The sequence below is a fragment of the Heteronotia binoei genome, chromosome 2 (genome assembly GCF_032191835.1).
Source record: "Heteronotia binoei isolate CCM8104 ecotype False Entrance Well chromosome 2, APGP_CSIRO_Hbin_v1, whole genome shotgun sequence".
NCBI classification, from domain to species: domain Eukaryota; kingdom Metazoa; phylum Chordata; class Lepidosauria; order Squamata; family Gekkonidae; genus Heteronotia; species Heteronotia binoei.
Window position 1 is genome coordinate 187,049,815 of NC_083224.1, and position 70,099 is coordinate 187,119,913.

General features: G+C 45.8%; 2 protein-coding genes across 2 annotated transcripts in view; both read right to left on the reverse strand.

The window, feature by feature from the left end:
- Nucleotides 1-3,776, reverse strand: part of MYDGF (myeloid derived growth factor) — a 13,263-nt gene extending 9,487 nt beyond the window's left edge. The window contains exons 1-3 of the mRNA XM_060232675.1: nucleotides 3,495-3,776; nucleotides 2,334-2,384; nucleotides 1,572-1,633 (exon numbers count right to left, since the gene is read on the reverse strand). Coding sequence (XP_060088658.1) covers nucleotides 1,572-1,633; nucleotides 2,334-2,384; nucleotides 3,495-3,662 — 281 coding nt within the window. The 5' untranslated portion in view covers nucleotides 3,663-3,776. The remainder of the gene's footprint in view (nucleotides 1-1,571; nucleotides 1,634-2,333; nucleotides 2,385-3,494) is intronic.
- Nucleotides 3,777-14,357: 10,581 nt separating this feature from the next.
- Nucleotides 14,358-27,097, reverse strand: LOC132567716 (procathepsin L-like). Its single transcript, XM_060233402.1, has 6 exons — nucleotides 27,008-27,097; nucleotides 24,325-24,480; nucleotides 21,150-21,374; nucleotides 19,685-19,853; nucleotides 16,325-16,439; nucleotides 14,358-14,514 (listed from the first exon to the last, which is right to left on the reverse strand). Exons 1-6 carry the CDS (start codon nucleotides 27,032-27,034, stop codon nucleotides 14,415-14,417), a joined length of 792 nt encoding a protein of 263 aa, XP_060089385.1. The 5' UTR covers nucleotides 27,035-27,097; the 3' UTR covers nucleotides 14,358-14,414.
- Between the last annotated feature and the right edge of the window lie 43,002 nt (nucleotides 27,098-70,099).

The following is a 70,099-nucleotide window of genomic DNA, read 5'->3' on the forward strand; positions in this document are numbered from 1 at the left end:
TATTATTATTATTATTATTATTTAAAATTGCTTTCTTCCCACCTTTCCCCCCCTCCTCCCTCCTCATCCATTTTCCTTCCTTCCGGCTTTCAAATGTCTGACATTCACGTTTTGTGCCTCAAACATCTGAAGTTTATTCTATGTGGCTCTTACATTAAGCAAGTTTGCCCACCCCTGATACATTATCATAACTGCTGTGAAATTGCTGGGTGCCCTTCAGCAAGCACCCTCCAGCTCAGCACCCCCCCCCCCCCGCCCAGTGTTTATTTATTTTACTTATTTATTAAAACATTTACACCCTACCTTTCCTTGTGGCTCAAGGCAGCTTACAATACTAAACAGTTTAAAACGAAAAATAAAACAGCAAAAATAAAGCCTCAACTCTCTCTCCCCCCTCCCCAGATGGCTGCCATTCAAACCCCCCCCCCCAAAAAAAAGCCCTGGCCAATGGGCAGACCTTATGACATCTCCTGAAAACCTCCAAGGAGGGGGCCCCTGTGACCTCTTTACACACCTTATTCCACAGAACTGGAGCTACCAGGAGAAGGTCCAGGCTCTGGTCAGCGCCAGACAGGGACCCCTAAGTGGTGGGACAGCCAGCAGATGGCTGCCAGATGACTGTGACTGGCACAGAGAAAAATATAGAAGGAAATAGTCCTTCAGTATTGGGATGGTAATCCTGGCCTACCCTGAGCAGGGCTTTTTTTGAAGCAGGAACTCCACATATTAGGCCACACCCCCCAATGTAGCCAATCCTCCAAGAGCTTACAGGGCTATTCTTACAGGGACTACGGGAAGCTCTCGGAGGACTGGCTCCATCAGGGGTGTGTGGCCTAATATGCAAAGGAGCTCCTGCTACAAAAAAAGCCCTGCCTTTGAGATTGTTGTAAAGGTTACCAGAGACCACATTGAGCAATTCTACATATGTGGTAATATCTTAGCCAGGGGTGGCCAAACATGTTTAGCGTAAGAGCCACATGGAATAAATCTCAGACGTTTGAAAGCCACAAGGAAGGAAGGAAACCAAATAGATGAGAGAAGGGAGGGTGAGGTGGAAAGATAACAACTTTAAAAGAATTCTCCAAGCTGCCGGTTGGCTTGGAGAAATAATTTAAAGAGACAAATGCCTTCTCCAAGCCAGCTGAGTGGGCAGTGGGGGCTTCGGGAGCCACGCAACGTGTGTGAAAGAGCCACATGTGGCTCCTGAACCACAGTTTGGCCACATGATCTATAACCCTGACCTGGACAGCCTAGGCTAGCTTGATCTCGTCAGATCTTGGAAGCTAAGGGAGATTGGCCTTGGCTAGTAGTTGGAAGGGCAACCTCCAAGGAATGCCAGAGGTGTGACGCAGAGGCAGGCAATGGCAAACCACCTCTGAAATGTTTCTTGCCTTGAAAAAACAAGTCTAGCTCACCACCTGGTGGAACATAATGCTAAAAGAGCTAGGACATTTGCTTGCCAGACCATCTTAGGATCTCCTGGCTATACTACACACAACACCACATGACAATAATAATTACCATTTTTTAGGAAAGCAGTTTTAAAGTTTAGGAAAGCAGTTTGTACCAACCTCCAGACTGAACACGAGAACAGTAAGTTGTCTTCACTGACTCCGACACTCATCTGCCATTGCTAGGATGAAAATGGGATGCGGGGTCAGTCTCAGAACCCACCTGCACAACCCTCTTCATATCCCTCCCTGATGCCTTAGAAAGCTGCTAGCAGAATTGCCAGATCCAGGAAAACTCCTGGAGCTTTTGAGGTGAAGCCTGGGGAAGACAGTGGGGTACAAGGCCAGAGAATCCACCTTCCAAACCATCCCTTTTCTCCAGGGGAACTGCTCTCTGTAGCCTGGTGATGAGCTATAATTCCAGGGGATCCCAAGGCCCACCTGGAAGCTAGCATCCCTAACTTCCAGGCACATTCAAGGTCATAATATCAACAAGGCATGTTGATCATGCTGTGTATCTGTGAGAGAGAAAACTCAGATTTTTGTTATCAGTTTTTAGGTGCAAGCTGCGCGGCACATCCCACAGTGAAGTTTCAGCCTTTATTCACTTCCAGCACTTTGGCTGGGAGAGGGGAAGGAAAGCCGAGAACCTTGGGCCATCCCAGAATGAGCTTCTGCTTCACTCCCAGCAACGCTGCTCTGTGTCGACAGGCTATCATCGATATTTCCCCTTGGAGCAGCTGACATGATGGGTCCATCTCACAGACTGAGCACTTGGCCGTGACGGAGAAATGGACCAAAAATCAGAACACAGAACTCGGATGTCAGGAACAGGGTTTAAATAAAAGCAACCCAGCGACCTCCCAGGATGAAGGAACTTACCTCATTTGTCCCGCCTTGAGCTGCATAGGTAAAAGTGCATTCATAATCTCCCTGAAAAACACACAAAGAGGAAAAAATACAAACCTAGGAGTTAGGATCTGGGAGACCTCCTGGGTGACTTCAGGATCTGGGAGGCCTACTGGGTGACTTTGGGCCAGTCACATACTCTCCACCTAACCTTCCTCACACAAGTATCTGAAGAAGCGAGCGGTGATTGACGAAGGCTCCTACCCTGCCACAAATTTTATCAGTCTTTAACGTGCTACTGGTCTCTTACTCTTTCTTACTCTTTTCTACTGCTACAGACAAACACAGCTTACCCATGTTGATCTACTTTCACAGGGTTATTGATCAGGGCTTTTTTTCCTTAGAAGGAACTCCTTTGCATATTAGGCCACACACCCCTGATGTAGCCAATCCTCCAACAGCTTACAGGGCCTACTGTAAGGTCCAGGAGGATTGGCTACATCGGGGTGTGTGGCCTAATATGCAAGGGAGTTTTAAAAAAAAAGCCCTGGATTAATCCCCCCCCCCCCAAAAAAAAGCTACCTTCCTCTTGATGTGCCTTTGGGATAACAGAAGCAAACAAACCCTGAAAACTCACAAACTGGTACGAAAATCTTACCCCCTTCCTCCGCAAGGGAGGAGCCTCAGCCAATGGAGAAAATAGAGGTTTTGCTCTGTAGCTCCTGTGTGATTGAGCAAGCCTTGCAAAGCAAGCTGTTATGCAGAAGAAAGCAAGTGATAGGGAGAAGGAAGCAGGTAACAGCCAGTTGCTTGGGGATCTGATTCAGTCCCCAGGATGCATGTTTGACACACTTGATTTAAAGCCTCGCGATTTGCACCTATTAAAAATTAGTTTGCAAAACAGCATTGCTGCCCGAAGTGGTCAGTGTCATCAGGGAGCCATCACTCCATTGCCCAACATAATGCAAGTTGGCCTCGCTTGATCACTTTGTACGGACCTCCAGCCAAGCAAAAGTTGTTAGAAACCTGCAGAACACTGAGCCGCCAGCATCCAATCCAAAAGCGAGAACGCTTCTTTCACCTCGCTAGCTAATCAAAAAACATGACAGAAGTTTCATTTCCCCCTAGTTGCCAGGACAGACTCGGCCAATCAGCCGCCTCCACCTGGCTGGCGCGTCCCCCCAACCCCCTTACCAGGCTCTTGGAGAAAGAGTGGACTATTCCTCCAGGCCTCACGTCGAATTCGGCTGTGCTGGCGCCTTCTTCCGTCCCGGCTGCGGCATAAAAGACACGGGAGAGGAGAAAAAATGCCAGTAAACTATCCCGGAGCTGCCGCTCACCGACAGATCTGGGCGCCGCCATCTTGGAAAAGCCTTACCGTCGCTGCGACGGCTAGCCGGAAGGGTCATTTTAAGAGCTCTTTTCCGGGTGCCTTTTGCCCTTTTCCGCGCGAGGCCGCGGAGGCCGCCTTTGAAATGGGCAAAGCTGTGCTCGAAGCAATAAATATTGAATAATACTTCGTTGGGCTTAAAGGTGCCTCTGGACTCCATTTTTGTTCTCGAAATAAAGTAGGGAGCGCTGCGAGACTTGTGTAAGGGCAGTCGCGCAGGCGCTGCCCGTCGTGGTTTCCCAATTCCAAGTCAGATATATTTGAAATGTGCAAACCTAACTGAACATGTGGAGTTTCACCATTTTGGGGTGGCTCATCGCCAGTGTTCCCTCTAAGATGAGTTAGTGTGAGCTAGCTCACAGATGTTTAGCCTCCAGCTCACCCTTTTTTTTTTCTCCGCTCAGGAAAAATGGCCTCGAAGCAAGCAAATGTATGCAGAAGCTCACAACTTGAATGCCAGCAGCTCACAAAATAGAATTTTTGCTAACGAGACTCCACAGTTTAGAGGGAACATTGCTCATCTCCCCTATTGGACGTTAGTATTAGAAAAGAGCACTCCTGGTTAGAAGTGCCTTAATTTCCTAGAGTTGCCAGCCTCCAGGTGGGGCCTGGAGGTTTCCTCTTAGGACTGACCTCCAGCTGGCAGGCCTGTAGCCACAGGGGGGCCTGTGGGGGCACTGCCCCCCCCAACTTCCAGGGGGGGGCCCTCCTGAGTGCAGTCTGGTTTTTTCACTTTTTATAATGGCTGACCTGGCAAAGCATTATCAGTGGCAGCCAGAGATAGTTGAGCAGGGCTCAGTAAGGCAGAGGAAGCCATGTGGAATGAGCTGGGAAGGGGGGGATGGATGGAGCTCCTGGCTGCAAAGTGCCAGGATGGGAGAGAGGGAGGTGGAAAGAAACCACCCCCCACCCCCGCTAGCACACATGGTACAGTCCTTTCTTCACTCCAAAGTTTTAGGAATGGCTGCCTCAATTTGGCCATATTCAGAGCCTCCAGCTTCTGCCCCTACCCCAAAAAGCTTCTGAGAAGCAGCAGGCCCTGCAGTGGATGGAAATGGGTGCCCCCTAACTTTTTAAAAAGCCCCCTGACATGTAAAATCCTGGCTACGGCCCTGCCAGCTGGTAGAGATCACCTCCCCTGGAGAAAATGACTGCCTTGAAGGGTGGACTTGGACATTGTACTATCCTGAAGCCCCTCCCCTCCACAAACCCCACCCTCACAGGGATCCACCTCACAAAGTCTCCAGGTATTTTCTGACAAAGACTTGGCAACTCTAGTGCTAGCGAATTGTTCGTTTGTCTGTCAATCCAATGCTAATATTTTGTATAGTACATGATTTGATTTATTGAACTCCTTGCTGCAAGACGACAGTCACCACCTGAGATGGGAAAGGGTAAAGAGATATCAATGGGCCATTTCGTATGCAAAGAGGTGCCAGAGCTCATTAGCACAACTCGTTTGCATATGCCACACATCCCTGACATCACTGGAAGGTGTACTAAATTAGATCAGCTCAGCATCTACCATAAAATGCTTTTTGAATTATAATTGTCACCATAAAACCTTCTGCCCCTACCCCAAAAAGCTTCTGAGAAGCAGCAGGCCCTGCAGTGGATGGAAATGGGTGCCCCCTAACTTTTTAAAAAGCCCCCTGACATGTAAAATCCTGGCTACGGCCCTGCCAGCTGGTAGAGATCACCTCCCCTGGAGAAAATGACTGCCTTGAAGGGTGGACTTGGACATTGTACTATCCTGAAGCCCCTCCCCTCCACAAACCCCACCCTCACAGGGATCCACCTCACAAAATCTCCAGGTATTTTCTGACAAAGACTTGGCAACTCTAGTGCTAGCGAATTGTTCGTTTGTCTGTCAATCCAATGCTAATATTTTGTATAGTACATGATTTGATTTATTGAACTCCTTGCTGCAAGACGACAGTCACCACCTGAGATGGGAAAGGGTAAAGAGATATCAATGGGCCATTTCGTATGCAAAGAGGTGCCAGAGCTCATTAGCACAACTCGTTTGCATATGCCACACATCCCTGACATCACTGGAAGGTGTACTAAATTAGATCAGCTCAGCATCTACCATAAAATGCTTTTTGAATTATAATTGTCACCATAAAACCTTACACACATCATACTGTCACCATACGCTCATTTCTTGACCATTTTCTACTGTGCAGAGAGCACGTCACCAGGCCTGCTCGCCTCCATTATTTACAACCCAGAGGGCACGTAGCAAGGCCATCTGGTCCTGGAATGTTTATGGTATAGGCTAGCAGTGGGTACCTCAAGATATCCTCCCCCTGGTTTCACACAGACAACTCTTATCTGTTCACAGAGTAGTGTGAGAATGTTTCTGATGTTCTTCAATGGCCTAGGATGCTTTAGTAGTAAATAGATAGTTGCTTAGTAACCTTTGAACCCGTGACTCAAGCATGCATCTGTATTGTAACCTTTGATGATATCCTATATAGTAACTTTGTAACCCTTGGTACTCCATTACTTCCAAGGTTTTTTTCCTTGGTAGAGCTCCTGAGTTTCCTGAAATAAAAGATCTTTTGATTCAAAACAAAAGGACTCTGTTATTGGGAAATATCGGTGCGTGACACTTACTTCTAAAATAACTTTCTCCTTTGTGGCCACAGTGGCATGAGGAAGATTTCCATCTGTCTGCTTGATATGTTTTATTTCCCCAAATTTTTTGTGGGGGGAAATATTAGAAAGTTTGTAAAATCTTAGAGTTCAGTAAAATTCTCCCTTGCCCAGGGGTTTGAACAACGGTGCTCTCAAACAAGTATTTGGTGCAGGGTGGAGGGTTAGAAAGAGCATAATAAGACTTAGAGGTTTCTCCTGTGAGTTCCTACCCAAAATGAGGCCTGGATATCAATCACCACCATGGCTTGATTGAACTTCCATGTACAAAAGCAGTCTGTCTTTGAACAAGAGAGCGGATGTCGGGTTGCAACAGTGTGTTGGAAAATTCCTAAAGATTTGGATGTAGATCCTGGAGAATGTTGGGTTTGAGGGTGGTGAGGTATAGTACCCTAGACCCCATATAGTATCCTAGACTACTGGGGAAAGCAATGGCAAACCACCCCGTAAAAAGTCTGCTGTGAAAACGTCGTGATGCGACATCACCCCAGAGTTGGAAATGACTGGTGCTTTCACAGGGAACTACCTTTACCTTTTTCTTTACCCTAGGCTCCACCCTCCAAATCAGCTGTTTCCTCCAAGAGGACTGATCTCCAACATCTGGAGATCCATTGTCATTCCAAGAGATCTCCAGGTGATGCCTGGAGGTTGGCAACTCTAGTGGAATGTAACCCACTGGAGAACATTGTTGTGTATATGCCCTACTTGGCCACTTCCTTTAGGGCATCTGACTAGTCATGAGGCAATGGGGACGTTTGAGGTCTGATGTAGCAGGGCTTTGCTTGTGTTCTTATGAAGAAGCTGGATCCTTTCTGTGCCCCCACGCAAAAGCACTCCTTAGTGCTTTTACCAAAAAAAAAGAAAAAGAAAGAAAGAAAGACATTGTGAAGAAGCATATACACAACTGCAAGCCATGGTAGCTGAATGCAACCTCTCGTCAAGCAAGCGGATCTCAAAGTAACCAGTCCTTGATTTGAAACAAAGTATAGGTTTATTGATAATCCATGTGCTTCTATTGAGCCAAGAATTGGAACTGATACAGAGTAATAGCAGAGTGTATACTTAAGATGGCACATCAAAGGTTCTATCAACAAAGCTACAATTACTAAACAGTCCTGTATTCAGGTGTGAAACTTCACACAGTACTTTCTTTATCTCCCTGTGGTTATACTTCCTGGGTCCAGGCTTGGCCTGGGAAAATGTCCCTGGAGGCTTTATCTTCAAAGAGCGAATTCTTGCATTTGTTAGTAGAAGCGAGAGAGGCGCAGGGAGGAGGCGCCAGCTAACTTTTCTACTTTGATGTGCCTTAGCTTTGTTTCAGGATTAGTAACAGGTACAGTATAGCAGTTATATTCTGATAAACATAGACAGTTATAGTAAAATGAAACATTGCTTGACACCTCTGTGTCTCCTGCAGCACACCTTTGAATATCAGGGGACAAAGAAAGGGGGGGACTTGTTACCTTTGCTTATGGGCTTCTGAGCATGAGCAGCAATGTTACTTGCACTGATCTTCTGGTTTTGGGCGACTTCAACTTTCATGCCAATGATGCATGCTTCACTCAGGTGACAGACCTGGTGTCATCCATGGCGGCACTGGGACTCTCTCAATATGTAACAAGAAGAAGAAGAAGATATTGGATTTATATCCCGCCCTCCACTCCGAAGAGTCTCAGAGCGGCTCACAATCTCCTTACCTTCCTCCCCCACAACAGACACCCTGTGAGGTGGGTGGGGCTGGAGAGGGCTCTCACAGCAGCTGCCCTTTCAAGGACAACCTCTGCCAGAGCTATGGCTGACCCAAGGCCATGCCAGCAGGTGCAAGTGGAGGAGTGGGGAATCAAACCCAGTTCTCCCAGATAAGAGTCCGCACACTTAACCACTACACCAGGCTGGGCACATGCTGGATCTGGTCTTTCTGGTGGGGGTGACAGTGGACCGTATTACTGCTGATGCAGTGCCATAATTGGACCACTATGCCTTGAAGGCCCGTGTGAATGCTCCACTCCAACCCTGTTTGGGTGGCGAGCGTATTTTAGCTCACTTGCAGAGCCAAATGGACCCTATGTGGCTTCAGATGGCTCTGTAAGATTCATGGCCCCCTGGCGATTCTCTAGATGAGCTTGTGGAGACCTGGCATAACAGGCTTTCTGTGACCATTGATGAGATTGCTCCCAAGCACCCTCTCTGCCCCCGCTCAAAGCTGGTGCCATGGTATACCCCAGAGCTACGGCTGATGAAACGGGCTGAGACAGTTAGAGAGGCAGTGGTGGCGTGTCCACGACGAAGTGACAAGAACATCCTATAGGTCGTTTATAAGAAAACTATGAGATGGCAGTCAAAGCCGCTAAGAGAACTTATCTTACTGCCACAATTGCATCAGCAAGCTCACACCCAGGGCAATTGTTTCGATCGATTTGGTCACTAACTATCCTACCACAGGGTAAACTAAATGCTAGGGAATTGGATATAGGGTGTGAGGCTTTTGTGAGCTTTTTCGCAGATAAGGTCTTGTCACTCCGCCACGACCTCCCGGCTACACTTGAGACAGTAAAGGAACTTGAGGCTCTGTCCATGTCTTCTAGTCAGATTTTGGATTATTTCACTCCACTCAGCCTGGAGGAAGTTGACAGAACGCTCTCTACTGTACGCCCAACTACTTGCAGTTTGGACCCATGCCCATCCTGGCTTATAAAGGCTGGCCGGGGTGGACTACAGGTTTCCTTGAGGGAAATTGTCAATCAATCCCTATCTGAAGGGACCTTCCCTCAGCCTCTTAAAGAGGCAGTAGTCCACCCCTTTTTAAAGAAACCATCCTTGGACGTGGCTGCATTGACAAACTATCAACCGGTGTCCAACTTGCCTTTTTTGGGCAAGATCATTGAGAGGGCGGTCGCGGTGCAGTTACAGAGCTTTTTGGATGACACTTCTGTGCTAAACCTGTCCCAGTCTGGTTTTCACCCAGGTTGTGGGACGGAGACGATTCTGGTTGCTCTCACAGATGACCTCCAGAGGCATCTCGATAGAGGTGGCTCAGCGGTACTGATGCTTTTAGATCTATTGGCCACGTTTGACACAGTCGACCATCAGTTGCTGACCTGCTGCCTCACCGATGCTGGGATACGGGGGTTGGCCTTACAGTGGCTTTCCTCCTTCCTTCAGGTTCAGGGACAAATAGGCTTCCCAATCCCCAGGTCCCAGTGGGGGATCCCCTGGTTTTACAGGCTTCCCCCCTCCCCCAGCCAGCTGGCCAGCGGGGGAAGCTCCACCCCCACAGCCATAATGCACCTCCAGGAACGATTCCCATAGGAAATGATGGGGAATTGATCCGCGGGTGTCAGGGGCTCTGGGGGGGCTGTTTTTTGAGGTAGAGGTGCCAAATTTTCTGTATAGCATCTAGTGCCTCTCCCCAAAATACCTCCCAGGTTTCAAAAGGATTGGACCAGGGGGTCCAATTCTATGAGCCCCAAAAGAAGGTGCCCCTATGCTTCATTATTTTCTGTGGAAGAAAGGCATTCTAAAAGGTGTGCTGTCCCTTTAAATGTGATGGCCAGAACTCCCTTGGAGTTCAATTATGCTTGTCACACCCTTGCTCCTGGCTCCGCCCCCAATGTCTCCTGGCTCCACCCCCAAAGTCTCCTGGCTCCACCCCCAAAGTCCCCAGATATTTCTTGAATTGGACTTGGCAACCCTAGGGACAAAGGGTGGCAATAGGGGAGGAACTGTCTCGATGGCACCCACTTGTGTGTGGTATGCCACAAGGAACTGTCCTCTCCCCGATGTTATTTAACATCTACATATGCCCCCTTGTCCAGATTGCCCAGATGTTTGGGCTGGGATGTCATCAGTATGCAGATGACACCCAGCTCTATATGTTGATGGGCGACCAGTCCAACTCCTCCTTAGAAGACCTGACCATGGTGCTTCAAGCTGTGGCAGGGTGGCTCAGGCTGAGTCAACTGAAACTGAATCTGGCGAAGACGGAGGTCCTGTACCTAAGTCATGGCAGTCCAGGAACTGAGGTCCTATTACCGACCTTTGATGGTCGCCCAACGCCCAAGGTTAAAAGCCTAGGGGTGCTCCTGGATCCCTCTTTAAATATGGAGGCCCAGGTGACAGCCACCGCCAGATCAGCCTTTTATCACCTTCGGCTGGTAAAGCAGTCGGTCCCCTTCCTCGAATGCAATGACTTGGCGACAGTGATCCATGCCACAGTCACCTCAAGATTGGATTACTGCAATGCCCTCTACATGGGGCTGCCCTTGTCTCGAACCCAGAAGCTTCAACTAGTGCAGAACATGGCAGCTATTCTGCTATTGGGCCTTCCCTTACGGGAGCATATTCAACCTGGGCTGGTTGCCTATTGCATACTGGGTTCGTTTCAAGGTGCTGGTTCTTTCCTTTAAGGTCCTATATGGCCAGGGACCTGCATACCTAAAGGACTGCTTTTCCCCACATGTTCCCTGGAGAGCACTTCGGTCAGGGTCACAAAATCTCCTCTCAATCCCTGGCCCTAAGGAGGCCAGGTTCACGACAACAGAGCCAGGGCCTTCTCTGTGGTGGCCCCATGCTGGTGGAATGAGTTGCCGGAAGAAGTTAGGGCCCTGCGTAGGGTTGCCAAGTCCAATTTAAGAAATATCTGGGAACTTTGGGGGTGGAGCCAGGAGACATTGGAGGTGGAGCCAAGATCAAGGCTGTGACAAGCATAATTGAACTCCAAAGGGAGTTCTGGCCATCACATTGAAAGGGACCGCACACCTTCCTTCCATAGGAAATAATGAAGGATAGGGGCACCTTCTTTTGGGGCTCATAGAATTAGACCCCCTGGTTTGGTCTCCATCTGTGGCACCATGGATGCAATCCCCATCTGCATTAATCCAGGTAGTCAGCATGGATTCTTTTCCTATCTCTCATGATCTATCCTATCTAGAATGGAGTTCACTAAATAAAGAACACAAATGGCTCTATGTAACTCTGTAACTTTGCTAGCAGAGAACGAAGAAGCTCTGCTGTGTGTAGGCAATCTGTGTGCTCTGATAAATCAATACAGGTTCCATATCACTTATGAGAGATATAGATAGACAGGGCTTGTTTTGTAGAAAAAGCCCAGGAGTAACTCATTGGCATGTTAGACCACACCCCCTGACATCATCGTTCCACGCAGGGCTTTTTTGTGCAGGAACTCATTTGCATATTAAGCCACACCTCCTGATGCCAAAACAGCTGGAACTGTGTTCCTGTACATTCCTGCTAAAAAAAAAAAAAGCTCTGTAGATAGGCTTTTTCAAGAACACGATGCGACACATTTCCCTCCCAAGTTCTACATGGTAGATTTTCTCGCCTGCCTCTGCTAACAGTGCTGTTGTCCTTGAACATATGAAGCTGCCTTATACTGAATCAGACCCTCGGTCCATCAAAATCAGTATTGTCTTCTCAGACTGGCAGCGGCTCTCCAGGGTCTCAAGCTGAGGTTTTTCACACCTATTTGCCTGGACCCTTTTTTGGAGATGCCAGGGATTGAACCTGGGACCTTCTGCTTCCCAAGAAGATGCTCTACCACTGAGCCATCGTCCTTGTTTGAGTAATGTGCTTGAGTCTTTTACACATAGACTCTTACACTGTGAATATTATCAAGAAGAGAGATTCCAAATACTTACCCCACTACAGATTTAAGCTGTTACAATATTATATTGGCTTAGACTCTGAATTTCTTCAGATACACCTTTTAGAAGATAGTCAGAAATTTGAATCTTATGCAGTAGCAAACTTTTATTCATTAGCACTCAGAAAGTGAAACTGCCTAAATAAGAAAATGTCAAGTGCTGTAAAATGAATCAGTTTTCTTTTCTTTTTCTTTTTTTTTAAAAAATCTTTTTTATATGATAGATCCAAGTAATCAGCCGTGTTGGTCTGAAGTACTAGAACAAAATAGGAGTCAAGTGGCACCTTTAAGACCAGCTTAGTTTTATTCAGAACGTAAGCTTTTGTGTGCTCTCTAAGCACACAGTTTGCATTCTGAGCTACTGACTTATCAGCCGGATTCCTCATCTGATGAAGTGTGCTTAGAGAGCACACGAAAGCTTACGTTCTGAATAAAACTAAGTTGGTCTTAAAGGTGCAACTTGACTCCTGTTTTGTTCTTTTTTATATGATATTCTACTTTCTATGTATCAATTCAATCAAGGCTCTGGCCCCTGCCTGGTGGAATCAGCTCCCTGTGGAGATCCGGGCCCTACTCTAACTACTGCCATTCCGTAGGGCCTGTAAGACGGAGCTGTTCCGCCGGGCTTTTGGTTGAGGCAGCGGGTGTCCTATTCCGCCAACTATTCCATCAATCGACCTCCCTTGTTGTGACATCAGGCTTTATAGCCTGCTGAGATGCTGAATCTGATTATTAACACCATCACTTCTTCTTGGGCAAAAAACCTTGTACTTTGTGAAATGTGCCCTTTCTGCCAGTGATGCGTTTTATTCTGTTTTATTGTTCTACAGTTTGGGTTTTATTGAATTGTTTTAAATTTGAATTGTAGGTTTTTATTGTCCAATATATGTTGTGATCCGCCCTGAGCCCGTTATGGGAAAGGGTGGAATAAAAGCCTACTATATAAATAAATAAAATTTAAATCTTAAATTTAAAAAAACTGTTGATCTGTTTTTAACCTTGCTGGTTTCTGTAGTTCTTGCTGGTCATCAGCCTATATGCTGCTGTGTGGTTTTGCTGCCGCGTCTGAGATATTGTATTGCCTTCAATTTTATATTATTATCTATATTATGATGTAAATTTTAATTTGTAATATGTATTGAAATTGTTGCCAGGGGTTGTTTTGTAGAAAAATAGGTGGCGGAGCTCATTAGCATAACTCATTAGTATAACTCATGCCACCCTCACTACCACCAAATCTGATTGCTGCTGAGAGCAATATGTATTGAATGTAATATGTATTGAAACTGATGCTGTGATAGAAATCCCAAAAATTAAATTAAATTGACCGTAATAAACTTCATTGATAGATAGATACAGGTTCCCGGATTACTATACCAGTGAGTCTAACACAACAGTTGGCCCCATCATGAATCTTGGGTCCTAGAAGATGCCCTGCCTTGGGGTATGCTGACACCAGCCCTGATCCAGCTGTTGAAGATTTGGTAGAAGTGTTCACACCTAAGCTTTTGGGGGTGAGACAGTCCCTCACTCACATGGCTTCTTCCTTATGAAAGGCAGACATACAGAGACTTCAGAGGAGACAGCAAAGAGGGTTGGTCATGTTTATTCAGAGAGCTTCGTAGCCGAGAAAGATGATATTAACAGTTTTCTGTTTCCAACCCAGCCCAGACTGGACTCCAAGTTGATATCCTGGTTTGGACTCCACCAGTCAACAATCGGCTTACATAAATTTACACATGTGAGCTTGCAGGGAATGTGCAATTTATTCTGAGAACTTCATTAGGGTTTGTAGAATCTTTCGGGCTCAAGTGCCGTGTACTACTGGAGAAAGTTTTTCTTCCAGATGTTTTGTTCTCGGCTGCGGAGAACATCCGCTCACTCAATGCACAGCAGCCAAGAAGGTCAGAGCGCCTGCTCCGGCTGCAACTTCACTGAGGATGTTCTCTGCAGCCGAGAACGAAACGTCTGGAAGAAAAACTTTTTCCAGTAGTGCACGGCATTTGAGCCCGAAAGATTCTACAAACCCTAATGATATTCTGAGATCAATCGTCAGCAAACACTGGTGACTGGTGAGCAATGTTCCCTCTAAGCTGTGGTGTCTTGTGAGCAAAAATTCTACTTTGTGAGCTGCTGGCATTAAAGTTGTGAGCTACTGCATAAATTAGTTTACTCTGGGGCTGTTTTTCCTGAGCTAAGACAAAAATGTGTGAGCCAGAAGCTAAAAAAACTGAGCCACCTCACATTAACTCAGCTTAGAAGGAACACTGCTGGTGAGGATGCTTTGGGACCACAGCCATTTGGCCAGGAGCAAAGCAGTACAGAGACGTGGTGTGACGTTAAAGGTTTCAGGACACGGAAGGTGGAAGATCAGATGTCATGACGCCGACTCCTTGGCTGGTTACACAATTGGGAAGCTTGCTGCTGATGCAACGCCGCAGATGTTGTTGGTTCCTTTTGCGATTAGGATGTAGCCGTTGTCTCCCCATTCTGTGCCCCAGCTGTCAGAAAATTTACATGAGATTCCATGAACACATGAAATATGAACGCAGGAAGCTGCGTTATTCTGAATCAGACCCTTGATCCATCAAGGTCAATCTTATCTACTCAGAATGGCCGTGGCATCCCACGGTCTCAGGCAGAGGTCTTGCCCATCTCCTCGGACCAGGGATGGCCAAACTTGCTTTAACGTAACAGCCACATAGAATAAACGTCAGGTCTTTGAAAGCCGCAAGACTTGAACGTCAGATGTTAGGAAGGAAGGAAGGAAGGAAGGAAGGAAGGAAGGAAGGAAGGAAGGAAGGAAGGAAGGAAGGAAGGAAGGAAGGAAGGAAGGAAGGAAGGAAGGAAGGAAGGAAATAGATGAGGATGGAGGGAGAGGTGGAAAGAAAGCAACTCTAACTTTAATTTTTTTATTAAATTCATTATTAAATTATTATAAAATTCATAATCATCATTATTAATGAGAACAGGGTTCTCTGGAACAACCCCAAAACCAACCTAGTTCTTCTATCAGCTGCGATTCTTGCAGCTAGGCAGATCTCTATCAGAACGTTTTCACCCCCGCCCAAGCTAATCACCTGGTGTTGTCTCTGGGGAGTCGTTTTACATTGTGTGAAGCCATGCCAGTTCATCCAGGTCTTCTGCTGATATTTTAGGCAGTCTACCCCACCCTCTTAGATTAATTTTTATCGACTCTGTTGCTAGTCTATCTAGGCCGATTGTCTCGTGCTGCCACGCCATTTCATTTGTTAGCAGGCTTGGCTATACAGTGCACGAGCTTTTCGACGAATCTCAATTTTGCACAAGGTGTTCAACATAAAGTACAAAGAGAGCCAACCCCCCTCCCCATCTAAAGTAACAAAATCAACAGCAGTCCCAAGTGATTAAAACTAATTCGAATGAGTTAGAAGCAGACTATCAAAGAACATCAGATTAAATTCCAGGGTGGCGATCAACCTATATTTAAATAAGTATTGCAGAGTCTCAGAGCTGCAGATATATACTATTTGGCAACATGTGTTGTATTGCACGATCATTCCAGAAGGGTAGTTGTGTTAGCCTATTACTGTGAAATAGAACAGCAGTCTAGTGGCATTTATTCCAGCGTGAGTTCCATCTCAAAAAAAAAAAATCATGCTGGAATAATTGGAGGAGCAGAGGCACTGCTGTTTTATTGGGGGGACACTTAACCCCCCCCCCACCTCTGTGGGGGTTTTTTGTGATTTCGAATTTTTCTGCAAACGGGGGGGGGGTCCCCCAACTTTGCAGGAAAATCTATTTAGCACAGCCCCAATCTGTGGATTTAGATGTCTGCAGATGGGGACCACACATCACTATTGGATATACTTGATATTCAATACTTGAATATTGATATTCAATACTTCACATTCAAGACATCTTGCTGTGGTTTCCTTATGGCTGTTGTTAGATGCCTTGCTGATGAACAGGATGCAAATCTTTCAAACTAATTAACTACCTTCCTTAATAGTTTTCAGCCTGCCTACAGTTTTATATAAATATGGAGAGAGGTCACTCATGGACTGAGAAAACATATACAACCACACGGTTATAGTGATAAAACCGTGTGGTTGTATATATTTTCTCTGCCTACAGTTTTAGCCTTGCCTCCGGGCCTCGGCAGAGTGCAAATTAATATATTTTTTTTTCATCCAAGCTATCCATTTTACCTTGGTTACCTATGGAAGGAAGACTTATTTCATCACAAAAGAAATAAAGTAGGGATACAAAATTTCTGTATTGCTCCCTTTCATTTGAGGATGGATGCTTTCTCCCCTTCCTCTTTCTCACCTGTTCTTCACGATCCAATAATTTTGCCTGTCCCAGCCGTACTGAGATACGCCGTAGCCAACCACCAGCACACCATGGTTCAGTGTCTCACCGCAACTTGGAAGGGAAAAGATTCCTGGATTGGAAAATTCAGAGGTGGAGGTCAAAGAGCAAGCATCAGCCACTTTCTCTGCACAGCTCCCCTCCAGAAAGAAATCCAGAATTTATCAGCAGGAAATGTGGGTTTGGAGGCCCAAAGTAAACATCCTGGCATAGCACATTTAAGACAAGCCTGCAGCATGCATTCATCACTTGAGGGCCAAAGTGTCCAGGGATAACTTTGATTCGTCCAGTTAACCTTCTCAAAATTTCTAAGGTCTGCCATTTTCTACTCCCTTTCAGTTTATAGCAGCAAAACATTAAGCCGCCCTCTTCTCTTGTATTGGCTACTGCAGTGCCTTGTTGATGGGGCTTCCTTCTGCCTAGCTTTGTTACCACCAGGCCTCATTTTGGGCAGGAGTTCACAGGAGCGGAGCTTCAGAACCTCTAAATTTCTTTCTTACCTCCCCCCCCCCAAAAAAACTTGCTTCTGAGCTCCATTGTTCAACCCCCCCTGTGAGAATTTTGCTGAAGATTTGACAAACTTTCTAATATTTTTTTTCAAAAAAAAATGGGGAAAGAACCCAAACGTATAAAGCAGATGGAAATCTTCATCATGCCATTGTGGCCACATAGGAGAAAGTCTAAAAAGTATGATGGGAGTAAGGTTTTACGATGACAATTATAATTGAAGAAACATTTTAAGTTAAAAGTTGAGCTGGTATCATTTAGTACACCTTTCCGGTGATATCAGGGGTGTATGGCATATGCAAATGAGTTGTGCTAATGAGCTCTAGCACCTCTTTTCCTATGAAATGACGCCTGGTCACCACCCTTCTTCTTCCTTCTGGGTGGGTAATGCTGCTTACTATGGAAAGGAGAAGGAATGGGTGAAGGAACCATGGAAGAATGGAAGAGACAACTCCTCTTCTTACAAATTTTTTGAGGGAAAGATCTTTCCACAGTACAGCATCATCTATGGCTTTCAGGCTAATTTTCCTTTAACCCAAGGTACAGCTGAAAATTTCTTTCAATGCCATGGGAAGTGGAGTACAGATGTTACAGAACGGTTTGTGCTACAAGTCTCGGTCAGTAAGTTGCATTCCAAATCTCTAGATAGAAACACGGGAAGCTTCTGGAGAGACAGCTGTCAATTATGGCCAGAGCCAGTGATGATTTTTTTGCTGCCGAGTGATGGTAAAGTAATATGATTTCTTGAACTGCTTTTAACTGCTGACTAATGCTTATTGTCTTTGTGGGTGAACTAAGTGATTTTACTAGGGTTGCCAGGTCCATTTCAAGAAATATCTGGGGACTTTGGGAGTGAAGCCAGGAGAAAGGTTGTAACAAGCATGAGTGAACTCCGAAAGGAGTTCTGGCTAACACTTTGAAAGGGACCGCACACCTTCCCTCCATTGGAAATAATGAAGGATAGGGGCACCTTCTTTTAGGGCTCATAGAATTGAACCCCTTGGTCCAATCTTTTTGAAACTTGGAGGGTGTTTTGAGGAGAGGCGCTGGATGCTATGTTGCAAATTTGGTGCTTCTACCTCAATAACAACACTCCCTTCCAAGCCCCAGATACCCACAGATCAATTCTCCATTATATGAGAATCGGTCTCCATAGGAAATAATGGAGTGCCCAGCAGACATACCCCCCCCTTCCCTGCTTTCTGATGACCCTGAAGTAAGGGGAGGTCCTCCAATCTGGGGCACCCCCTGCCTCCAACTGGGGATTGGCAACCCTAGATTTCACAAAAGTTTGTAACTGCTGCCATTTATGATGCTTTTGCAGCTGCTATGGGTTTTTCTGGCTCTTTTGTTGATTTGGCCATTGCTTTTACTAGTTTTTAGTAATGAGAATGTTCCTTATTTCAAGATCTTTGTTGATAAGTGAGGTAGTACATAAATGAATCTGACAGATCAGCTCATCAGTTATTTGCTCAGACTTCAATGACCCAGGGTTTTTGGACAATAGCAAGGATTCTGTTGAACTGTATTTTTAGCAAGTTCACTGTGTCCATCAGGGTGGAATTCTAGCAGGAGCTCCTTTGCCTATTGGGCCACACCTCCTGATGTAGTCAATCCTCCAAGAGCTTACAAAAAAGAGCCTTGTAAGCACTTGGAGGATTGGCTGCATCAGGGGTGTGGCCTAATAAGCAAAAGAGCTCCTGCTAGAATTCCACCCCTGGTGTCCATTCTTAATTAATGGGTACCAGTTCTGTCAGGAGGTACCACAAGCCCCCAGATGAAGAGACCTTCCAGGCCTGCCCCTGATGCCATGATCCAAACCCTTCATATGAAACCAAATCACATGACCTTCAATTCTGTGGTGACAAACAGGATTCCCAACATGGCCAGGTCATATAGTGGGAAGTATGCAGTATCACTTTCAGGTGACACTCTAGGTATGCCCACAATCTCTATGGTAAAGACCATGGAGACTAGGGGGAATTCCTAGAGTTTCACCGTGGAGGCCATTTTTTCTCTCAGCTCTCCAGTTCTTGAGGGCAAGAGATTGGAGTGAGGGGGCGGGAATTCCCCACCAGGCCTGGGCAAATGGGAAGCCTTATGAAAACAGCCCCTAGAATTTTGTCCCCACAGTCCTTCCTAAGGTTGCCAAGTACAATTTAAGAAATATCTGGGGACTTTGGGGGTGGAGCCAGGAGACTTCGGGGGTGGAGCCAGGAGACATTGGGGGTGGAGCCAAGAGCAAGGGTGGAACAAGCATAATTGAACTTCAAGGGAGTTCTGGCCATCACATTTAAAGGGACTGCACAATTTTTTAAATGCATTCCTTCCATAGGAAATATTGAAGGATGGGGCACCTTTTTGGGGGGCTCATAGAATTGGACCCCCTGGTCCAATCTTTTTGAAACTTGGTAGGAATTTTTGGGAGAGGCACTAGATGCTATACTGAAAATTTGGTGCCTCTATCTCAAAAAACAGCCCCCCCAGAGCCCCCGATACCCGCGGTTCAATTCCCCATCATTCCCTATGGGAATCGTTCATGGAGGTGCATGATGGCTCTGGGGGCGGGTCTTCTCCCACCAGCCAGCTGGCTGGGGGAGGGGGGAAGCCTGTAAAACCGGGGGATCCCCCTCTGGGACCTGGGGATTGGAAAGCCTAGTCCTTCCCCTGACTCTTGGAAGACTTATGTGGCATATACCTACAACCGCCTCCCCTTGCAGTGATAACTGCCCTCTCTTTTGAGTGTCATCCAGTGATCATGAAGGAGAACAGAGGCTCAGAAGCCTCTACCCTCTTTAAAGAGCCCCATACCTGATGAATAGAACTGGAAATGAATACTGGCAGCATCCACAGCAACCGAAACCGGGCCATAGATGGCTATAGCTTCTTCCAGGGCTTCCTCATCCCCGCTTTGGATCGTCACAAGGGAATTGCAGGTGGCTGCTCGATTCCAGCTGCTGTACCGGCAAGGGAGTCCACTCTGTTGAGAAACAGCAAAAGCTAGACTGGTTCTTGGGCTGGCTCTTCCAGCCAGCCAGCTGCATGGGGAAAGCACAGCAAGGTGGGCACCAACCCTCTGTGGGGGTTAAGCTTTTTCTGGTCATTGGGGGACTCACAGGAGGCTTCCGGAGCTTGTGCTGTTTGAGGTAAGCTGATCTGACCAGTGTCAACACAAGAAGAGACAATGGATGTAATTTTCTTGGGCAGACAAAAAAACCTTCAATAGGGGCCCAATTCGTTCTCTCTAAATAGAAGTGTTTATTTTCAAGTGGGCCACTCTGCTGAAAGGTTATTCTTCAGTGACTTTGGGGTACAGTCAGGCCTTTTTTTGTAGCAGGAACTCCTTTGCATATTAGGCCATACCCCTCTTATGTAGCCAAGACCTTACAGAGCTCTTCTTACAGGGCCTACTGTAAGCTCTTGGAGGATTGGCTACATCAGGGGTGTGTGGCCTAATATGCAAAGGAGTTCCTGCTACTAAAACAGCCCTGGGTACAATACTGTTAGCCCAAGACACTATGGCAGTTGTTGGCAACAGGCAGCCCCTGGCTAAATCTGGCCCCTGTTCACCATTAAACCTTGTTTTCGATCCTTCCTGTCATCTAAAAGTATTCTCCCTGTTACGGGCAAGAGCAGGAGTCCCCAACCTGTGGGCACCTCTGGAATTCTTATACAACATCATGGGCGCAGCCACAAAATGGCTGCTACAGGAGACAGAGCCAGCCATAAAATGGCTGCCACAGCTTACCTTCATTTGCACAGCGCAGGCCCTTGTACTGTGGTGACAGCTGCTTGCCAAAACAATGTTTTGAAAGATCTGCATAGCCAATCAGAGGCCTTGCTCATCAAAAGCCCCACCTGGCCCTACCCACTTTCTGAAAACACTTGGCATGCTCCAAGAAAGGTATTGGCAGGTTCCTTTGCATATTAAGCCACACACCCCTGATGTAGCCAATCCTCCAAGAGCTTATAGGGCTTTTAGCACAAGGGCTACTGTAAGCTCCAGGAGGACTGGCTACATCAGAAGCGTGTGGCAAAGGAGTTCCTGCTACAAAAAAAGCCCTGTGGCTCGGTAAAGGCAATCTAGTTTACAGTAAATCCTGGCTAGCTGGGGCTCAGAGAAAGAAAGATCTTTCTCAGCAGCTGTGATCCTTGCAGCCGAAGATGCCCGGGACTGAAGCTGCAGCTGTCTGCATTCAAAGCGGCTGCTCAGCCAATGACTCGCGGTCTCTTCCCAGACTTCGGGGCATGTCTGGATTCACTCATCGCACCTTACCTGTGCCTGGTAGGGGTAACTTTGCTCTGAGTCAATGCCGTTGTTCTGTGCCACGTATTCAAAGGCCAGCGGCATCCACCCCCCACCACACCCGTCGGTACCGAGGTACGTGGAGCAGTCCATAATGTTCTGTTCGCTGAGGGAGACCAGGTTTCCTGTCCTCCTGGCATGCAGGCCTTCCAGGGCTCCGGTGGCGCTAAAGGCCCAACATGACCCACACGAACCCTGCAGACAGAGAAGATTTGTGTGATCCTGTGAATTGGGTTAGATGTGGGACTTAAGGTTGCCGTTCCGCAGCTGACGGGTGAGGGATTGCCCAGTTTTTCAGGCTCCTGTCCTCCACCAGCCAAATGGCCAGCGGGAGGAAATTCCCTCCCCACAAAACCAGCAACCTTGCTGGAAATAAACATGATGTGCCTATATCACCCAGAAGTGATGTCAGCACGTCGGTGATGTCAGGGGTGATGCTGTGGTTCTGGGGCAAAACTCTATGGTTTGAGGCTGATTTTACCACAGTGTTTTGCCCAAAGACCAGAGCATCATCCCCAATGTCATCAACGTGCCTATGTCACTTTTGTGTGATGTCACTCCTGGCTCCCGGAATGCCCGCCCCCCCATTTCCCCACCAGCATTTCAGATGGACACTCAATGAAATTAATGAGCAGTAGGACTAAAACAGATAAAAGGAAGTGCTTCTTCACCCAAAGAGTAATTAATACATGGAATTCACTGCTGCAGGAAGTGGTGGTGGCTACAAGCAGAGCTTCAAGTGGGGACTGGATAACCATATGGAGCAGAGGTCCATCAGTGGCTATTAGCCATAAGGTATAGAGGGAACTCTCTGTCTGGGGCAGTGATGCTCTGTATTTTTGGTGCTTGGGGGGCAACAGTGGGAGTGCTTCTGGAGTTCTGACCCCATTGGTGGGCCTGCTGATGGCACCTAGGTTTTTTGGCCAGTGTGTGACCCAGAATGTTGGACTGTTCCAACAGGGCTTCTCTTACGTTCTCTTAGGATAAAATGGAGGAGAGAGAGAGGGAGAGTAATGTAAGGCTTTTCCCCTGGAGGGATATAACTTACATTAGACAGACAGACGATAGATGATAGATAGATAGATAGATAGATAGATAGATAGATAGATAGATAGATAGATAGATAGATAGATAGATAGATAGATAGATAGATAGATAGAGTTATGCTTGGAATGGAGAAATTGGGAAAAGATAACTTTGTATCCCTCTTCTATCATTCTAGAACTCAGGACAGAGTATACAATAGAACTCAGGGCTTTTTTTGTACAAAAAGCCTAGCAGGAACTCATTTGCATATTAGGCCACTCACCCTGACACCAAGCATGCCGGAACTGTGTTCCTGCTAAAAAAATGCCCTGATGGAACTGATTTGTAGAAGACCGAGGACAGGCAAAATAAGTCCTTCATACAATTCATAATTAACTTCTGGGACTCAGGGTCCCAGGATGTAGTGATACCCACTGGATGGCCTTAAAGGGGAGTAAGCAAGTCCATGGAGAACAAGAGGTCTATTGATCACTGTTAAATACAGCTTCTGTGTTCAGAGGCAGTGTAGCTGTGAACACCAGCCACTGGGGGCAAAACACAGGGCATACATTTTGATTTCTGTGCTGATGCTTCTGGACCTTGCAGGACATCTGGTCACTAAAAGAATGAGGATGGGCCTTTGGAGGAGAGTTGGACCCATGGTGTTATCCACCAGAGCTCTTCTTTACATTCTTAAAAGTGGCAAGGGTATCTATGTCTGCTGGAGATATAACAGCCCGGATTGGCCAGCAAGCTCCTTGGTCATTCCCAGGGGTCGAATTCTAGCAGGAGTTCCTTTGCATATTATGCCATACCCTCTGATATAGCCAATCCTCCAAGAGCTCTTTTTTGCAAACTCTTGGAGGATTGGCTACATCAGGGGTGTGTAGGCTTCCCAAATCCCCCGCCTAGCCGGGGGACCCCCGATTTGGAGCCTTCTTCTCCCACTTGCCAAAAATCTGGAAAGCGGGGGGAAATGGCGGCCCTTCCCACCCAGCCCCGATCCCAGCAGCTTCTCCTTGCCCTGCCCTTCCCACCCAGCCCCGATCGCAGCAGCCTTTCTTCAGTTTTCCCAGGCTGCTTCCCGGCCCCAATCAGCTGGCTGGCGGGGGGAGGGAGCCCCGCTCGCAAAGGACCATGTGCCTTTGCACCTCCGGAGGCTTGACTTGAAAGGCTTCAATTTAGGATGGTGTGTCTGTGTTTCTGTGAAGAAGCTGGCAGCAAATGGTGAGTAGAGAGGCTGATCCGCTGCTTCAGACTCTCCAGAAAGGGTGGGGGGGAGAGAGGGAAACATCTTCATTATTCCCTATGTGATCGATTCTCATAGGGTATAATGGGGAATTGTTCTGGAGGTTTTGGGGCCTCTGGGGGAGCTGTTTTTTGAGGTAGAGGCACCAAATTTTCAATATAGTATCTAGTGCCTCTCCCCAAAGTACCCCCCAAGTTTCAAAACTATTGGACCAGGGGGTCCAATTCTATGAGCCCCAAAAGAAGGTGCCCCTATCCTTCATTATTTCCTATGGAAGGAAGACATTTAAAAAGGTGTGCTGTCCCTTTAAATGTGATGGCCAGAACTCTCTTGGAGTTCAATTATGCTTGTCACACCCTTGTTCCTGGATCCGCCCCCAGTGTCTCCTGGCTCCACCCCCAAAGTCCCCAGATATTTCTTGAATTGGACTTGGCAACCCTAGGGGTGTGTGGCCTAATATGCAAAGGAGCTCCTGCTAGAATTCCACCCCTGGTCATTCCAATTGGTCTGATTCTGCTTTGTAATGAATGCAGGCAATTAAATTGTGTTGATGGCCTGAGTGAAGATTTAAGAAGGACTTGCTTGAGATTTCGAGATTGTTGCCAAGTTCTTACTAGACAGACAGCAGGTTCATTTACTTCCACATTACCACTTTCACTTGACGGAGTCTGCTCCATTTCATTCCAAACTCCAGAGGAATTTCATGCACAGAGCTTGCTGGATGGCCAGTGGGTATTAAGGTGATTCCAGGCACAAACAGCTTGTCGCAGAAGCTACCTTAACATTTGTCCTATTCAAGAAAGCTCAATTTTCCAAAAAGACCAACAACCCATGCATCCTTGCCTTGATCCACAACCATTCCTGACTCACCTGGTTCTTCACCGGGGTGACACAACCTTTGGTGCGCCAGTCGACGTAGAGGGGAGGCCTGAAAGTGGCTGATCTTCGGAACGCATTCTTGTAGCGACGGTTTGCACCCATTTCAGGACGTGCGCCGTTTACCTTCTGGTTGTACTCGTCGTTCGTCTGGAGGGTAGGGAAAAGATCAAGATTTCCGTTGCGTATGTGATCTAAGTGTGTATATTAAAAGGTGTTCCTTCCTGGCTCATTGGAGCCTGCAGGACTGAGCTTGGGGACTCGGGAACAAGGGGCAGTAGGGTCCAAATCCCTGCTGCCCTGCTCCAATCACAAGTCCCCTGCTGGTTGGAATGGTCCAATAAGATGCTTGCATGGGAACTCTGAGGTGTGTATAGTGGGCACCGTTGGCCCAGTTCTCCAGTCTTTGAGTTCAGCCTTGCTGTACTTAAGAAAAGAGCTTTGCTTGAATCACTGTTAGCTCACCTCCTCCATGCTTGAACCCGCTATATTATAATTCCCCTCTGTTCCATTAGCAAAGCTTTGAAAAGATGTGCACAAGAAGAGAATGAAAACAGTAGTGGGAGCTCGATTACAGAATGACTGAGAGCCAAACCACCCACTAGGGCTGACATGGTTTCACGCCTTGACCTGGATAGCCCCGGCTAGCCTGATCCCGTCAGATCTCAGAGGCTAAGCAGGGTTGGCTTTGGCTAGTGTTTGGTTGGGTGACCTCCAAGGAATACCAGGAGTGTGATGCAGAGGCAGGCAATGGCAAAACACCTCTGCAGCATCACTTGCCTTAAGAACAAGTCTAGCTCGCCACCTAGTGGTGCATAATGCTAAAAGAGCTAGACCTTCCGGCTGCCAGGCTGTTTTAGGAGCTCCTGGCTAATCTACATACAACGCCATACGATAATTAATTAACCCCAGGGCCTGACAGCCATACTGCACCTGCAAGACCCCAGTGGCAGCTCTGTGCGAACATCTGAGTCTTACAGGCCTTGTGGAAATAATAATAATAATAATAATAATAATAATAATAATAATAATAATAATAATAATAATAATAATAATAATAATAATACTTTTTATTTATATCCTGCCCTCCCCGCCGGAGCAGGCTCGGGGCGGCTCACAACACGTAAATACAATGTACAATAAAACCATATACGATAGTTACAATTACAATTATAAAATCATCCTTAAATCGTTAAATCGGAAATGAGTCAAGTTCCGCAGGCTCCAGATCTCACTAAGAAGAGAGTTCCACAAGGCTGGGGACAGGTCTGAAAAGTACAGCTGGACCATTTTGGGACCAGGGACTACCAACAAGTTGGTACTGGTTGATTGTAAAGCTCTCTGAAAGATATATAGGAAGAGGCAGTCCTGCCTTTCATCCCACAGTCATGGAAAATCAGAGACCAAGACAGCAGGGCTGTGGACAGGATGGGTGGAGAGCAGGGCTTTTTTTGTAGCAGGAACTCCTTTGCCTATTAGGCCACACACACCCTGATGTAGCCAATCCTCCAAGAGCTTCCAGGGCTCTTCTTCCAGGGCTTACTGTAAACTCCAGAAGGATTGGCTACATTGGGGTGTGTGGCCTAATATGCAAAGGAGTTCCCGCTACAAAAAAAACCCCTGGTTGAGAGGATGTCCTGCTTCACCAGTTTGGTGTAGTGGTTGCCAGTTTGGTGTAGTGGTTAAGTATGCGGACTCTTATCTGGGAGAACCGGGTTTGATTCCCCACTCTTCCACTTGCACCTGCTGGAATGGCCTTGGGTCAGTCATAGCTCTGGCAGAGGTTGTCCTTGAAAGGGCAGCTGCTGTGAGAGCCCTCTCCAGCCCCACCCACCTCACAGGGTGTCTGTTGTGGGGGAGGAAGGTAAAGGAGATTGTGAGCCGCTCTGAGACTTCGGAGTGAAGGGCGGGATATAAATCCAATATCTTCATCTTCTTCGTCTTCTTCACTTGCAACACTGATTGCCCCCAACAAAGGGCTTCTCGAAACCCCAGGCGTGTTTTGGGAATACAAACATTTTTGAGTTTTTAAAAAACTTGGTGATGGCTGGTGCCTCCTTCAAGTGCTCATGTTCCAAAAACTAACCATCCAGCCTGACCCAACTGTGCTCCTCCAAAATCCCCCTTGACTTAGGGAAGAATTTGAGGGATCATGCTTAAATGATCCTAAAGACTGCCCCTTCACTACTGTGATTATGAGATGCCACTTAAAAGGGCACCATTATAAAGAAGCCTCTGAGATCATAAATAGCATTTGCAATCAGTGCTCCCTCTAAGCTGTGAAGTCTTGTGAGTGAAAATTCTACTTCGTGACCTATTGGCATTGAAGTTGAGAGTGGGGCTTTTTTTTTGTAGCAGGAACTCATTTATTAGGCCACACACACCCTGATGTAGGCAATCCTCCAAGAGCTTAGAGGACACTTCTTACAGGGCCTACTGTCAGCTCCAGGAGGATTGGCTACATCAGAGGAGTGTGGCCTAATATGCAAAGGATTTCCTGCTATAAAAAAAGCCCTGGTTGTGAGCGAGCAATTTGGCATAAATCAGTTTGCTCTGAGGCCATCCTTCCTGACTTAAGACAAAAATATGTGAGCCAGAGGCTAAAATACAGTGAACTAACTCACACTAACTCAGCTTAGAAGGAACACTGCTTGCGATATCACAAAAATCCACTTACCATGTCACCAAACTGGTTCATCGCCATCCGGAAGGTGTGTTTCCCCTCGGAAGCCTCTTGATTGTGACGTCTGATAGTGTGTACATTTTTCTCCCAGATGTTTCTTCGGTACTCCTCTTCCCCCTTCTAGAAAGGAAGGGTGCAGGTTACCGGGCTCAATGTCCAATCACCCCCTTCCCCAAAAAAGTGACATGAAGGGGACTTCCAAGCCAACCCCCCAAAAAAACCCTGGAGCGCATTTCCAAGACCAGGATTCCCCTTCAATGGCCCTTGTTATTTGCTGCTGTGGGATAGCTACAGAAGATCAGAGCATGAGCAGAGTGTCGCCTCTAGCCAGATCCATCCAGGGTTAGAGGGCAGTGATTTATATGGTACCTGTCTTTTTCCTTCTCCCACTGGTGGTGCCAAAAAGATTTCATAACCTTTCCCTATGTTGGTCTTATGGGGACTGTTATGCTCAGCTTTTGTTTTTTAAAGTCTCCTTCTAGCATGTGCATACATATGTATTTTATCTTTCTGTGCAAATAAAGTATTAAGAGTTTTAATAAGGACTTGTGTGAAATATTTGTTCATGTCTTGCAGCTCTCAAACACTTAAGAACATAAGAACATAAGAGAAGCCATGCTGGATCAGGCCAACGGCCCATCAAGTCCAACACTCTGTGTCACACAGTGGCAAAAAATGTTATATACACACATACACTGTGGCTAATAGCCACTGATGGACCTCTGCTCCATATTTTTATCTAAACCCCTCTTGAAGGTGGCTATACTTGTGGCCGCCACCACCTCCTGTGGCAGTGAATTCCACATGTTAATCACCCTTTGGGTGAAGAAGTACTTCCTTTTATCCGTTTTAACCTGTCTGCTCAGCAATTTCATCGAATGCCCACTTGACATTTATTCTATGTGGCTCTTACATTAAGCAAGTTTATCTACCCCTGAGCTATGCCACAGCAGAGCCTAGAGGAACCTGGAATATTAGCAACCGAGCTGGAACAGGTCAATTGTGGTGGTTAAATGAAACTGCCATGCTCAGGGGCAGTTAGGGTTGCCAAGTCCAATTTAAGAAATATCTGGGGACTTTGGGGGTGGAGCCAGGAGACTTTGGGGGTGGAGCCAGGAGACATTGGGGCGGAGCCAAGAGCAAGGGTGTGACAAGCATAATTGAACTTCAAGGGAGTTCTGGCCGTCACATTTAAAGGGACTGCACATCTTTTTAAATGCCTTCCTTCCATAGGAAATAATGAAGGATAGGGGCACCTTCTTTTGGGGCTCATAGAATTGGACCCCCTGGTCCAATCTTTTTGAAACCTGGGGGGTATTTTGGGGAGAGGCACTAGATGCTATACTGAAAATTTGGTGCCTCTAGCTAAAAAAACAGCCCCCCCAGAGCCCCCGATACTCGCTGCTCAATTCCCCATCATTCCCTAAGGGAATCGTTCATGGAGGTGCATGATGGCTGTGGGGGTGGGGCTTCTCCCGCCAGCCAGCTGGCTGGGGGAGGGGGAAAGCCTGTAAAACCGGGGGATCCCCCTCTGGGACCTGGGGATTGGGAAGCCTAGGGGCAGTAGACCTCTTAAACCCAGCTGTTGGATACATAGCAGGAGCGAACTGTTACCATCATGCCTTGCTTGGGGGCTGCCTGGAAGAATCTGGATGGATGGCTATTGGAAACAGGGCTCTGCATAAGACCTGATGTGGTGTAGTGGTTAGAATGTTGGAATAGAGAGGATCAGGTTCAAAACCCCACACAGGCCTAATGTTGACTGGATGTCTGTGGGCCAGTCTTGCTTTCCCAGACTACTTCATCTTAAGAGCTAAATGAAGTGCCCTGCTGGATCAGTCCTTCTCTAACAGCATCCTGTTTCACATGGCTGCCAACCAGCTTTACCCAAGGCAGAGAGGTAAAGGTTGCCTCCTAGCACTGGTATTTTGAGGTATTCCTCTGAATGTGGAAGTTCCCTTTAGTCGCCATGGCTAATAGCCACTGATAGACCTGTCCTTCAAACATCTATTTCATCCCCTTTTAAAGTTGTCTGTGTTTGTGGGTCATCTCTACATCTTCTGGGAGCAAATTTCATATTTTAATCACTCGTTGTGCAAATAAATATTTCCTTGTTTCCATCCTGACTTTGCTGTCTATTAACTTCATTGGATTGCCTCTAGTTTCTGCTTTCTGTACTCCATGTGTAATTATATAAAGCTCTATCATGTTTCCCCCTTTTAAATCTGAATTGAAGAGTCCCAGACTCTTCTGCCTTTCCCCATAGCAAAGGTGCTCCATCCGCTTAATAATTTCTCTCGCCATCTTCTGTACTTTTTTCAGCTCCACAATATCTTTTTACAAGCCATGGGCTCCAGTTTTCCACGTGAGGCCTCACCATAGATCTATACAGGGACATTTCTTTTCTTTTTTTAAAAAAAATGTTTTAAATTTCTGGGCATCTGCTAGGAATGTTTGGTGTAAATCACAGATGCTGCTATGAGCTCCTTAGAGGAAGGATGTGATAAAATATAAATAGGTGGGATGGACTGATTATGGGATGGAAGAAAACTCCATCCACTAGAGTGCTTTGTTCCTTACTGTCATTTCCTTGTGTTAGTCTGAAGTTGATTGAAATACAGCAGATTGTTACATTCAGCAACTCCTGTGAGTAAATGGCCCCAGTGAGATCACAAAAGTGTGGGCTCGCAAACTGTTTGTGTTTAAATTTTGGCTGCTTTGTGATATCATTAACTAATGATATCAAAGCCTGGCAAGGGATTTATGGGGGTATGACAAATGTCACTATTATTTAGTGGAAATGCAGCGATGGGGTACAAGGTACAAATCAAATCAAATCAAATGCAGGATGAGGAAATGAAAACTGTATTCAAGGGAACTGCACTGCTGTATTATTTCTTTATTTAGGGAATGGGAAAGTCTCCAGGCTCCACCCCCAAAGCCCCCAGGTATTTCTTGAGTTGGACCTGGCAACCCTACTTAATACACACACACGAAAATTGTTATTGCTCTCCAGGATGGCACTCTGGACATGGTCAGGAGCTCTTCCCTCCTGGGGCTAATGCCTGATATACAAGAACAAACTTACCTTATTGTATATTTTACCATGAGCTGCCTTCCAGTCCTTCCAGATTCCATCTAGGGACACATCCCGCGCTGTGGCAAAGGATGCCAGGAAGACCAGCAGGGTCACTGCTGCCACAGAGATTGACACCATGCTTTTGTCTAGGAGGAAAAAGCAGAGCCAGGTTTGATGGTGTTTTCCATTTCCCCCACAATGGGCAACCCCCTGAAAGAAAAGGTTGCACCATGGGGCCGTCATTATTAGTAGCCCCCTATTTCACCTATGTATTGTATTAATAGAATCCTGTTTTGAAACTTTGTCTGTCTTGTGACCCTCAAAATATCCTGTGACAGCGAGTTCTACAGGTGGTTTTTTATGTTTCATTTAATATTTCCTTTTCTTCTAACACTTCTGGATATAACAGAGACAAGATTTGTGTTGCGGTAATTAGCATGTTGTACTAGGACTGGGAAGACGTGGGTTCAAATCTTCCTTCTGCCAGGAAGCTGACTGGTTGTCCTTGAGGGCCATTCGTGCTCTCTGACCCCCAAGAGGGTTGTTGTGAGCTTAAACAGGGGATGGGAGCAGTGTTCCCTCTAAACTGAGTTAGTGTGAGCTAGCCTTCCACTCACACATTTTTGTCTTAGCTCAGGATGGATGGCCCCAGATCAGATTAATTTATTCAGCAGATCACAAATTGAATGCCAGTAGCTCACAAAGTGAAATTTTTGCTCACAAGACTGCAGCTTAGAGGGAACATTGGCTGGGAGCAGGAATGCACAGGAACACAGTTCTAGCTGGCTTGGGGACAGGGGTGTGTGGCCCAATATGCAAATGAGTTCCTGCTGGGCTTTTTCTACAAAAAGCCCCGTGCAAACCAATGGTAATGTCAGGTGTGTGACCTAATATGCAAATGAGTTCCTGCTGGGCTCTTTCTACCAAAAAAGCCCTGGCTGGGAGTATGGCACCCTAACCTCTTTGATGGAAAGGGTGGGAGTCAGTATGGTGCAGTGGCTCAGACTCTGATCTGGGAGAACAGGGCTTGATTCCCCACTCCTTCCTATGCAGCCAGCTGGGTGATTGAGGGCCAGTCACAGTTCTCTCAGAGCTGTTCTCTCAAGAGCGGTTTTCTCAGAGCTCTCTCAGCCCCACTTATATCCCAGGGTGTTATGGGGAGTAGAAGGGAATATAGTCATAAGCTTCTCTGAGACTCCAAGTGAAGGAAGGGCAAGGTACAAATCAAATCAGATTTCTTCTTCTTCTTCCCAAGGTCTAATTGACTACAACATCACTGCCCCCTTCTTCTGAAGAGCACTGGATAATGTCTGTGGGCTCCCTCCATTATCACATTTTGAGCAAATAACACCATACATATGTGCTGCCAAGCTGCAACCAGCTTTACAAAAAATATTTAAATTAGCCACCTTTCCCCCTTAAGGAGCTCAAGGTGGCTTACAACACAGAAAAAAAAATGCAACAAATAAAATACTTTAAAATATAAACCCCCAAATTTAAAACCACAGTTCAGGATTGCCAGTAGACTTTGCTAAATGCAGTCCCTATGGTGACCAATGCTTCCTCTAAGTTGTGGAGTCTTGTGAGCAAAAATTCTACTTTGTGAGCTACTGGCATTAAAGTTGTGAGCTACTGCATAAATTAGTTTGCTCTGGGGCCATTTTTTCCTGATATAAGATAAAAATGTGTGTCCTGGAGGCTAAAAACCTGTGAGCTAGCTCACACTAACTCAGCTTAGAGGGAACACTGATGGTGGCTCCAGCAAGGAGCTTTTAAGGTAAGTGAGAAGCAGAGGTGGTTTGCTGTGGCCTTCCTCTGCACAGTCTTCCTCAGTAGTCTCCCTTCTGAGTACCAGCCATGCTTACCTTCTGATGAGATCCGGCTGTACCACTTTCTCTCCCCCCAAGATAGTTTCTTAAACAAAACAAAACCTGGATCGTTTTATTTCGAGTTCATTGATGGTTTAACCAGAGACAGTCTTTAAAGTTTGTTTCCCATGATATGTTTGGGAAAGCTAGTGAAAACAAAAGAGATCCTCTGCCTTACAAATCTGCATTTCTGTCTTCGTTTTTCTCTGCCTTTTTTCCACCCAAATGCAAAGTGACAATCTTTAAAATCCAGTCCACGCAAAAACCAAATTGTTCTTTCCGAAGGTTGTTGGGTTCACATATTCATAATTCAATGGTGGTAGTGGGAAGGAAGGGGTCATGGACCCTTGCAAGATTAACACTTTGCTATTTTAAGAAACAAGAAAGGGGGCCCTACAGCAATCACTATGTGGAGAACGCATCCTTCAAAGCATCATGGTGGTTTTAGTATTCAGGATGGAAGTTTCTTCCACATTAATGGGCTTTTCTGCATTCCCGTTTTCCTCTCTTGAATGTTCCTATTGCAGTGCGGGGGTGGGGGAGGGCGTCTGTTCCACACATATTACTCCCTCTTTAGTGGTCGATTCAATATTACTTTGGTTTTTGACTGCCATATCTCCCTACAGGTTCAAATTGCTGGGTTTTCCCCGCCAGACATAAACTGATGTAATATAGAATCAACCCGTAGAGGGAGCAAAACACATGAACATCTCCACACAGCAGATATTTTTGTTCAGTCTCCTGAGGAAAAAGTTGAAGACTGTAACATGTTCTGGTGTGAAGCTTTTGGGAATGACCACAACCCCTCACGAGATGCTGAAACACAGCGTGGACCAGAGCTGCTGTCTCATTATACATCTCTCCAATGATGTTCAGCACAGGGTCTTCCAAGACACCCAGAAGGACAATGTCATGCTGTCTACTACAACATCCTAAAAAGTTGAGCTGGATAAACGAGCTTTCCCCATCTATTTTTCTAGACAAGTTCTAGGTGTCTGCAGTAAAAGTTTTATACACCAATCAATTTTATCAAGTCTGTATCTTTACACACTTGTAGAGCCTTCCAGATGGCCCACAACTCAGTCTCATGGTATACCTGTTCCCAGGGGTCATTTTGTAGAAAAATATATGGGGAAAGCTCATTAGCATAATTCATTAGCATATGCTATCCCCCCCAGCCAAAAGCAACCTGATGCAAGAAAGGAGAGCCCTGGGTGAGTGAGGCCTGCTTGGGCTGGCTAGAGATCCAGCCAGCCCAAGCAGGCCTTGCTTACCTGGGGCTCTCCTGGGCTGCCACCCCCAGTCAAAGGGCCAGCAAGCCCCCCACTGACCAAAATCATATAAGTGGAGAAAGGTGCAGGCTTCTCCAGGGGTTAATGAGGGCTGCTGGGGATGTGGCAAAGCTCCTGGTGGCTGGCTGGCTGGCTGCCCACTCTCCTAATCCAGAGATGGTTATGCAGCTGCACCTACTATTCATTGGACAAGGTAGGTGGGGAGAAGGAGGGGGAACCATCAGAAAGGTTCAGGAGCTGAACTCCTGTGAGCTCCTGCTGCATCTGAGGCCTGCCTGTTCCCTGTTTCCATTCAAAGGAGAGCAGGCCTCTCCAGGCTTAAAAACCATTGGCTCTTAACCACTCCATGCACTTAATCACTACACCAAACTGGCTCAGAACAGAAGAGAAGACACATGAAGCTGCCTTCTACTGAATCAGACCATTGCTCTATCAAGGCCAACACAATCTACTCAGTGGCTCTCCAGGGTCTCAGGCAGAGGTCTTTCACATCACCTACTGCCTGATCCCTTTAGCTGGAGATGCCGGGGATTGAACTTGGAGCCTTCTGCATACCAAGCAGAAACTCTCTCGCTGAGCCACAGTCCCTCCAATCAATTCTCCCCTACTGAATTATTTAAATGATGTTTCCTCCCCAAGCTAAGCTTACTTCACTTTGCCCTGCCAGATTGAAACAAGCTATATATTCTCTGTGCTAATGCCATTCTCTCTCCCTACCTCCCCAACCTTGGAGGCTTCATAGGCGCAAAGGTACATGCACCGCATAACTTGCCCACACATTTATTTTGACCAGAAAGGAGATGTTAACAACAACAAGAAGAAGATATTGGATTTATATCCCGCCCTCCACTCCGAAGAGTCTCAGAGCTGCTCCCAATCTCCTTTACCTCCCCACCACCACAACAGACACCCTGTGAGGTAGATGAAGATATTGGATTTATATCCCGCCCTCCATTCCAAAGAGTCTCAGAGCGGCTCACAATCTCCTTTCCCTTCCCCCCCACCCACAACAGACTCCCTGTGAGGTGGGTGGGGCTGAGAGGGCTGTCACAGCAGCTTCCCCTTTCAAGGATAACCTCTGCCAGAGCTATGGCTGACCCAAGGCCATGCTAGCAGGTGCAAGTGGAGAAGTGGGGAATCAAACCCAGTTCTCCCAGGTAAGAGTCCGCACACTTAACCACTACACCAAACTGGCTCTCCAGTTTGGCCAATGGTAGAAAATAGGTTCAAGAAGGGTGCCCTGGTTCTTATGGCCCAAGCTAATCCCATCTCATCAGATCTTGGAAGCTAAGCAGGTTCAGCCTCTGGTTAAGACTTGGATGGGAGACCAGCAATATGGTTGCCAGCCTCCAGGTGCAGCCTGGAGATCTCCCTCTTTTACAACCGATCTCCTGCTGGTAGAAAATCTCTCCTGGAGAAAATCGGAATAGCAATAACTCACCGGAAATTATTTAACTCTCACACTCAAAATGTGCATATCCTAATACGTTTTATACACACAATTAAAGCACACCATGCATACAATACAGTCTTTGTCTTTTACTTGGACATGACTAGTCCTTTAACAAAATCCAGGTTCTCTTATCCTCAGAAAATACTTCAAAAAACGTTCCTTCGGGCTAAATACTGCTCCAATTTAATCTTACATTGGAACCGGTGTGGTTTTTGCATTAATAATAGACCCCTGGAGAAAATGGCTCTTTTGAAGGGTAGACTCTATGGCATTGTACCATGCTGAGGCCCCTTCCTCCCCTGAAACCCGCCCTCTCCCAGCTCCACCCCCAAGTTCTCCAGGTATTTTCTAACACAGACCTGGCAACCCTAACTGCCGAGAAAATCACTTGGTTTTTGGCCACTGTGTGACATGGAGTCTTGGACTGGAGAGGCCACTGGCCTGATCCAACATGGCTTCTCTTATGTTCTAAGTTGCCTCTCAGAAGCAGGTGATGGCAAACCACCTATGAACATCTCTTGCCTTGAAAACCTATGGGGTCACCTTAAGTGTGCTGTTTCTTAACTACGCCAGTTTGGTGGAGTGGTTAAGTGTGCGGACTCTTATCTGGGAGAACCGGGTTTGATTCCCCACTCCTCCACTTGCACCTGCTAGCATGGCCTTGGGTCAGCCATAGCTCTGGCAGAGGTTGTCCTTGAAAGGGCAGCTGCTATGAGAGCCCTCTCCAGCCCCACCCACCTCACAGGGTGTCTGTTGTGGGGGAGGAAGGTAAAAGAGATTGTGAGCCACTCTGAGACTCTTCGGAGTGGAGGGCGGGATATAAATCCAATATCTTCTTCTTCTTAACATCACTTTCCTCCTCCTTCTTAAGAAAAAAGTATTTTGTAGCTCCCTCTTTCCAAAGGGTCAAGGACACTGCTGCTCTTGACAAATTCGTTACATCTCAGACCTGACAAGCAATTCCCTTCTAGACGTACAAGCCAAGATGGACATACAAGTGGTGGGCTGAGCATCCCTCCCGACTTATTCTCTGCATCCACTGAACACATCATCTGATCTGATTAGTTCATTCCCTTTTCATCCCACACTTACATGAACAGTGAGGTCCCCTGAAGACGAGTTCCTCCCTATTGATCTGGCTGCAGCCTTAGCGTCTCTTGAGCAATCCAGAAGTTCAGCACCATCTGATAGGGAGAGCCAGGGATTTATATTCCACAAGTTCTTGTGGTGAGGGAAGGGGGTGGAGAGAAGTGGTGAGCAAACAAAGGCGGGGCAACCTCAAAGACTGCACAACCCGGATCCCCACACCGTCCCAAAAGAAAGGCAACTCTTTGATCTTGGATTGGTTGCATTGCAACAGTTACTAGGGAATAATCCAATGTAACATCCAGAGGCTCATAGACATTGACATGGGTGGACATCTGTCAGCTCTGTACACAGAGGACCCCATGAATGAATGTTGGTTTGGAGGGCAGCCCTGGCCACAGTTCCAGTTACCCCCCTTTCCCTGGGACTCATCTCTAAAGAGTAGGGTTTTCTTTGTAGCAGGAAGCCCTTTGCATATTAGGCCACACCCCTCTGATATATCCAATCCTTCTAAAGCTTACAGTAGGCCCTGTACTAAGAGCCCTGAAAGTTTTTGGAGGATTGGCTACATCAGGGATTGTGTGACATATGCAAAGGAGTTCCTGCTACAAAAAAAAAGCCCTGCTAGAGAAATACATCTCTCACTTTTTTCTACAACCCCCCCAGCAGGAACTCATTTGCATCTTAGGCCACACCCCCTGATGCCAAGCCAGCTGGAACTCCGTTCCTGTGCATTCGGGCTAAAAAAAAAAAGCCCTGGTGAAGAGTGTGGTCTGGTAAACTCAGGAAGAACACCTAAGGGAAAACACCAGATCCCCAAACTTCCCTTAGGCTTCCCCACCACCAGAACCAAAGGCAACTGTTTGATCTATCTTGGCTACTTTGAAATGGCTCTACAACCATCATTGACAAATATTCTCAAAGTCCACCGGCGTTCAAATCTTCAACATGTTCCAAAACAGATCTTCCAAGTGGATTATCATTTATTTATAAAACTGAGGGGCAGGACACTTTAGTGGTGGAAAATGCTTCCAAGTTGCAACTGATTTATGGTGAACCTTTAGGGTTTTGAAGGGAAGAAGCAAATAGGATGGTTTGCCATCGCCTGTCTCCGTGTAGCAACCCTGAGCTTCCTTGGTGCTCTTCCTCCAAGTACTAATAAGGTCTGACCTTAATTAGCCCCCTGGCACAGAATGTTAAGCTGCAGTACTGCAGTCCAAGCTCTGCTCCCAACTTGAGTTCGATCCCAGCGGAAGTTGGATTCAGGTAGCCAGCTCGAGGTTGACTCAGCCTTCTATCCTTCCAAGGTTGATAAAATGAGTCCCCAGCTTGCTGGGGGGGAAATGTAGATGACTGGGGAAGGCAATGGCAAACCACCCCGCAACACCCCGTGAAAACGTCGTGATGCAATCTCACCCCAGAGTGGGAAACAACTGGTGCTTGTACAGGGGACTACCTTTACCTGTACTTTGCTTCTGAGACCTGACGTGATCCAGCTAGCTTGGGCTATCCAGGTCTGGGTTGCAGGACACTTTGCAAAGGAGTGTATATGCCAGGGGTGTCCAGCCTGTGGCTTGGGTTTGATTCCCCACTCCTCCACTTGCACCTGCTAGCATGGCCTTGGGTCAACCATAGCTCTGGCAGAGGTTGTCCTTGAAAGGGCAGCTGCTGTGAGAGCCCTCACAGCCCCACCCACCTCACAGGGTGTCTGTTGTGGGGGAGGAAGGTAAAGAAGATTGTGAGCCGCTCTGAGACTCTTTGGAATGGAGGGCGGGATATAAATCCAATATCTTCTTCTTCTTCACTTCAGTGTCATCAGAAAGTGGGCAGGGGGGAGGGAAATGTCTGCTGGGCACTCCATTATCTATGGAGATCAATTCCCATAGGGTATAACGGAGAATTGATCCATGGGTATCTGGGGCTTGGAGGGGGCTGTTTTTTGAGATAGCTGCACCAAACTTTCAGCATAGCATCTGGTGCCTCTCCTCAAAAGACCCTCCAAGTTTCAAAAAGATTGGACCAGGGGATCCAATTCTATGAGACCCCAAAGAAGGTGCCCTAATCCTTCATTATTTCCAAACGGAGGAAAGGCATTTAAAAGGAGTGTGGTCCCTTTAAATGTGATGGCCAGAACTCCCTTTGGAGTGACATCATGCTTGCTCCTGGCTCCAACCCCAAAATTCCTAGCTATTTCTTGAGTTGACTTGGCAACCCTAAATTGATTTCATCAAGGGACCACTGTTCTCCCCACTGCCCTGTGTCAGGTGGGTCACGGTGGCTGGCTCATATGACTGAAGTCATCCTCTCATGCAGAGGCACAAGTCAACTGGGGATGGAAGTTGACTGTTCAGGTCTGGCCTAGACTGTCTGGCACCCTAGGCAAGGCTAACTTCTTACACACACACCCACACACTCGTAATGTCACCAAGTCACATGGGGGTGCTCAATTTGGTGCCCCCAGAAGGCTGGCACTCTAGGTAACTGCCTAGTTTGCCTAGTGGCAGGTCTGGCCCTGTGTCTATTAGGAACTGGCTGAAAAGGGAAGGTTCAGTCCAATGCAGACCATCCAAGGTTGAGTACAGACCCTGGGCTGATAGGTAGAAGGCAAGGATTGGTGTGGTCCAGAATTGAACGAGACCCCTCTTTCAGGTCCCAGATCCTATAGTAAGTGGTTTCTGCCATGAGTGTGAGTTTTCATAGGCAGGTTTCAGTTCCGCTGTGAACTTGCTGTGTTTTTAGGAAGCTACTGGATTGTGGCGGCTGATCTGGGAGAGTTCATCTTCAAAAAAAGCTGATAAGGAACCACACCTTAGCTAAGTCTCTGGGTATGGAGTCTTTTTGGTCTCAGCTTTTGAATGGGCTTGATGTCCCAACAGAAATTATCTTAAGGCTTGGTCCAAAAGCCCAAGATGCAAGCAGCAGCTTTGAAAACCCCAGAGCTTATCGAAGGAAAGAAGAGAGGAAGGAATTTGGGCCAGCCGGGAAAGATCTAAGAGTATGCCCCTCCCTTCTTGGGTATTTTGAGAAACCCAGGGCTTGTGAAAAGTACGAACATGGGAGGAATTTGGGAACTTGAACCAACTAGAAAAGTCCTGCTCAGCATGTGCCCCTCCCTTTCCAAGTGTTTTGAAAAGCCCAGGGCTCACCAAGGGCATGAGCCTAAGGAAAAGAGCCCAAGGGCTTTCAGCCTTTGAGCCTGTTCAAGGCTTCCCAACCCTTCCGCCCTGGCGGGGGACCCCAGGATTTCCAGCCTCTTCCCCCGCTCCCCCAAAAAACGGAATCGGGGGGGGGGGAACGGCACCAAGGAGCGTGGCGAGCCGCCCCATCTCGGAGCGGGCGACGCCACTGCGCTGCTGCCGCCTCTTCTCCGCTTCACCGTAGCTACTTCTCCGAGATGGGCTCAGGCTGAGCCCATCTTGGAGGAGCAGCTAAGATGAAGCGGAGAAGAGGTGGCAGCAGCGCAGCGGCATCGCCTGCTCCGCTCCGCCTCTGAGGTAAAATCAGAGAAGGGGAGGGTGGAGGCAGGCCAGGAGCATGGCAAGCCGCGAATCTGGGTCCTTCTAGGACCCGGACTCCGGCTCGCCACGCTCCTGGCCTGCCTCCACCCTCCCCTTCTCTGATTTCACCTCAGAAGCGGGGCGGAGCGGGTGACGCCGCTGCGCTGCCGCCTCTTCTCGGCTTCACCGTAGCTTCTCCTCTGAGATGGGCTCAGCATGAGCGAAGGGAAGGATACGCTGGAGGCAGAAGGTGCCCTCCGAGGCAGAGACCGGGGCCGCCTCCTCCATGGCTCCTCAGCCTCCCGGCCGGCCCAGACAACACCACCACCGGTTGCCATGGCAATGCCCAGCCCACTTCCCCTGCGCCATGGAGGCAGGCCTAGAGCGACCTCACTTCCGGCCAGGCGGAGGAGGAGGAAAAAGAAGTTTGGTCTGCTTAGGCTGCGGCACGCAGAGGCAGGAGGGAAGGAAGACATTTAAAAAGGTGTGCTGTTCCTTGAAATGCAATGGCCAAAACTCCCGTTGGGGTTCAGTGATGCTTGTCACACCCTTGCTCCTAGCTCCACCCCAGTGTCTCCTGGCTCCACCCCCAAAGTCTCCTGGCTCCACCCCCAAAGTCCCCAGAGATTTCTTGAATTGGACTTGGCAACCCTAGCCTGTTCAGTCTTGTGGACTTAAAAGATTATCTTGGAGCATTAATTGGTGAAGAAGGTCCATTCGCTATCTGGGAAAAGAACATCTGGGAACAGTTGGATTTGTTCTGTGCCATTTGTTTCTGGACAGATTTTCTTTAATTTTTGTGCAGGGAATTGGTACAGAATTCAACACACACACACATTAAATATATGTTGCAATACAGTGTAAAAGTGTACAGATTAATATGCTACAATGGAGGTTAAACTGGTCTAATCTAGTTAAACTTCTACCCTCCTGCTCTGGCAACTCCACAATGCCACCTTGTGCTCTACAGAGGAAAAAGTGGGCAATATAATATAATATAATATAATATAATATAATATAATATAATATAATATAATATAATATAATATAATATAATATAATATAATATAACATAAACATAGAAATAAACTGAAATTCCAGAAGTATTTAAAACAGGCATCAATGTTTGTGGATTTTTAAGATTTTCAACTTCAGATGTTCAAAACAGAACACTTATCCTTAATCTTATTTGGTTTCATTAATATGTCGCAACTGCTTTGAGAACTCAGGAAACACAGAAAAGAGTCTATCTGGGCACTTAGGATGCCAACTTCGAGGTGGGGAGTGAGAGAATCTGGGTGAAGAAAAAAGAAGAAGAAAAATATATACAAACCTAATTCTACTAGAGAGGTTTTGCCCACAAACCAGACCATTGCCTCCAAGGTCAATTTGATCCAAACCTAATAAGAATCACCACTCCACAGAATAAATGAGAAACAAAGCCTGCAATGTTTTCGATGGTTGGGAAAGATTCTTGTTAGTACAGCAATGCCCTTCAAGACAGTGATGACTCTTATTAGGTTTGGATCAAATTGACCTTGAAAATGTATAATGTAATCCTCTGCTTGTTTTGGCTGCTTGTATACAGTGAAGATATGACTTGAAATGAAATCGGAAGAAGATTCTTATTGAAACTGAAAAGATACTGGCAATGTTCCCTCTAAGCTGAGTTAGCGTGAGCTAGCTCACAGATTTTTAGCCTCCTGCTCACACATTTTTGTCTTAGCTCAGGAAGGATGACCCAGAGCGCAATAATTTATGCAGTAGTTCACAATTTTCAAAGCAGTAGCTCACAACTTTAACTCCAGTAGCTCACAAAGTAGAATTTCTGCTCACAAGAGACGCTGCAGTTTAGAGGGAACATGTATTCAAGTAATCAAGTTGTTGTTGTTATTGGACTTCATGAAAAATGCTCATGGTTTTGGAATTATCACAGTTACGGTTAGACTCTTTGAAACGGTCAAGCTTTTTCATTATAATAAGATGTTTACATCGTATGCACTATAGAAACATGTTGATTTCCACATACATTGATTTTTATTATCTAGAAAACTGTGAAACATCTGTACAACTGTTGCTCTTCTTTACACAGTTGTTTTTCTTGTTTTGCTACAGCCTCCAAGAGGGACCAAGGGATCCCCCAGGATTTCAGCTTATCTCCAAATGACAGAGATCACTTCCCCTGAAGAAAATGGCTGCTTTGGAGGGTGGCCTCTATGGTATTGTACTCCATGAGGGAGGCCAGCCTGGAGATCCCACAGAATTACAGCTCATCACCATATATAGACATCTGTTCCCCTGGAGACAATGGATACTTTGGAGCAGGGGTCCTCAAACTTTTTAAATAGGGGGCCAGTTCACTGTCCCTCAGACTGTTGGAGGGGCGGACTGTTGTGGTGGCTGCCGTTACTGTACAAGGCCGCGGGCCGTCAGTTCTCCATCTTCTGCATCTCTCTCCCTTCCCCACACCACACACCCCGGCGTGGGAACTCACCTCACCTCAGTATCGCCTCACACTCTGTCTCTGCCGCCTCAGCCCAGTGCCGGAAGTGTGCGTTGCTAACGCGAGTTTAGGTCGAACGTCACTTCCAGTCTGATTTTACTATAACCCGGCGGGCCGCATAAACGTCCTCAGCGGGCCGCATCTGGCCCGCGGGCTGTAGTTTGAGGACCCCTGCTTTGGAGGATGGAATACTCTCTTGAGATTTCTGTCCTTCCCAGGCTCCATCCCTAAAGCTACAGGAGTTTCCCAACCTGGATCTGGAAATCTTATTCCCCACTTGGGCCTCTGTCCTCTCCAGGCTCCACCCCCACATCTCCAGGTGTTCCACAACCTGGAGTTGGCAGCCCTACCCCCCATCCTTCATCGGCAGCCAGAGTGACCTGACAACCCTAACAAAAAGTTTTTACTTCCACTTCCCACCGCAACCAGGGTTAATTCATCTCTATTAGTGATCTGATAGCTAGGAACAGGAAAAAGAAACCAAGAGGGTAAGATTTTAAAGAAACAGTACCGACATCCCTTCTCATTTGGACCATCCCACAATGACGGTAGATAGACTAACTTAAAGAACATATAACTTAATTGAAAACACCCCTCATTTTTGGGGTGGAATTGTTTATAAGTGAAGTCCTGTTTTTTCCCCTCAAAGACAACCTGACAGCGTCGCTTGTGTATACACCACTGGTTTCATCACCCTCCTGGGATAATAAGGTAAAAGAAGGCCTGTGGTATTCCAGACTCTGTGAGATAGCAGTCATACAGGAATGGCAGGTTTGTCATCCAGGAAGTTATCAGCATGAGTTATCACCATCATGTTATGTCAAGGAAACATTCCACAGCACTGTTTACAAAGTCTGATGGCAGACGGGGCTTCCGTTGTGATCAGTGCGGTTTTACCACAAGGTCTCATCAGGCAGGCATATACCGCAGAGGAAAGAGGCCCAGGATTGTGGAGGACGCATTTTGCAGAAAGGAACATTCCTCAGAGTTGCTTGCAAAGCCTGTCATTGGATGATGCTTCCACTCATTAACACGACCTTACCACAAAATCTCGTCAGGCACAGCTCACAGAAAACACATCCATTGTGCATCTATTAAATTCCTGGAGTTAAGATCTAGCTATATGCGCACTGACATCAGCAGGGGTCGTTCTGTGAAAAAATAGGTGGTGGAGCTCATTAGCATAACTCATTAGCATATGCTGCCCCCCCCCAGCCAAAAGCAACCCAACACAAGAAAGGAGAGCCTCAGGCAAGCGAGGCCTGCTTGGGCTGGCTAGAGATCCAGCCAGCGCAAGCAGGCCTTGCTTGCCTGGGGCTCTCCTGGGCTGCCCCCCCCATCAAAAGGCCAGCAAGCCACCCGCCACCCAGAATCACATAAGAAGTGGATAAAGGGTAGCACGGGCTTCTCCAAGGGTTGATGAGGGCTGCTGGGGGCACGGCAAAGCCCCTGGTGGCTGGCTGGCTGCCCGCTTTCCTAATCCAGGGGTTGTTATGCAGCTGCACCTACTATTCAACGGACAAGGTAGGTGGGGAGGAGGAGGAGGAACCCTCAGAAAGGTTCAGGAGCTGTGCTCCTGTGAGCTCCTGCTGAATCCGAGGCCTGGACATCAGAGTTTAAGAGGTCCACAAAGCCCTCTTTGAAAAAAAGAGAGGGATTCATTAAGGAGTTGTACATGGGGTGCTTCTGTATGTCACGTTCTCAGGGTGCAGGGAGGCAGGAGTCCAAAGCCAGTCCAAGGTCAAAGTCCAGGAAGTCAAGCAGGAGCCAAGTCACCAATGCAGAATCACAAAGAAATCAAGCAAAGAAATCAAGCAGGTCGGGATCAGGAAGGCACGTGGATGCAAGTCAGAGAATAGACTTGTTGCTTCCACAAGATTACCAGGTCCTGGGTGGGAGCTATATAGGAGCCTCAATCAGCCTGCTCCCTGGGTGGCAATGACTCTGCTAGAACTCAGGGCTGAGAGATCTGAAGCATCAGCGTGCCTCTTGTCTTCGCTCTGAAATCTCTTTCTGGAGCCTGCTTCAAACTCTTGAGATGGGAGGAGGAGAGCTTGGAGGAGATTGATCATCAACAGCTGATACTGATGCCTGGAGAGCGATTGATGGACCAGCTGCTGTTTGTTCAGCTGAGGAACTGGCTGGCAACCCTTCCAGCTCCCCTCATCAGGGCTCATGACACTGTACACAAGTTTCCAGTTTCTCCAGGTGGTGCAGAAGAGACTGATTACAATGTGGTGTGTATTTAAATGCATGTGTAAAATATTCAGCTAATCGGTCATGTGCTGGGTGAGAAAGATCTGGATGCCATTTCATTTCGGGTTAGAGTTGCCAAGTCCAGTTCAAGAAATATCTGGGGACTTTGGGGGTGGAGCCAGGAGACATTGGGGGCAGAGCCAAGAGCAAGGGTGTGACAATCATAATGGAATTTCAAGAGAGTTCTGGCCATCACATTTAAAGGGACTACACATCTTTTTAAATGCCTTCCTTCCATATGAAATAATAAAGGACAGGGGCACCTTCTTTTGGGGCTCATAGTTTTGGACCCCCTGGTCCAATCTTTTTGAAACTTGGGAGGTATTTTGGGGAGAGGCACTAGATGCTATACTGAAAGTTTGGTGCCTCTATCTCAAAAAACAGCCCCCCCCCAGAGCCCCTGATACCCGTGGATCAATTCCCCATCATTCCCTATGGGAATCGTTCATGGAGGTGCATGATGGCTGTGGGGGCGGGGCTTCCCCTGCCGGCCAGCTGGCTGGGGGAGGGGGGAAGCCTGTAAAACCGGGGGATCCCCCTCTGGGGCCTGGGGATTGGGAAGCCTATTTCGGGTATCTGAAATTTATCAGAACAAAAATGAGGCCCGTTATCACTGACTTCTGGCAACGGCAATCCAAACTTAACTAACAATGTACAGACATGACAGGTCATTTTTCTTCCTTGCAGTACTGAAAATCATTTTGAAAACATCATACCACTTTGAATGGGCATGAATCATTACTGAGAATTTGTAGCCTTCAGAATCCACATGAATATGTGCCCAAGATGTCATGACCAGGGTTGTAGGCAGTAGGGTTTTTGGGTAGAAAAAGCCCAGCAGGAGCTCATTTGCATATTAGGCCACACCCCCTGATGTAGCCAATCCTCCTGAAGCTTACAGTAGACCCTATAAGCTCTTGGAGGATTGGGTACATCAGGGAGGTGTGGCCTAATATGCAAAAGAGCTCCTGCTACAAAGTGAGCCCTGGGCCACACCACCTGACCTGGGAGCACGTGGCTGCCTCATGGTGGGTCGGGCCTGCTGGAGCCTTGGCCAGCCCAGGCGGAGCTCCACTCCTATGGGCTCCAGCAGAACAAAAAGCCCTGTTGGTAGGCATGAAGGAGCTAGATCTGAGGTCACCAATGTGGTGACATTGGGGGTGGAGCCAGGAGCAAGGGTGTGGCAAGCATAATTGAACTTCAAAGGGAGTTCTGGCCATCACATTTAAAGGGACCGCACACCTTTTAAATGCCTTCCTTCCATAGAAAATAATGGATAGAGGCATTTTCTTTTGGGGCTCATAGAATTGGACCCCCTGGTCCACTCTTTTTGAAACTTGGGGGGTATTTTGGGTGGAGGCACTGAATGCTATACTGAGAATTGGGTGCCTCTACCTAAAAAAACAGACCCCCTAGAGCCCCAGATACCCATGGATCAATTATCCATTATTTTCTATGGGAATAAGTCTCCATAGGGAATAATAAAGTTCCCAGCAGACATTTCCCTCCCCTCCCCCCGCTTTCTGATGACCCTGAAGTGGGGGGAGGGCCTCCAAACTAGGGGATCCCCTGTCCCCAACTGGGGATTGGCAACTCTAGTTCAGAGTCAGTTGTTGCACTATGCAGGGTTACATTCAGGCCTCAGATTCAGCAGGAGCTCACAGGAGCACAGCTCCTGAACCTTTTTGAAGGTTCCCCCTCCTCCTCCCCACCTACCTTGTCCATTGAATAGTAGTTGCAGCTGCATAACAATCCCTGGATTAGGAGAGCGGGCAGCCAGCCAGCCACCAGAGGCTTTGCCACACCCCCAGCAGCCCTCATTAACCCCTGGAGAAGCCCAAGCCACCCTTTCTCCTAGGGTGACCATAATGGCTGAAGGCCAGCCAGGGACACCTTTGGGGGGGGGAAGGTAGGGGTGTGCGCGCGCTTTGCGTGCGCGCCGCCGGAAACAGGAAGTGACGTCACTTCCGGTGACGGCACTTCCGGTGACGTCATGCCACCGCCGGAAACAGGAAGTGACACCACTTCCTGTGACATCATTTCCCCGCGTCACCTGCCGGAAACGGGAAGTGACATCTGGAGGGCTTCCAGAGACCAGCGGAGGCCGCGGAGAGGCCTCCGCCACCGCCGCCTTCCCCGCCGGCGCCCGCGGCCCACCGCCTCCGGGGCTGGCTAAACCGGGACCTCTAAATGGTCCCGGTATAGCCAGCCCGGGAGGCGGGAATAGGGGGCCAGAACCGGGACATTCCCAGGCGCCTGGGACGGTCTGGCCACCCTACTTTCTCCACTTCTTATGTGATTTTGGGCAGTGGGTGGCTTGCTGGCCTTTTTACTGGGGGAGGGGTGACCCAGGAGAGCCCCAGATGAACGAGGCCTGCTTGGGCATGGCTGGACCTTTAGCCAGCCCAAACAGGCCTTGCTCATCCGGGGCTCTCCTTTCTTGCATCATGTTGCTTGTGGCCGGGAGGGTATGCTAATGAGTTATGCTAATGAGCTCTGCCACCTATTTTTCTACAAAACGACCCCTGGTTACATTTATCACAAGAGAGAGGACCCTGACCTTAGTACTTTCTTTCTTGATAGCAGTGCCAGTAATAGGCAGCTTGTCCATTAAACTGAGGTAAAATAGGTGATTGGGAGAATCTTTGATGTTGTGAGATTGTGGTTAGGGAGATGTAATAGTCAGTCAGTATTGCTAGATTGAATTCCCTTCTGGCACTGAAGGTTATAAGAATAAGCTTAAAACAACAGTATCCCCTGTGTTGTACATGAGCGATTGCCAAAGAGGGGCTATTGTATCTTTGGTCCAAAGATACAACAATCAGTGTTCAGTCAGTAAAACAAGATGCCTAACATAAAAATAGGAACAACACTTTTCTTATGCCAAAACTAATGTGCTGGGATTCACATTCAATTTGTGCATAATTCCTTTCAGTGGAGGTGAGTGTAGGGGAAGCAAACACCATTAGCTTCTTTGTTGTATCAAGAAATGCGTGAGAGTGAATCAATATGGAGAAGCATCACAGGTCACTTGCAAAGGAAGAAAGCCATCGCAGTGCGTGAAAAACTGCCACCGAAGTTGAAAGTTTCTTTGTTTCCCTAAAATGCTTTTTTGCCGCGTTCTTAAATACCTTTCTATTTTCCCTTGCTTTGAGCAGTTCGCCTCAAGTGTCAGTAGTTAAATTCCGTAAAAATTGACTGTAATAGATGAGCTCTTCTGGGATGCAATACAGCTGTCAACACACTCTCTGATGTAGATGCTTCAAGAATGGCACTGTTCTTTTGTATTCAAGAGCCTAAGTGTAAGAATTTCCCGTAATCGTTGAGCACTTCTAAGGAAGAAGGCAGCTGTGACACATTCACTGGTGTAGCTGCTTCGAGAATAGCACTGTCCTCTTGTATTCAAGAGCACAAGTATAGGAATTTACCAAAACAGTTGAGCACTTGTAAGAAAGAACGCAGCTGTGAAACATTCTCTGGTGTAGGTGCTTGAAAGATAGCACTGTAGTGCCTGATAAGAAGAGAGCCCATTTGAACTTCAGTTGCTAAGGAAATTCCCTTCTGTAGGTTCAAGACAGAAACTAGAGCAGGTATGTTAAATGTGAGGCCCGAGGGTCAGATCAGGTCCCCGGAGAGCTCCTATCAGGCCCACGAGCAACTCACTGTCATCTGCTTCCTTCTCTCTCTTGCTTCCTTCTGCATCACAGCTTGCTTTGCCAGGCTTGCTCACTTGCAGAGGAGCTACAGAGCAAAGCCTCTATTTTCTCCATTGGCTGGCCAGCACATGAAGCAAGACGCAATGCCCAGCCATTTCATGTTTTCCTCAGGCTCAAAGCACTGACCATTCAATTTCTGTAATGAACATCAATAAATCAAAAGTAGGTTTTCAACTTACAGACACGAACCTGAACAGCATACTCAAGATTGCTACAGCATAGACATTGTCTCCAGATTTTGATGCAACAATTCGGAGTAAGAGGTGTCAGTTATTTGAAACTGTTAAATAAACAAAATATTGCAAGAGTGCTAATCTTTTATTTTATTTTAAGTTTTTTTAAAAAAAATCTTTAATTGTGTTTGTCTGTGTCCTTTATAAAATTTACATCTCCGCTACCTGGCATAACATTTTATGACACAAGGTCTCATTTATGTCAGATCCGGCCCTCACAACAAATGAGTTTGACACCCCTGAACTAGAGGCTGCTAGTCCATAATAAGAGTCCATTTACTTCCATAGAGATACTGACTGAATTTCTTTACATCCCAAACTAGGCATAAGGCCTCTTAATTGTGTATAGTCACATTCTGCCACTGACAGAGAGCTGGAGGCAAACACATCAGACATATGATCAGACATCTTATGAGATATTACTGTCCCTATTCCACATGGTGAAGCATCACATGCCAGCATAAAGGGCATCTCCTCTGCATATGTTTAATAAGTTTAAGTTTAATGAAGAATAATAATGGAAGAAGACTTCTTCACAGTTGTCATAGAACAGCTCTAGTGACTCATGAGTACCATCCCACGGTTTTTCCAGAGGTCAAGAAGACACTTAGCAGCTGTTCAGGGTCTCTGTCTGGCAACATATTACTCTTCTGAGTCCACTCAACTTCCAGAGGGGTTCTTCACTTCTCTCTAGATATCTGTGCAGTATGCAAAACTGAATTATTCACAAGGGCTTTTCTACACAGGCAATAGAGTTACCCTGTGCTACATGATTCACAAAGGATAAGTTATTTAGAGACTGCAGTCTCTACACTATTATGTAGAGCTGGTTGACGCTGGCTAACAGGTAATTTGTGCATCCTATAGTGTGTCATGTTAATCAGTATGCTTTGCTTCAGTTATGTTTTTAGACGTCTAGTTGTTTCTACAACCCTAATTCCTGTTGAATGTCCTATCCTGTAAACTGTGTTGACCCTCAGTGTAATCTGCCTTAAATCCAAAGGAGAAGGAAAGGAAAGGTCCCCTGTGGAAGCACCAGTCGTTTCCGACTCTGGGGTGATGTTGCTCTCACGTTTTCATGGCAGACTTTTTACGGGGTGGTTTCCCATTGCCTTCCCCAGTCAGCTACGCTTTCCCCTCAGCAAGCTGGGTACTCATTTTACCGACTTCGGAAGGATGAAAGGCTGAGTCAACCTCTCAAGCCAGCAGACTATAAATAAAGCAAGCAAACAAATACATTTAGAGTATGTTCTACTAAGAGAGTCAATACTCCTAGACCAGGGGTGGCCAAACTTGCTTCATGTAAGAGCCACATAGAATACACGTCAGATGTTTGAGAGCCTAAAGACATGAACATCAAATGTTCAAGAGCCGCAAAACAAGAATATCAGATGTTTGAGAGCCATAAGGGAGGGAAATGGAGAAGGGAGGGAGAGGTGGAAAGAAAGCAACTTTAACTTTAAATGCATTCTTCAAGCTGCCAGCTGGCTTGACTTGGATAAGTGATTTAAAGAGACACATGCTTTCTCCAAGACAGCTGACAGGGCAGTTGGGTCTTCAAGAGCCATACAATATTTGTGAAAGAGGTAGCCAGTCCTCCAAGAATTTACAGGGCTCGTCTTACAGGGCCTAGTGGAAGCTCCAGGAGGATTGGCTACATCAGGGGGTGTGGCCTAATAGACACATGTGGAAGGGGGGGGACCCAATCAAAAGGAATGCACAAGAGAAGAAAATGAGGAAAAATCCTATATCTCACATAGCAGGATTATATGCATCCTTTCGTTACAGACTCTGACAGCTAATGATACAGCTAATTAAACAAAAACAGGTCTGACAATTTCTGCAAAAATATATTTGCTTTGTTTCAGCCATGGTCTTACTGCTAGATCCCTGAGAAAGATAACTATGCATTAATGGTTTGCTTATGGGAATTTTATTCTAAGATGTGGTTACATTCTGCCTTCAGAGGGATCATTTAAGCGAGTTTCACATAATTGAACCTTTGTAAGGTAGCCCCACCTAAAACATCCCTCTCAGATGTGGGTTGCATGACACTCTCTAATCGTTCTGAAAATGCTTTTGTGACAACTTTAGAAACTGTATTTATCTTTTAAATTTAAGATAGATAGGATAAAGCAGGGGTGGCAAACGATAGTTCTCCAGATGTTTTTTTTTGCCTACAACTCCCATCAGCCCCAGTCAGCATGGCCAATGGCCGGGGCTGATGGGAGTTGTAGGCAAAAAACATCTGGAGAGCTACCGTTGGCCACCCCTGGGATAAAAGATTGTGTATGTGTATATATATACTTTTCTGTTTCTGATTTCATTGACATGCAGGTTTTGCCCCCCATCATTGTGTTTCTTTTATATTTAATCTTTTCAAAGGTTATTAGACTGATTTTTTAAAAAAAATCTTAAAGAGAAAACATGAGTGATCTTGGGCTGGGATAAAAGGTTTTCATTTGAGACATGGAATAAATAATTCTGATTTCTCTTCAGTCAGAGGACTAAATTACCTGAAGGGACTGATTATGTTGTTGTTGTTCAGTCGCACAGTCGAGGCCGACTCTTTGCAACCCCATGAACAAAGTCACGCCAGGTCCTCCTGTCTTCCAATATCTCAATAGTTTCCATGAGTCTGTTTTAATGGAAACATTTCCCCTACAGATGGGATAGCACTGCACTTCATTTTCATGCAGAGAGGGAAACAGAGCTGGAAATTTCTGACAGTTTGAAATTTCTGACAGAGCCAGTTTAGTGCAGTGGTTAAGTGTGCGGACTCTTATCTGGGAGAACCAGGTTTGATTCCCAACTCCTCCACTCGCACCTGCTGAAATGGCCTTGGGTTAGCCATAGCTATCGCAGGGGTTGTCCTTGAAAGGGCAGCTGCTGCAAGAGCCCTCTCAGCCCCACCCACCTCACAGGGTGTCTGTTGTGGGGGGAAAAGATATAGGAGATTGTAAGCCGCTCTGATTCAGAGAGAAGGGCGGGGTATAAATCTGCAGTCTTCTTCTTTTAGGAGCCAGTTCATTCAGGGTCTCTGGGAAGTGTCCAAAAGGGGTGAATCCAGGTCGCTTTTTTTAGCAGGAATGCAGTTCCGGCTGGCTTGGTGTTGGGGGTGTGGCCTAATATGCAAATGAATACCTGTTGGACTCTTTCTACAGAAAAAATTCTGTGTGAAACCATGGTGATGGCAGGGGTGTGTGGCCTAATATGCAAATGAGTTCCTGCTGGGCTTTTTCTACAACAAAAGCACTGAGTGAATTTATTCCCATACTGACACTGAGCCCACAATTGGAAGGAAAGATCTAGCAAACTTTAAGATAGCGGCAGACCTCTCCAGTCCTAACAGTCTTGGTCCTATACTATTTCTGGTGATGCTATGAATGCAAATTGCTCAAATATTGAGCAAACTCCTGTCCCAGCTCTGCATCCCCTTCAGGCTTGCTCAAAGGGACGGTGGGAGAAATATAGCGGGGGAACAAGACCATGCAGTATGGCAATTTCTCTTCTAGGTGATGACTCAGAAGTGACATCACCATCTCAAGTGACTCTCTAGGAATGACTTGATCTCTCTGTTCTTTACCATAAAGACTGGGGGAGATCTGACCTAGGGCATAGCACAACACAGTGACATCATGTTTGGGTCACCCAGAAATAACATTGCCATGTTGTACCATCCTCATGCCCTGTCCCCAATAGCTCTACCCTGATTATATGCTACCTTCTTTTTCCTAGGCCCAACTAGGCTTGCCAGATCCTATCTTCTTCCAGGCGGTGGAGGGGGAATCTTTCCTTCCCAGGAACGTCTGCTGAATGTGTGATGTCTGCAGCATGATTGCTACAATATAGTGGGTTCTATGCATGGCAGAGTCTCAGAGTAAGTGATAACAAGCTCTTTAATAGGAGTGACATAGTAGAAGGTCACGTTACAAGACTGGCATTGGGACCCACGGGCCAAACTTACATACATCTCTGGGTTCCCGCGCAAGCACGTTATTGGGTCATTCAAACTGGTGGGGGCTTGTGATTGGTCCTGGGCTGCAGGGATTTGAATCCTGCAGCCCTTTGTTCCCAGGTCCCCAAGCTCAGTCCGTATGGCTCCAATGAGCCAGGTGGAAACATCCAAAGTCTTCCCTTGAGTCCACATACATAACATCCCTCCCCCCTTAGTTCGCAAGCCCCTAGTGAACATAGTCTTTAAGGTACGTGGGCTTGCGGTGCTTTCGCGTCGACCGCCTGAGCACTGGAGTTGGCGGCGACAGGGTTTCTGCTTCAGGCGTTCCTGGCGGAGGTCCTGGTGCCAAGGGGAAATCCGCCGGCTGGACTGGGTCCTCCGAGGTCTCTGGCGCCGATGGTGGTCCCGTCTGTTCCGCTGGTGCTGGCATGGGTGTAGCTGTGGGTTCTTCTGCTTCCTCCAGCTCAGAGGTTGTTTCGCCTAGAGCAGGCACCGGGGTGGTTGTGTTCTCATCCTCATCTTCCCCCCCGGGTGCCTCTCGCACACGTAATTGGTCAATGTGTTGCCTTTTTGTGAATCCTCTCTCTGAGATGACTTCATACATGACGGCCCCTAGTACACGTGCTGGTATCCATGCTGGTCCTTCCCCGAATTTTTTGGCAAACACCAAGTCCCCTGTGTCAAACCCCCGGGGGCCCCGGACCGCCTCTAGCACCTCTTGCAGGTCGGGCATGCGGTCCGGATGCATGCAATCCAGGAGGGCTGTCAGACGCCAGCCTCTGAGAAGCCCTGCTGGGCTGCGGCCAGTGACCGTACTGGGGGTGGAATGTTGCGCCAGGAGGCATTTAGCCTTCCCGCATGTATGGTAGGTCGTGCTCCTGAACTTGCATGTGCGCCGCTTGTGTGGCTTCCCACAGCTGGCGCAGGTCTTGGGGGTGGTTGATTCCGTTGCTCGTGGCCTTGGCTTTTGTTGGTCCGCCTGATGCAGCTTGAGGGCATCGTTCCCGTCTGAGTTGTCTGATTCTGTGGCCGGTCACAGCTGGTGAGTTCTGGTTCTGAGAGCCAGTTAGGTGTAGTGGTTAAGTGTGCGGACTCTTATCTGGGAGAACCGGGTTTGATTCCACACTCTTCCACTTGCACCTGCTGGAATGGCCTTGGGTCAGCCATAGCTCTGGCAGAAGTTGTCCTTGAAAGGGCAGCTGCTGTGAGAGCCCTCTCCAGCCCCACCCACCTCACAGGGTGTCTGTTGTGGAGGAGGAAGGTAAAGGAGATTGTGAGCCACTCTGAGACTCTTTGGAGTGGAGGGCGGGATATAAATCCAATATCTTCTTCTTCTTCTTCCCGGGCGGCGGGCCTTCTCCTTATGCACATCCTCGGCTTCGGTGGTTATCTGTAGGGCCTTCTCCAAGGTCGGCTTTGATTCCATCACGATTTTCCAATGTGCCTTCACATCCCTGAGGCCGTGAGTGAACTTCACAATCAGGGTCTTTTCCAGTTGTGTACCGTACTCCGCCTTCCTGCCCAGGTCTCGCAGGCGGGCTAGGAAGGTCGCAACATCACATGGCAACAGTGTTCCCTCTAAGTTGAGTTAGCGTGAGTTTGCTCACAGATTTTTAGCCTCCAGCTCACACATTTTTGTCTTAGCTCAGGAAAAATGACCCCAGAGCACACTAATTTATGCAGTAGCTCACAACTTTAATGCCAGTAGTTCACAAAATAGAATTTTTGCTCACAAGACTCTGCAGCTTAGAGGGAACATTGCATGGCAACACTGATTTTTGTGCAAAACTTTGTGGGTTGAGCCCAAATTTGCCTTAGAGTTTTGCCCCCAAACCAGAGTGTCACTGCACGATGTTGGCAGCACGATGACATCATTTATCATTTAGATTTGTGAATTGCTCAGTCCCTGAGAACTTAGGGCTCTGAGCGATTAACAACAATCAACATCTATCTGTCTATCTGTCTGTCTGTCTGTCTATCCATCTATCTATCTATCTATCTATCTATCTATCTATCTATCTATCTATCTATCTATCTATCTATCTATCTATCTATCTATCTATCATCTATCTATCTATCTATCTATCTATCTATCTATCTATCATCTATCTATCTATCTATCTTCATCATCATCTATCGATCATTCTCTCTGCCTCACACACACACAAACACACGCACACACACATCAATAAAACAGCTTGCATCAATTTAAAATTAAATAAAACTTCACAGATGGCAATAATTCATATTTCAGACTGTGTCACTGCCTTATAGATGGAGAACAAAGGAAGAAGAGGGTGGAAGTTGGGGGAGGCAAAGAGGAGGTGAGCAGAGTGCCATACAAGGTGGTACCTGTCTCTGTCTTCAACCAAAACCCTGGCAGAACATCTCTGCCTTGCAAGACCTGCGGAACTGCGTCAAGTCCCTCCTTCGTGCAGACTTAGAGAAAAAAGTATATTTCTAAGGAGCTTGAGACGTCTTCTTCTTCTGAAATCTGGGGATTCAGAGAACCTGCTAAGTCTATCGTTACAATAGTATATTGATATGTTATTGCCTTTAATAATGACAGGGAGTGGTTTGACAATAATGATGTCCAGTAATCACAAAGTAGGCTGAAAATGGGTAGGAGAGGATGGGAAAAGAAAATGGACAAATATGCATGAAGGTAAAGGCAACTAAATATCAGCTTCCACAAAAAAATTGGGATAAAAGTGACCTCAAAAGGAGGGGTGGGAGGGAAATGAAGTGAAAACTAAAGGCACAAAAAATGCTTGCAGAAATTTTTAGATAAAGTTTTTTAGTTCAGTTTACACATGTACAAACATAAAACATGAACTTCAACCGTCTAAACATATATAGAAGATAAGCATCATCTACCAACTCTACAATGATAATTATCAACTATCATTTATACCATATGGAAAACAGAAACACAACCATTTCAATCATTTAAATTTTTAAAATTTAATTTGAATTTTAAAAACGCATGCAGAAATCAGGGGATAAACTGAAGCAGTATGGGGCCAGACCCGACCAAAAAAATCCCATTCGGAAAAGGCCTCTTCTGATAGTTCCAATGTGTGTGGAACATATGGAGTATATTTATAATGTTCTGGAATGATGAGGCTCTAGAAGGAATTTCTCCCCATGTTTTCTATGAGCTACTCTGAGCAATCTCTGCATGGTATGGCTATGTATATTTTGAGGAATTACAGAACCACTGTTATTATAATTTGTTGTTTACTCATTATAATAATATTCAATAGCAGGAAAAGCTATGAGATATTTTCATCGTTTATAATAACAGGACCATGTTAATTTTTAAAATCTACATGGGCAAGTTAATCAAGATGCATCATTTATATTACAATGACTTAGTGAGCTGGCGATTTTTTAAATGTTCTGCTTGTTTTGGCTGAATTATAAATCAGGATTCAGGATATCCCTTATCTACAGTCCATGTGTCTTGCTGAATCAATGTTATGTATCTCTCAAACAAAGAGTGTATGTGTGTGTGCATTTCTAAATTTAAAAAAGAAAAGGAAGAACAATGTGATGGCAATTTTTTTTAACACTCTGCTTGTTTCACTGAGTTATGAATCAGGACATTTTTTATTTGAAGCCTTTCTGTCTTTCTAAATCAATGTTACATATTACCAGGACTATTTTGCAGCAAGAACTCTTTTGCATATTAGGCCACACACACCCTGATGTAACCAATCCTCCAAGAGCTTACCGCAGGCCCTGTAAGAAGAGCCCTGTAAGCTCTTGGAAGATTGGCTACATCGGGGATAGCCTAATATGCAAAGTTCTTGCAACAACAAAAAAAAAGCCCTGTGTATTACTCAAACAAACATCTCTATTCTGTATACCTATTTCTAAAGGGGAAAAAAACAATATGCGTTGTGGAGGAAGCCATCCAAGAGTCATCAGTGTATTTCATTTTGGAGTATTTGGGGGGAGGATGTGACACAACCAAGCAGCAGCACATTCATATTTCATGTGGGATGCCGTTTCGTCCTGATTTGCAAGAACTGAAAGATTAACTGAAGCAAACCAGTATCTGGATGCTGTGTGGGAACGCATTTCCATATTGTGTGGGATGCTATCCCTTCCTTGCTTCCAAGATCTGAAAGATTAACTGGGTGAACCAGTATCTGGAGCATGTTTCGTCTGAAGCTCTCCGAAAATTCTTCGAGCCACTAAAATGGACTAGGAAAGCCACAATCTGGTGGGTGTTTTAGCTAAGGCTCCAAATGCTGTAGTTTTTATGAGCAAGCCCGGTGCTAAGGGTTCCAGTGCCCCAGGCTGAAACCTGCCCCCTGCCCCCGCACTGTTTTTTCCCCTATTTCTAAAGGAAATAGAATAACGTAAGGTTGCCAATCCCCAGGTGGGGGCAGGGGATCCCCCGGTTTAGAGACCCTCCCCCCGCTTCAGGGTCGTCAGAAAGCGGGGGGAGGGGAGGGAAATGTCTGCTAGGAACTCTTTTATTCCCTATGGAGATTTATTCCCATAGAAAATCATGGAGAATTGATCCGCAGGTATCTGGGGCTCTGGGGGGGCTTTTTTGGGGGGGTAGAGGCACCAAATTTTCAGTATAGCATCTAGTGCCTCTCCCCAAAATACCCACCAAGTTTCAAAAAAAATTGGACCAGGGGGTCCCGATTCTATGAGCCCCAAAAGAAGGTGCCCCTGTCCTTCATTATTTCCTATGGAAGGAAGGAATTGAAAAGGTGTGCTGCCCCTTTAAATGTAATGGCCAGACCTCCCTTTGGAGTTGAATTATGCTTGTCACAGCCTTGATCTTGGCTCCACCTCTAATGTCTCCTGGCTCCACCCCCAAAGTCTCCCGGCTCCACCCCCAAAGTCCCCAGATATTTCTTGAATTGGACTTGGCAACCCTAGGATAACGTCACTGGAAGTGATGACATCACCAGAAGTGTCGTCATCGGCCCTGTGCACGCTTGGTCCAACCCTGTGCTCGGCCCTCCCCCACTACAAAGGGAGCTGGAGAGGGCCGGGTATGGGACAGGTCGAGAAGACAGCAGGTGTGCTCAGAACTGGATCTGGGGGCACCCGCTGTCTTCCCAACCTTGCTGAGGTGGTGGGTGAGGAAAGGAGGTGCCTCATGGTGCCCCTAGGCCATAGGTGGCCACCTGTTTGGCCTACTCCCACACATCGGCCCAGTGTATGAGTGACATGTATTTATTGCAGATATTCAGGGCTGTTTTTGTAGCAGGAATTCTGTGGCGTATTAGGCCACACACCCCTAATGCAGCTAATCCTCCAAGAGTTTACAGTAGGCCCTGTACTAACAAACCCTGTAAGCTCTTGTAGGATTGGCTACATCAGGGGGTGTGGCCTAATATACAAAGGAGTTGCTGCAGGACAAGAGCATTATAAGTTCTACATATAATTATCTTTTCTCTTAAAATCATCACCAGTAAGTCTTTATCATGTCATTATAAATTTTGCACACATTTTCAATATTTAGTAAAACATCTCTATCTCAAGTTCTAATATTTCTTCTGGACCTCCAACGCTTTTTCAGACAATATATATTTTATTTCTGTTATAAACTTTATATTATAAAATCTAGGCATACTGGTCCTTAAACATAATTCAATAATAAAGTATTACTTCTTTTCTCTAAGTCTAATAAACAATATTCTTATTTTGATCTTATTAACTCAATATATTTCTCATTTTAAACTATTTACTAAATGTCTTCAACAAGCTATGCACATTCTAAAAATCACCCCAGAAGTATCTCAAAGATATTTTTTTTCAATAAATCTGTTACATACTTATCTCCCAATGTTTAAACTTCCTCCACATTTAATTTTAGTACCTCTTATCACCAAGATTTCAATCCAGTATTTATTTCTTAACCCTACAATTTTAATCCGAGCCTCTTCCCAATAATACCTCTAAGAATTCCAAATTCTTCCTTTCTACCATTCCAACAATTCTACTCCAAGAATATCTCTGTTATTGTTGGAGCAGAATTGTTTCTTATTTTTAGATCCTTTCTTATTTTTAACCACCCTTTTATATATTTTCCCCTTGCCACCAGCTAAATCATCTAAATAAATCCCTCCCAATATCACAATCTTTTCTTTCTTTCCCCAAACTGTCCAATTTTTAACCAATGCTTACAAATTTTTAACTACATCTCTAGTAATCCGTTTCTCACAAAGTCAAAGGATATATTAATTTCTTCTCCATTTCTGACAATTCAAAATTTATTCGTCTCTTTCTTTTTTCTTTTTAAAGAACTTCCAATTTTTACCCAGTCCTAATAACATATGTCTGTCAAAATTTTCTGGGCTGTTGTGTTTCTTTTCCTCTTCTGCAGCTGCTGTGTTTGTTTCACTCCTACTGCTGCTACAGACAGTCAGACTTCCATTTCCTCTCTTTCATCATCATTTGATGTGCTGGCATCATCTTCTCCTTTCTGTTCTGTTTTTGGAGTCTTTGAGGGACGCTCCTCCTCTTCCTTTCTGATAAGGTGTTCTTTCTCCGTGCACAAAGCTACAACCACCAACTCCATTTTAAAATGATTCTCATATTGCTGGGCTTCTTCTTTTCCTGTAGCCATAAAAGAGATACTAGAGAGTAGCCTTTGAACCTTCAACGCAATTTGCATCTTTATGTTATTCTTTTGAAGTTATCTGTAACCCTGCCTTTTGAAGTTTGTCTATAAGATAGTATTCAATACTATGTATGCCATTACTTCCAAGGAATCCATCCTTGGAGCAAGTCATGGAGTTTTCAATAAAACAAGTCATTGATTGAAGAACAAAAGCTTGATTATTGCAAAATATCGATGCTTGACATCATCTCTGTCCTCTGGTCTCCCGATATTATCTGGCTTGTTACATCCTGTGGCTCATTTATACTTTCAGTATTAAGAACATAAGAGAAGCCATGTTGGATCAGATCAATGGCCCATCCAGTCCAACAGTCTGTGTCACACAGTGGCCTATATATATATACGCTGTGGCTAACAGTCACTGATGGACCTCTGCTCCATATTTTTATCCAATCCCCTCTTGAAGCTGTCTATGATTGTAGCCACCACCACCTCCTGTGGCAGTGAATTCCACATGTTAATCACCCTTTGGGTGAAGAAGTACTTCTTTTTTTTTTTTGCTAAGAAGTTAGAAATACGGGCACGTTTTATTGGGTGTTTAAAACCTCTGCAGTTCCACGTCAAAAACTTTAGACTTTTAGACATTGCAAGCATCAAACACAAGGTGCAGTGTTATTCAAGGATCCCAACTTGCCTCTGCGTGTATGAACACTAGGTTAGCCCAGAGATTGGATGCTGCTTCTTACTATAACCTTTCTTGAGCAATAAAAATTTAAATAATAATAACCAAAGAAAATAAAAACTAAATAATACCACCAACACGCCCACCAATATCCACAAATTAAATCTGCTTACTAACACCCAATCTTTGGGTGAAGTTTCACAGCTTCCCAGTAATCAGGAAGCTAGGGAACAAACCTTTGGTTTCCCTTATCTGAAACTACTATCTCCCTTCTGGGAGGGCAAATGCTTCAGTTATTGTACATACACTCTTAGTCTGCCCCCTTCCCCATTTTATCTTAACATTTATAACTCCAATATTTGGTTTCTTATATGTAACAAAGTCAAAGTTTTATAAAAATAACCTGTAACCTATCATCGTTGTTTTGCCCGGCCAAATACTGTTAAATTCTAGAAAATAAAGTTTTACTACAACGTTTAGAAGCAAGAGGCCAGTTACCAAAAGAAATCTTCCTTTGCTTTTGGTAGTGCAGCGATGCCTCATTAAAAACAACATAGCTTGCTGTGAGACAAATTCTACTATTCTAGTAAATAAATAAAGATTAAAAGATGTTTAAATAGACATATAAAACTGTAAGATAAGAGTTTCTTAACAGACTTATTTATATTAATTTCTTAAATGTAGTGACTTATCAGTTCTAAACATTAACAAGGCTAATCATCCTGAATACCATTAATTGCTAACATTGGAGTCTTGCAAGTGCCTTAATCTTTTATAAGCTTATTTTCTTAACAGAGGGCCCTATTTTTAAGACCCTTAAAGCAGTTGTCTGAAGGCTGACAAATCCATAACAAATTAATAAAGGTGAAAGCCCAACAGGGTTGTCTGCAATGGCCAAGTTTTCGCTATCAACAGTAGTGCCTAGGCATCTTTATGTTTGTTTAGGTTGCTTCTTCTGATGGCATTTCATCATCAGAGGTCTTGAAGTTTTTTCATAGTTCTTCTTCCTCTTCCTCTGAGTACTTTATGGCTAGATTGTTCATTGCTGCAATTCCCGACTGTGCATCGTGGATTTTAAAAAAGGCGCCATTTTTGTACAGCAAGAGATCAGACATTGGGCTCCATCTAAATCTTATATTGCTTGCATGGAACTTGCTGGAGATGATTTTCAGTTTCTTTCGTTTTTCAAGTGTTTCAGGCGAGAGATCTAGCAAAATCAGGATTTTTTCCCCATTGTGTGTAACACCATCTTTTTGCCTTGCTCTTTGTAATATAAGGTCTTTTAATCTGATATTGGCAAACTGTACCAGTATATCTCTGGTGTAGTTGCGCCGTTGTAGTGATGTGGTGCCCAATCTCTGCACATTAATTATGTTAGCTGTCACGTTGTCAGGTAGTGAAAATGTCTCTCTCAGCCAGTCTGCAATAAAGATCAATAAGTCTTTCTTCTCCTCAGCTCCCTCCTCAAATCCGCGCAGCTTAATATTTAGGGCACGCCATTTATTTTCCAATATTGCCAATCTATTCTGTAGCTTACTTTCATTGCTTTTTAAAATGGCCACTTCCCCTTTAAGAGACAAGCTTAGCTCGGCTGAGCGCTCCGCAATGCTCGTTGTTGTATTAAAGTCGTCTGCAAGCTCGCTGATCTTCTCTTTCAAGGGTCTAATGTGATCTACAATCACCTCATTGAAATACTTATGAATATCCAGCTTTAAAAGTTCCAAATCTTTTGTCGTAATTGGTCTCACCTCGTCGTTATTTATATGGGGAATATCAGTAGGCTGAGGGGTGGTCGGGCTGAGCGCCATATTTGAATCGTTCAGAGAGCGCGAAAACGGGCCACCCACCTTTGTTGCACTTTCTGGTGCAAAGAACGTCGAGACCGAGTTTTTCTTTTGAAGATCTTGCTTCCTTTTGGGTCGGACAGCTTTTCCTCTAGTTTTTGTGGACATCGGAGTTATAATTGTTGGTTTTTGAAGGGTCTGGGGAAGGAGGCAGCCGGAGCTAGCTTATTTTGCGTCCGCCATTTACTCGCGACGCTCCGCCCCCCAAGAAGTACTTCTTTTTATCCGTTTTAACCTGACTGCTCATCAATTTCATTGAATGCCCACGAGTTCTTGTATTGTGAGAAAGGGAGAAAAGTATTTCTTTCTCTACTTTCTCCATCCCATGCATAATTTGTAAACCTCTATCGTGTCACCCCGCAGTCGACGTTTCTCCAAGCTAAAGAGCTCCAAGCATTTTTACCTTTCTTCATAGGGAAAGTGTTCCAAACCTTTAATCATTCTAGTTGCCCTTTTCTGCACTTTTTCCAATGCTATAATATCCTTTTTGAGGTGTGGTGACCAGAATTGTACACAGTATTCCAAATGAGACCGCACCATCGATTTATACAGGGCCATTATGATACTGGCTGATTTGTTTTCAGTTCTGTTCCTAATAATTCCCAGCATGGCATTGGCCTTTTTTATTGCAATTGCACACTGTCTTGACATTTTCAGTGAGTTATCTACCACGACCCCAAGATCTCTCTCTTGGTCAGTCTCTGCCAGTTCACACCCCATCAACTTGTATTTGTAGCTGGGATTCTTGGCCCCAATGTGCATTACTTTGCACTTGGCCACATTAAACCTCATCTGCCACGTTGATGCCCACTCACCCAGCCTCAAAAGATCCCTTTGGAGTTCCTCACAATCCTCTCTGGTTCTCACCACCCTGAACAATTTAGTGTAATCTGCAAACTTAGCCACTTCACTGCTTACTCCCAACTCCAAATCATTTATGAACAAGTTAAAGAGCATGGGACCCAGTACTGAGGCCTGCAGCACCCCACTCCTTGATAATTGTTTCTACCAACTTTCCTGGTATTGAAGTCAGACTGACTGGCCTGTAATTTCCTGGATCTCCTCTGGAACCCTTTTTAAAGATGGAGGTGACATTTGCTACCTTCCAGTCCTCAGAAACGGAGGCAAATTTCAATGAAAGATTACATATTTTTGTCAGGAGATCCACAAGTTCAACTTTGAGTTCTTTTAGAACTCTTGGATGTATGCCATCTGGACCTGGTGACTTATTAGTTTTTAATTCGTCAATCAGTTGTAGGCCCTCCTCTTTTGTCACCTCAATCTGACTCAGGTCTTTCAACACCCCTTCCAATAGAAGTGGTTCTGGAGCGGGCAAACACTTCTCATCTTCCACAGGTATAAGAAAAGGCCTGAGTTTCTAGATGCTCTCAATGACTGTGTTATGGAGCAGATGGTCACAGAACCTACCAGGGGTGGGGCGATCCTGGATTTGGTCCTAAGTAATGTCCTAAAAAATTTCTAAAGCCACATTTATATCCCAATCCGAGTCTACCTTCGGTCCCATCATGTCCATTCAATAAAGAAAAAGAGATGTGAAATTTGTACCAATCAAAGGACCTTCTGCCAATTCTTCTCTTTTACAATATTTCCACTTTTCACTTTTATTTCCATTTAAGTCTTTAAATCAGTCCACTTTATATTCTCCAATCAAAATCCAATGTTCCACTTTATTTTTCCTCCGGTCACCAAAAAAGATTTTTATTTTTCTTCAATTTCAAGCCCCGTTTTTATTTTTTTATTTTTTTATTTTATTTTTTTAAATTTAAACCAAAGTTTATTGAAGTAAGTCAAATTATACAGACATGAAAAGACAAAAGTAACATCATTGGAGAAAGTCATCGGTGTAACACTTCAGATGTCTATTAACAGAGCAAGGTGGGAGGATATGAAGAAAACGTATATCGATGCATGACTGCATATACATATATATAACTAACAACTTAAATAATAATTATAACCACAACTTTATCGGGAAGGGGTAAAGCAGGAAGAAAATATACACAAGGCGTGCGTAGTAACTTGGGATCCTGGGTTTCCTAGAGGGAAGATGGTCACTAATTGAAAGGTTAATATAACAAGAGGTCTTTGTAAATGGAACATTTGGTAGAAGGGTTTATGTAAAATGGGTCGCTATCTAATTTCTCCAAAACAGGTAACCAGGTTGCAATGTAGTTAGTATGGGCTCGAAGAGGATCTGACTGATCTAGTGAGGCTTGGATTCTATCCATAGCAATGTGCTCCCAAATTTTAAGTACCCATGAATCAAGTGACAACTTATTAGGGCTTTTCCAAGTTTGGGCTATCAATGATTTCGCTGCAGACAATAATTTAGTAATTAAGGATTTCTTGGAGGAGGTAAGTTGTAACCCAGGCCAGTGATTGAGAAGGATTACCTCCGGGGTGGCTGGAATTAGAACGTTGGTTAAGGAGGAGATATGGGCGCAGACTGAGGACCAAAAAAGTTTAAGTTTGGGGCAATCCCACCAACAGTGAATATAAGATGCTTTAAGGCCACAATTCCGCCAGCAGTCAGAGGAACCTTGGGGCGAGGTGTGAGAGAGTTGGTAAGGCGTGTAGTACCAACGAGCGATTAATTTGTAATTTTGTTGAGAGATGTTGATAATGCTGGATTGTAGCGTCTCGCTAGCCCAGATGGAGTCCCATTGTTCAGAAGAGAGAGAAATATTACAGTCTTTGTGCCAGAGAGTAGTATAGGAAGGAAGTACGTCTTCTGTTTTAGAAAGGAGACTTTGGTATATACGTGAAATGAGGCCTTTTAATGTGTAATGAGTTTTAGGAAGGTGTAGTATCAGGTGTTCAAAGTCCGTCAGAGGACGTAAGAGAGATTGACGAATGTTGGGGTCCTGAAGCAAATGTCGAACTTGGAAATATTCAAACCATGGTGCGGAGGCAATCAATTTATGATCAATTTTAGTTTTTGGTAAGAGTTGTCGTGAGGTAGAGAGGAGGTCGAAAAGGTAGGTCTTAGAAGAGTTCCTCCAGATTTTAAAGGAGGAAGGGGGTTGAGCTGGGGGAAACCACTTCTGGCCTATAAAAGATGAAATAATGGAGTGACCAGGAGCTATATACGAACGTACAGAGTCCCAAACAGATAGAAGAGCCCGGAGAAAGGGGTTTACAAACTGCCAGGGAGGTCTTTCAGACTTCTTAAGCCAGAGGAGCTCGTAAAATTTAAGGGGAGAAAAATGAGCCTCCTCTATAGGCTTCCAAGGGGGAGAAGGATGGCGATATAAGATTTTGACGAATTGAGACAAGATGGTTGCTTTATAATAGCGAATAATATCTGGGACGGCCACTCCACCCTTGTTTTTAGATCTGCAAATAGTGGAAAGCTTTATCCTGGGTTTTTTGTATCCCCATATAAAAGCTGTCATTGTGTGTTGCCAAGTTTTTAGAGTCGGTAGGGGTAGTTCAATTGGAAGAGCTCGGAACAGGTATAGAAGCTTAGGGAAAATAAAGGATTTAATGGTCTGTATTCTCTCCAGCCAGGACAAGCGTAGAATGTCCCATTGTTTAAGAGTTTTAGAAACCTCTGACATAGTGGAAATATAATTTACTTTAATTAGGTCAGAGAGTTCTAACGGAATTTTCAAGCCTAGATATGACCATGTGGTTTGGACCCAATGAAAGGGGTAGTCGGAGGCTAGAGCTTTGGAGGTTGGAGGTAGTAAGTTGATAGGATAAAGAACTGATTTGGAGTCATTGACACAGAGACCTGATAATGTAGCGAATTCTGATAGGAGGGCAGAAATAGTCGGCAAAGATTGTAAAGGATTAGAGATATAGAGGACAATGTCATCAGCGAAAAGACTGATTTTATAAGTGTGGTCGTGAACCATAATGCCTTGGAAGTTAGGAGATTGTCGTAATTTATTCGCCAAAGGTTCTATTGCCAAGGCAAAAAGCAAAGGTGAGAGAGGACAACCTTGGCGTGTACCTCTCTCTAAAGGAAAAGTAGGTGAGTGTTGGCCGTTAATGTATAGAAGAGCTGAGGGGCTAGAGTAAAGGGAATTAATAGTAGTCATAAATTTCGCTCCAAAGCCCATGGTCTGCAGTACTTTACTTAGAAATTGGGGCTCAACCGTGTCAAAGGCCTTTTCAATATCAAGGGCGAGGAAACAAGATTCGTAGGGTTGGTAAGAACAGTATTGAATCAAATTAATCGTTTGTCTGGTATTGTCAGTGATGTCACGGGTTGGGATAAAGCCTGATTGGTTGGGATGAATATAGGAGCCAATTATACGGTTGAGCCTAGCAGTTAGAACGGAAGTGAAAATTTTGTAGTCTGTATTGAGTAAGGAAATGGGTCGATAGGATTTGGTACTAAGAAGGTCTCTATCTTTTTTCGGTATGAGTATTATCTTAGCTTGAGACCAGGAGGGGGGCATGTGGCCTGACTCCATGATGTGATTGCATACAGTAGTAAGGTAAGGAGTGAGGGAAGGACCAAAAGTTTTGTAAAATTCTGATGGTAGGCCATCTCTGCCTGGAGTTTTGTTAAGTTTAGAAGCTTTGATGGCTGCAGTTAATTCTAGAGGGGTGATGGGGGAATCCAAAAAGAGTTTATGGTCAGTAGAGAGTTGTCCGACAGTATTCTGCCCCTGTAAAAATTCTTCGATAAGAGCGGAAGGAGGGTTGGATGAGGCATACAACTGACTAAAGTATTGGTGGAAAGTCTGTAGAATTTTCAGGTTGGAGGAGTGTATGTTACCTTGAGGGTCTTTAATAGAAAAAATCTGCCTTTCATTTACCTCTTTTCTGAGTTTCCACGACAGTATTTTAAGGGCCCGAGGGTGGCTGTGCCAATGTTTCTGTTTTAAAAACAGTAAATTTTTCCTAATAGTGGAGGTTTCCATAAGGTCAAGTTTTTTCCTTTCAAGAAGGAGTTTGTGGAATATTTTTTTGGATCCTGTAGCTTTGTGTTTCTGTTCTAAACTTTTAATATTGTCCAATATTGATTGCCTAAGTTCAAGTTTCCTTTTTTTACAGGCAGAGTTCAAGGAAATACATTTGCCCCGGATAACTGCTTTCATGGCATCCCAAACGATGTCGTGAGAGACACCACAATCTGAGTTATTCTCAAAATAAAATTTTAGTTCTTGATCAATCTGTGTGCGGAAGTCTTCATTCAATAAAAGTGATCTATTTAAGGACCAGTCGTAGGAAGGTTTTTCTAAGGGGGTCAAGGTTAAAGTGCATTCCACCCAGGCGTGGTCTGAAAGTGTCCTGAGACCTATGCCTGCGTGGGATGTTTTATTTATTAGGGAAGAGGAAAAAAGAAAATAATCAATCCTGGTGAAAATATTATGCACAGTGGAAAAGTAAGTATAGTCCTTGACACCAGGGTTTTTGAGTCTCCAAACGTCACACAGGTCAAAGTTTGACAGTATGGGAAGCAACTGAGACGGGGGGGCGGTCGTAGGGGGGCGCGTGTTAAAAGACCTGTCCCACAGGGGGTCAGCGATATAGTTGAAGTCACCGCCTATAATGACTGCGCCCTCTTGAAAGAAAGCTAGTTTAGAAAGCGTTTCGTTGATAAAGGTGAGTTGGGCTGAGTTAGGAGCGTAGAGTGAAACTAAGGTGACCGGGGAGTCGTTGAGCATACCTTTTATAAAGATGTACCTGCCCTGAGGGTCAGTCTCTTGAGCAGATAGCACGAACCGAACACGTCTGGAAAGCAAAATAGCCACCCCTCGTGATTTAGATGACCCAGCTGCGGCATATTGAGTGTGAAACCATCTAGAACGCAAAATAGTGGTGTTTAATGACTTAATGTGGGTTTCTTGTAAGAAAAGAAGGTCAGGGTGTAACTTGGAAAGGGCTGAGGAGATTTTTTTAGCCTTAATAATATTGTTAAGCCCTCTGCAGTTAAGTGAAACCAACTTTAAATCAGACATAGTGATAACTGGGGATACAGAAAGGGTAACAGCATACCCATACAATAAAGAGGACTAGGTGGAGCACGCTATGCCCTTTGCATACCAGAGTTAAAAGGCTGTAAAGAAATGAGAGCCATAAACAAAGTCCGAACATCAGAGATAACAACGGTAAGCAGAAAGGTCCAATGCCTAACGATATAGAGGCCAAGGTGAAAACAAAAAAGTTGAAGGTGGCGTGAAATAAGACAGTAGCTGCCAGGATACCTGGAGGGTATAGAGTGCGCATATATAAAGTCACAGTCTGGTAGAAAGTTAAAGTCAAAAATGTAGCGACGGAGGAGGACCTGTTCTTCCACGAATTCTGGAAAAAGAGTGAGAACCGGAATAATAGAAACTGCTGACGATCGGTGGACAAACCGATAGGGCCAGAGAGGTAGGTACTGCCTGAAAAATTGTCAAGGACAAAAGGGTAAAGCTTCCTCCTGGTCCTATACAAAGGGTAGTCTGCTTCCCTGTAAAAAAGAAGGAACTGTAATAACCATAACAACACAAATATAACCAAAACATTCATTGCCTCTAGGAAGAGACAATAGAACTATACGCTATGACTTGTGAACCAAACCAGACAGTGGAGGGCCACAAGGAAAGGGCTCCCCGACTGCCCCAAGAGAGTATTGAAAAGAGTGAGAATGCACCGAACCCTTCATATTGGGTAGTAAGGTAGTACAAAATACAAAAGTTTCAGTGGAACATAGTTGAACAAACTGCTGGGCACAAGGTAACAATCCGTCTTGAGTTCAGCATTAGTGTAGTTTCTTCCATCTGGGTAAGGAAGACGAGTAAGGCCGACGTGATGCGGTGGATTGGTCTGGATCCGTAGTCGGAGACATATCTATGTTGAGTTGCTTGAGGAGGTCACGTCCAGATGCGAAGTCTGAGGCTGATAGGCGTATGCCTTGATGGACCAGGGAGATTTGTGTAGGGGAGGACCACCGAAAGCGAATCTTGTGATCAGCAAGGGCAGCCAGAATGGGTTTCATTTCTTTCCTGTGAGCTAAGGTCTCTGGCGACAGGTCGGCAAGCACTAAGACCTTTTTTCCTCTGTAGAGCAGGGACTCCTCAGAACGAGCTTTACGGTAAATAACGGATCTGGTCCTAGAATCAGGGACCACAATCAGTATATCTCGAGGAAAGTCTTTGGAATTGGGTTTCAGGGAGCCCAGGCGATAAGCAGAGTCTATAAGCGGTGCTACTCCATCTTGGAGACCCAGAGCTGAGGCAAGCCAGGTGGCAATAAAAATTTTCAAATCTTGGTTCTCCTCCACGTGCTCAGGCACCCCCCTCAGCTTCAGGTTAGAGGATCTGAGTTTATTATCGAGATAAAGGACTTTTTCGTGAAGCCAAAGATCGGATTGCTGCAGGGCCTCCACAGCTTCTTTTGCACTGGACGCCATTTCGAAGGCGGAATCAGCCGTTTGGGAAGCCGCCAAAATTGATTCATTGAGTTTTGAGAGTTCTTCCTGAATGGGGGTGATAGCCTTAGAGATTTTGTCCCCGATTGTCATTTCAAGCCGGGAAATGGCTTCTTGAAAGGTCTGGGTGGTCAAGAGCGAGCTTTCTGCAGAGGCGGGAGAAGCCTCGGCCGCCATTACGGGGATCGTCGCGGGCCGCGGAGGGGAGCCGGGAGCAGCAGGACTTACCGGCTGAAAGAAGAGGGTTTTTTGAGTCTTTGCAGAGGGTTTTGCGGAGGTCTTAGATCTTCCGGGGTATCTTTTGCCCATGCCCAGGTGAGTGAAGCGCGTTAGAAGGGAACGGAGACGCGTTGGGGGGACAGTTCGATGGGAGCGAGCTCCTTAGGCGTCCGCCATGCTCCGCGTCGCCCCGCCCCTCTCCCGTTTTTAGACTTTTAAATCTTTTAACACTAAAAGGGAGGGGGGGTTGAGGGCGGGGCTAATGACATCACTCTTCCCCTCTTTTTCTTTACTTTTCTCCTGATTCAAAACAGCTAATAGAGTTTTCTTTCTTGCAAAAAGACAAATACTTCAATGACTTACTTGTAGATGTTTCATGCAGTGTAAAATATCACTATTTAATGTTAATTGCTCTTGGACAAACGAGTGGTTTACTTCTAGTGCCATTACAAAAATGGTGACCGTGTGGTGGAGCCGGAGGCAAAGATGGTGCTACGAATCTCGCACCTGTCAAAATTCTACGTCACCATCGCGCCTCTTGGTGCCAGAGATCCTTACCAGGTCTCTGGTAGAGCCCCCCTTGAAAGGGCCCCTCCGTTCACGCGGTTCAGAAGAGAGGCCGGGAGGTGCTCAGCATGCTGCTTCTGACCCTGAAACTCACATGAACTGGAAGCCTGGCCATCACAATTAAAGGGACTGCACACCTTTTAAATGCCTTCCCTCTATTGGAAAAATGAAGGATAGGGGCACCTTCTTTGGGAACTCATAGAATTGGACTCCCTGCTCCAATCTTTTTGAAAATTGGGGGTGTGTTTTGAGAAGAGGCATTGAATGCTATGCTGAAAATTTACCTTGCACAAGACCTCAAAAAAACAGCCCCCCCAGAGCCTCAGATACCCCCAGATCAATTCTCCATGATATTCGATGGGAATCAGCCTCCATAGGGAACAATGGAGTGCCCAGCAGACATTTCCCTCTCTCCCTGCTTTCTGATGGCCTTGAAGCGGTCAACGTCTCCCTGCGAAGAGACCTCCGACCTGCTTTTGCTCCAGAAATTAACTTCCAAGCATGGGCTGAGGTGTGGCTGAGGTCTTAATTCCAAAATAGAGGCAAGATCTCATTGAAGGAGGCCCAGGAACTGGGTGTGGTGGTAGGGATGCCAGCCTTCAGGTGGGACCTGGGGATCCTGTGGAATAATAGCTCATCTCCAGACAACAGAGATCAATTCCCTCTGGTCAGGAAATTTCCAGGCTATTCTGACTCTGAGTTTTTAAGGAAGCTTCTTTTGGGCATGAACGTGCAGACTACAGCTTCTTGTGCAAGGTTTTTTGCTGCTGCCTGTAAAGTTCATAAGGATATTTTATGTAATACTCTAGCTTCTTAACTGTCTATTTTAATTTGTTTTTATATTC

What these genes read in the sequence shown, in the direction of transcription:
- LOC132567716 (XM_060233402.1), bottom strand. Translation starts at nt 27,034, where the DNA reads ATGGCGATGAACCAGTTTGGTGACATG. An exon ending in TCACCCCGGTGAAGAACCAG is followed by an intron (nt 21,375 to 24,324) that starts GTGAGTCAGGAA and finishes CTCTGTCTGCAG; the next exon opens with GGTTCGTGTGGGTCATGTTG. An exon ending in GTTACCCCTACCAGGCACAG is followed by an intron (nt 19,854 to 21,149) that starts GTAAGGTGCGAT and finishes GTTTCTCAACAG; the next exon opens with AGTGGACTCCCTTGCCGGTA.